Here is a 72089-nt window from a genome sequence, read left to right as displayed (position 1 = left end):
AACATTTGATAATCACCTGCAGGTTTGACCGTGCCACAATCCAGGAACTGTGTATCCAGTTGGAGCCAGACCTGATGTCAGCAATCCCCCAACCCACAGGAATCCCCCCTCAAGTGCAGGTGCAGTCAGTGCTCCATTTCCTTGCAAGTGGGTCTTTTCAAACAACTGTGGCCATGGCATCAGGGATGTCCCAGGGTATGTTTCCAACGTATTGTCGAGAGTGATGTCTGCCCTTCTGAAACACATGCGGAGCTACATCGTTTTCCCTCAGGTGAAGGATTTGCCTACAGTGAAAGGTGATTTCTTTGCCCTGGGACATATCCCCAACATCATAGGTGCCATTGATGGGACCCATGTGGCTTTGGTCCCCCCCGCAGGAGTGAACAGGAGTACAGAAACCTGAAGAGTTATCATTCTATGAATGTACAGATGGTATGTTTGGCAGACCAGTACATCTCCCATGTGAATGCCATGTTCCCTGGCTCAGTGCATGACGCCTACATCCTGCGGAATAGCAGCATCCCTTATGTGATGGGTCACCTCCAGAGGCACCGTGTGTGGCTATTAGGTGAGCACCTGGAAGCAAGACATTGGGAATGGTTGTCTGGGTATATCCCTACAAGTTAGTGTGTGTCTAACAGTTGTCCCTCGCCATTTGCAGGTGACTCTGGTTACCCCAACCTGTCATGGCTACTGACCCCAGTGAGGAATCCCAGGGCAGAGGAACGCTACAATGAGGCCCATGGGCGAACTAGAAGGGTGATCGAGCGGACCTTCGGCCTCCTGAAGGCCACGTTCAGGTGCCTCCACATGACAGGTGGATCCCTATTCTACTCACCAAAGAAGGTGTGCCAGATCATCGTGGCCTGTTGTATGCTTCACAACTTGGCTTTGCGACAACAGGTGCCTTTTCTGCAGGAGGATGGTCCAGATGGCAGTGTTGTGGGAGCTGTGGAGCCTGTGGACAGTGATGAGGATGAAGCAGAGGAAGAAGACATGCAGAACAGGGACTCAGTGATCCAGCAATATTTCCAGTGAAACACAGGTAAGAATACAATCCTGCCTACTACATGCACTTTTACACTACTACCTCTATCCTGTCTGTCGTTTTCACCCAGTGTATGGTCACTGAGTTGTCACTTTCCCTTACGGTTTCACAGATGTGGGTCCCACTGTGTGACATCTGCTTAAATTCCTAATGGACTAGAGCTGTGTGACATAGGTATGTTGACATTACTATTTCAAAAACATTTTGTCACTGTAATTGCAAATACACTATTTCGAAATCACAGACAGACTCCAGATCATTTTGTGCTTTAGGTGTGTTTTATTTAAATGCAAAATATTGGAGGGGGAAGTTAAATGGTGAGGGGTGATGGCGGAGGAGTGTCCATGGCAGAGTCCAGTCTATTAGTCTCACAAGTGCATTGCCCATATGGGCATAGGAAGTGGAGCTGGTGCAGTTTAATTATGGACAAGGTGACAAAGTGGGACAGTAGGATGACAATCAGGGTGGTCTCATTTCTTGGCAGGGGTCTTGGCATCATTCTCTGTCTTGTTCCTGAATCTCAGGGACCGTTTGCGGGGTGGTTCTCTGTCTGCATGGGGTGGGGTGCTGGTGTGGTGGTCTTGTGGCAGGGCGTCCTGTCCACTAGCGCCGGCGGAGGTGGTGGGCAGTTCATCGTCCATGCTAGTGTCAGGGGCCCCTTGTAGTGCCACAGTGTCCCTCCTGGTGTTGAGTACTTCCTTCAGCACCCCTACGATGGTGCCCAGGGTGGAGCTGATGGTTCTGAGTTCCTCCCTGAAGCCCATATACCGTTTCTCCTGCATGCGCTGGATCTCCTGAAACTTGGCCAGTACCGTTGCCATCGTCTCCTGGGAGCCGTGGTATGCTCCCATGAGGGAGGAGAGGGCCTCGTGGAGAGTGGGTTCCCTTGGCCTGTCCACCCCCTGTCGCACGCCAGCCCTCCCAGTTCCACTGTGTTCCTGGGCCTCCGTCCACTGGACCGTGTGCCCACTGCCCACGGGTCCCTGTTGTTGTTGGGGTGGTGGGTTATCCTGGGTTCCCTGTAGTGGTGGACACACAGCTGATTGATGTGTCCTGGGGACAGAGGTATGGGCCTGTTGGGTGGGTGCTGTGCTGGTGTTTCCAGAGGGAGGAAGGTCTGTGGTGGCCTGTGCCTGTGTGAGGGGAACTGACTGTAGAGAGGTCCCCGATGGTCAGGGCTGGTCATCTAGATCCAGTTGGACAGAGCTGCTGTCATCACTGTGGGCCTCTTCTGTGGGTGGAGTGGACATGTCTGGACCCTCCTGTCTGGTGACGTTGGGTAGGGGTCCTGCAGGGGTGGAAAGGCATGATTATTGCATCTGTGTGTGCCATGGTGTGCAATGGGTGGGTCACCCTGTACCCCAGTGCTTGCATTCTTCTGTGGGACCTTCTGTGATAACGGTTTAGGGGGGTGTATGGCTATCTGCAGTGGGCATGCTTTGGTGATGGGTGTCCATGCTTTGGTGTTGCATGCAGGGCTTGGTGTTGGGATGGGTGGTTTGTGATATTGGGACATTTTTGAGGAGTTGGCGTGATGGGGGTGAGGGTGGGGGTATGTGATAGCATGCAGGTAGGGTGGGGGATATAATAGTAAAGCCATTCCTCCACCTACTCCTGCGAGGCCCTCAGGATGCAGAATCGCCAAGACCTGCTCCTCCCATGTTGTTAGTTGTGGGGGAGGAGGTGGTGGTCCGCCGCCAGTCCGCTGAACCTCCAGGTGGTGTCTTGAGACCACGGAACGCACCTTCCCCCGTAGGTCGTTCCACCTTTTCCTGATGTCCTCCCGATTTCTTGGGTGTTGTCCCGCTGCGTTGACCCTGTCCACTATTCTTCGCCATAGCTCCATCTTCCTTGCTATTGAGGTGTGCTGCACCTGTGCTCCGAATAGCTGTGGCTCTACCCGTACAATTTCCTCCACCATGACCCTCAGCTCCTCCTCTGAGAACCTGGGGTGTCTTTGCCGTGCCATGGGGTGGTGTAGGTGATGTGTGGGGTGGAGTGTGTGGTGATAAGTGTGGTGATATGTATTGGTGTGTTGTGTGAGGTGCTTGGAAGTTGTGTGGGTGATGGTGTTATGTGCCTGTGGATGCTGTTGTACTTGCTGGTGGTGTCTCTCTCTGGCCTTCTTTCTGAATTTTTTGTCGTGTGGGTTTGTGGGTGATGTGGGTGTGTGTTTTATATGGTACGGGGTGTGTGGGATTGGTGTGTGTATGTGTCTCAGGTGTGTGTATTTTGAATCGTCCAATGTGGGGATGTTTTGTAGAAGTATGTGTATTTTGAGCACAGAGGTATGTACCGCCAATGGAATACCGCGGTTCAAAGACCACCACGTGGATTCGTGTGTCGTGATAGTGTGGGCGTATTTCTGTTGGCGTGACGGTGGAGGTTTTGTTATCGCCAGTTTATGACTGACCTTTGGTGTGGCAGACTTGTGTGGGTGTCTGAATTTTGGCGGGTTCCGAGATGTGGGTCATAATAGCTGTGGTGGAATTCCGCGGCCGCGGTGTTCTGTTGGCGGTCTTCTGCACGGCGGTAAGCAGCTTTTACCGTCAATGTTGTAATGACCGCCAAAGTGTCTTAAGTCTTTAAAAAGCAAACAAAGGTGGTCATTACAACCCTGGCGGACAGTGTTAAAGCGGCGGTAAAACCGCCAACAGGCCGGCGGTAAAAAAATTGGAATTATGACCGTGGCGGAAACCGCCAACAAAGACAGCCACTTTAACACTCTGACCGCCACGGCGGTACAGACAAACAGTGCAGCGGTCACTGCCAACAGACAGGCGGAGGACAATGTACCGCCCACAGTATCACAACAGGCCAATCCACCACCTTTTCCGGGGCGGATTCACCGCGGATAAAAACACGGCGGAAACAGCCCTTTCAGAGGGAAAACGCTCACCTCTACACACTCCACGAGGAACGAGGGCACCATGGACCCAGAACTCCATATTCTGCCAGCGCTAGTCTTCCTGCTCCTATACAAGGATCATCGACGCCGGCGGCGAAGACCACGGTGAGTACTGCACCTACAACATAGGGGAGGGGGGAGGCAAAAACACAGACACACACACAACCAACATCCCAACCCCCACCCCGACCCTCACCCACTACAACACATACACCAATGCATATCTGTACATTACAGTAACAACCCCCAACCCCCCCGGAAGAATGCAAAGACAAAAGGAAATGAGTTGAACCATTGTAATATATCAAAATACAGTAAGCAAATATATACATATATATATACACATTAAACAAAATATACACCACGATTAGTAGTGCAGGTATTGCACCATTCATTGTCCGTGGACCACTGGGCCCAAAATGCATTTGCAAGGCCCACACAAGAGACCTGATCAAAACGGAGAGAACACTGCAGGGGCATCAGATAGAAATAGAACCGGCACCTCAGGGGGAAGGGAAGGGGGGTCACCTCAGCCGGATGAGTGCACCACGCCAGATCCACGAGGGGGCTCCATGCCCATTGATGTATCCTGGGGAGTGCAAAGCCACAGTCTCCTAAGTCTCTAAAGTGGGTGGGTTGCCCACTGTACCATCCTGGGGAGTGCAAAGGCACAGTATCTCAAGTCTCTAAAGTGGGTGGGTTGCCCACTGTACCATCCTGGGGAGTGCAAAGCCACAGTCTCTCAAGTCTCTGCAGTGGGTAGGTTGCCCACTGTACCATCCTGGGGAGTGCAAAGCCACAGTCTCTCAAGTGGATGCAAGTCTCCACTGGTTCTGGAGGGGGCTTTGTGCCCAGAGTGCTTCATCCTGCCAAGGACAGACGGAGTGGATGCAAGTCTCCACTGGTTCTGGAGGGGGACTGGTGCCCAGATTGCAGCACACACCCCGTGACGGTCCCAGTTGCGTCACTGCCCCTGCCGCAAATGGGATAGCGGTGCATTCCATGGCGGTCTTTGCCCTGTTCAGCGGTCCCTGGCCTGTTCAGCAGTGCTTGCGTTGCCAGTGTCAGACCTGTTCAGCGGTGCATTCCATGGCGGTCTTTGCCCTGTTCAGCGGTCTCTGGCCTGTTCAGCGGTACTTGCGTTGCCAGTGTCAGACCTGTTCAGCGGTGCATTCCATGGCGCTCTTTGCCTTGTTCAGCGGTCCCTGGCCTGTTCAGCGGTGCTTACCAAGGGGGTCCCTCATTGCCCAGCAGGGCTGTGGCTGGCGGTCCTTCATGGGTCAGCTGGGCTGTGGCTTGCGGGGCCCTCCTGGCCAGCAGGGCTGTGGCTGGCGGTGGCCTCCTGGCCAGTGACGATGGGGCTGGCCTCCTGGGCAGTGACTCTGGCGGTGGCCTCCTGCCCAGCGGGGATGGGGCTGGCCTCCTGGGCAGTGACTCTGGCGGTGGCCTCCTGGGCAGCGGGGATGATGGCGGTCTTCTCCGCCGTGCTGCTCCTCCCAGACTTTGGAGATTTCTTCTGCCCCTTCCCCACCTTGGGAGGAATCACAGCTGAGTCGACACTCCCCCCGGGACCCTTGTGAGCGGCTTTGCTGGCTGGAGTCTTCTCCCTCTCCCGCCGGGCACTGTCCAACTTCTGGTGCTTCACAGAGGGGGGACTGGCTGTACTGTGGCTCCGTGCCACAATGGCTGTCCTGGTGGCCGGTGCACTCCACATACCTGTAACAACAGGCACCACTGGCCCCGGAGATCTTTTGGCTGAGGTGCTAGTGCGGGACCTATGAGTTGGACGGGGGGTGGTGGGAAATAGGTTAAGGGGGGCCAGGAAAAGTTTTTGGGAGACACTGGGACGGGTAGATGGAGGGAGTTTGGGAGTGGAGGAAGAGGTGGTGGTTGTAGGAGGTGTCAATTTTGTGGATTTGGGTGTAGGTGCATGTGCTGTAGGCTGTCGTGAGGTGGATGGCTGTTGGGTGGGTGTGTGCCTGCGTTTGTGTATCTTCAGACAGGGCGTCACAGACACACTGGGAAAGGACACAGGGGACATGTAAATGGTAGTGGGGGTGGTGAGTGCACGTGAGCGGGGTGTGGTGGTGGGTGTGCTGGTGCGGGACGTAGTGGCTGTAGTGGTAGTGCATGCAGGTGTGAGTGTAGACGAGACTGGGAGGGAGGAGGGAGACGAGGAGGAGGGGGACACAGTGGAGGCAGTGGATGTTGGTGTGTCTGTATGTGTGTGATGCTTGCGTGAGGGCCTGTGGGATGTGTGGTGCTTATGTTTGCCTGAGCTTCCCTTGTGTGGTGAGGTGTGTGCAGGCTGGTCTGATGGTGTGCTTGGGATAGGCTGGGGTACAGGGGATTGGGTCTGGGTGGAGGAATTTGGAGGGGGGAGGCTAGAGACGGGGACAATGGCTGCCATCAGTGCTGAGGCCAGAGTTTGCAGGGTTCGATGAAGGGCAGCTTGACCAGAATGAATGCCCTCCAGGAATGCATTTGTGTGTTGCAATTCCCTTTCTACACCCTGGTTGGCATTCAAAATGGTAGACTGCCCAACAGTGAGGGACCTGAGGAGGTCAATGGCCTCCTCACTGAGGGCAGTAGAGGTGACAAATGCAGGGGCTGAGGTGCCTGGGGTGAAGGTGATGCCCACCCTCCTGGGTGAGCGGGCACGGGGCGCACGCTGAGGGGCTGCTGGGAGGGCGGTGCTGGTAGAGGGGGTGGCGGCCATACCTGTAGAAGTGGGGGGCACAGATTTTGCCGCCACCACAAGGGAGCTCGCATCGGAGGACGAGTCCGTGTCGCTGGTTGCAGATCCTGTGACCACCGTGGTGCTCCCCTCGCCCTCCGTCCCACTGGTGTATTCTGAGTCCGTGGTGTGGCCCTCCATGGCCATGTGGGATGCAGCTTCCTCATGCTCTGGTGCCACTGTACCTCCGCCTGAAGATGCTGATGCACACAAGAACAGGGAGACCACAAAAAGGGGGGGACGACAGAAGAAAGACAGGTTGAGTGCATGGCTTACCGCTACCATTGGCGGACAATACAGACACAGCAGCCCCCTGCACTACCTCGCGCTGTTGGGCTCTACAGATGCAATTCCTGGGATATGGCCTACATGGCTATGGTCGACATCTGCACACATAGATGACACAGGGGCATGAATACCTGTACTTGGCACTCTACAGAGGTGGGGTGGGGTGCCACACGGCCTACATTACGGAGGGGCCTAGCCTACGGAACTTGACCTGGCCTAGGGAAACCGACAGCCCTCCTCCCCCATCCAGACACCTTCACTGCGCGCAAAGTCCGCTGAATGATGTTGTACTCACCCCCTTGTGTCTGCTGTGATTCCCTCAAGCACCCATCCAACTAAGGGTAGGCCACCGCCAGGATCCGGAACATCAGGGGGGTCATGGTTCGACGGGCACCCCTCCCACATTGGGAGGCCATCCCCAGCTGAGCCTCCGCCGTCTTCTTGCTCTAGCGGCGAATGTCCTCCCATCTTTTTCGGCAGTGGGTGCTCCGTCTGTAGTGGACCCCCAGGTTCCGGACGTCCTTGGCGATGGCACGCCAAATATCCTTCTTCTGGTGGGCGCTGACCTACATGACATGTACAGGGGAAGAAGAAAAGTCATTACCAACTGCACCGTCTAAGTGAGTGGCCCACATCCCTACCATTGCCATGTGGCACATGCATTCACAGTCCTTCATGCACGCAGAACTGTGCCCCCTTCATTCTTACAAACAGCCCTCTCCACACAGGCATAGCCCATACAACGTGCTCCCTGTGTACTTTGAGGTACTGGGTTTTTCAGAACCGGTACTGATCCGGTAACCCAGCGGTGCCAGGGTACACCCAAAGACCTCGGGTACTTTCCTGATTCAGACTACAGAAACTCAGAGTCTTCTAGGTGAAGTCAAAGATCGAATTTATTGGCTGCAACCAAGTAACAAGCGTCCTAGAAGTACAACAGCACGGTTTGTATGTTCTCAGGAGACTGTGTGTCAATGCAAAATCAGGTTTCCTTATATACAGTTTTTTAAGCTTCAGGCAAACATTCTTGACATTTTGGTTGGTCATTCACATGTCTTCACTACAAAGGAAAAAACAGTGACATGATGAAACCTCATATTTCATGTCATCCAACCCATAATAAATTACCCGGCAAGGCCTAGTATTTCACATCAGATAAGTGTGGACCCCCAATAAAAACGGGCACCTCCCCCTCGTAAAGTAAGAAGAAGAAAAGAGCAGGTGCAAGTGTGAGCAAGATTAGGCAGGGTGTGTGAGCGATAATAAGGGTTTTATGGCATGGTGTGCCTTGATGCTATCTGATTCGGCCACTGGGAGAGGGACTGACCAAACAGGTTTGGCCTGAGGCAATGGTTCCAGCTTGCCCAGGTCAGAGAAAAGTCAATCAAGGTGTACGTGTCCTTGGAATCAAATCCGACTGTATTATAAGCCTATGTGAGGGCAACTTCTCAAATGGCTGCCGTGTATAAAATGGGAGCCACGAGTGCAGGATGAAAATGGCGATTTTGAGGTGAAAACGCTGCTGGAATTGAGCGAAAATGCTCATGCTTAGTGTACTAGTCATTATCGGTCTTTTGATACTAAAATCGTACTGCTGTGGCAAAGTAAACTACATGGGTCCAGAATTTTTAGAAACACAACTTACCTGTTGGTTTGGAGGACCGTAGAGTAGCGTGTACTGGGGGTGGACCCCGTCCACGAGCTTCTCCAACTCCTCTGCAGTGAAGGCAGGGGCCCTTTCCCCAGACGCATGAGCCATTGTCTCTTCCAGACCGAGGTCACAGCAGCACTTGCAGTGTAGGTCCTCTCCTGTCGAAGATCAGGTATCGAGTGATTGAACAGATTGAAAATGGCGGTCACGTCCGCGGCTTTCCGTACCATCACCGCCGGCGTACATCGTCATTGGCTCCTGGGACCCATAGGGTCCAATGTTAACCAATGCAGCATTGCGCCACAGACTTCGACCGCCTACCGCGATGGTGTACAACGCCAGCGCAGTTACCTCACATCCCATTGTCCCAGTTTAGAGGTCAGGCAGCCGCCATTTCAGGGGCCCACATGGCCTAATTACCAACTGCATCACACAGACCTAGGCCTTGTCGCACAACACAAATACAGGCCAGATTTTGTGTATGAATGGTATTCTGTGTAGACTGTGGGTACATACCTCTGAGTTGTTTGACTCTGTGGTTGCTGTTGTCATTCCTAGGCACCGTCCGCTGGGACATGTGAGGAGATGGTGGAATCCTCTGGTGTACCGACCACTGGTGAACCTGTCGACAATGGAGGAAAGACATTTGATCATCACCTACAGGTTTGACCGTGCCACAATCCAGGAACTGTGTGCCCACTTGGAGCCTGGCCTGATGTCAGCAATCCGCCATCCCTCAGGAATCCCCCCTCAAGTGCAGGTGCTATCAGTGCTCCATTTCCTTGCAAGTGGGTCATTTCAAACAACAGTGGCCATGGCATCAGGGATGTACCAGCCTATGTTTTCCAACGTGTTGTCCAGAGTGTTGTCTGCCCTGCTGAAACACATGCGGAGCTACATCGTTTTCCCTCAGGTGGAGGATTTGCCTACAGTTAAAGGTGACTTCTATGCCCTTGGACATATCCCCAACATCATAGGTGCCATTGATGTGACCCATGTAGCTCTGGTCCCCCCACACATGAGTGAACAGGTGTACAGGAAACGGAAGAGTTATCATTCAATGAATGTACAGATGGTATGTTTGGCAGACCAGTACATCTCTCAGGTAAATGCTATGTTCCCTGGCTCTGTGCAGGATGCCTACATCCTGCGGAATAGCAGCATCGCTTATGTGATGGGTCAACTACAGAGGCACCGGGTGTGGCTATTAGGGGACTCTGGTTACCCCAACCTGTCATGGCTACTAACCCCAGTGAGGAATCCCAAGACCAGGGCAGAGGAACGCTACAATGAGGCCCATGGGCGGACTAGGAGGGTGATCGAACGGACCTTCGGCCTCCTGAAGGCCAGGTTCAGGTACCTCCATATGATAGGTGGTTCCCTATTCTACTCACCAAAGAAGGTGTGCCAGATCATCGTGGCCTGCTGTATGCTGCACAACATGGCTTTGCGACGTCAGGTGTCTTTTCTGCAGGAGCATGGTCCAGATGACGGTGATGTGGCAGCTGTGGAGCCTGTGGACAGTGATGAGGAGGAAGCAGAGGAAGAAAACATTGACAACAGGGACTCAGTTATCCAGCAATATTTCCAGTGACATACAGGTGAGAACACATTCCTGCCTACTACAAGTACTTTCACACTTCTACCTCTATCCTGTCTGTCGATTTCAACCAGTATATGGTAACTGAGTTGTACATTTCCCTTACGGTTTCACAGGTGTGGTTTCCAACGTGTGTCATCTGCTTAGATTCCTCATGTACTTGAGATGTGTGACATAGGTATGTTGATACGCATTTTGTCACTGTCATTGCTAATACACATTTTCCAAATCACAGACTGACTCCAGATTGTTTTGTGCTTCAAGGGTGTTTATTGAAGTGGTAAATATTGGAGGGGGTTGTAAAATGGTGAGGGGTGATGGTGGAGGAATGTCCATGGCAGAGTCCAGTCTATTAGTCTCACAGGTGCATTGCCCATATGGGCATAGGAAGTGGAGCTGGGGCAGTTCCAATATAGACAGGGTTACAAAGTGGGACAGTGGCTTGACAATCAGGGTGGTCTCATTTCTTGGCGGGGTCTTGGCATTGTGTTCTGTCTTGTTCCTGGATCTCAGGGACCGCTTGCGGGGTGGTTCTCCATCTGCAGGGGGTGGGGTGCTGGTGTTGTGGTCCTGTGGCGGGGCGTCCTGTCCACTAGTGCCGGTGGAGGTGGTGGGCAGTTCATCGTCCATGCTAGTGTCAGGGGCCCCTTGTAGTGCCACAGTGTCCCTCCTGGTGTTGAGTACTTCCTTCAGCACCCCTACGATGGTGCCCAGGGTGGAGCTGATGGTTCTGAGTTCCTCCCTGAAGCCCATATACTGTTCCTCCTGCATGCGCTGGGTCTCCTGAAACTTGGCCAGTACCGTTGCCATCGTCTCCTGGGAGCGGTGGTATGCTCCCATGATGGAGGAGAGGGCCTCGTGGAGAGTGGGTTCCCTTGGCTTGTCCGCCCCCTGTCGCACAGCAGCCCTCCCAGTTCCCCTGTGTTCCTGGGCCTCCGTCCCCTGGACCGTGTGCCCACTACCACTGCCCACAAGTCCCTGTTGTTGTTGGGGTGGTGGGTTATCCTGGGTTCCCTGTAGTGGTGGACACACAGCTGATTGACGTGTCCTGGGGACGGAGGTATGGGCCCGCTGGGTGGGTGCTGTGCTGGTGTTACCAGAGGGTGGAAGGTCTGTGGTGGCCTGTGACTGGGTGTGGGGAACCGACTGTCCCGAGGCCCACGATGGTCTGGGCTGGTCATCTGGATCCAGCTGGACAGAGCTGCTGTCATCACTGTGGGCCTCTTCTGTAGGTGGGGTGGAGATGTCTGGACCCTCCCGTCTGGTGACGTTGGGCGGTGGTCCTGCAGGGGTGTAAAAGCATGATTTTTGCATCTGTGTGTGTCATGGTGTGCAATGGGTGGGTGACCGTGTACCCCAGTGCTAGCATTCCTGTGTGGGGGCTTGTGTGATGATGGTTGTGGGGGGTGTTATGGGTATGTGCAGTGGGCATGCTTTAGTGATGGGTGTACATGCTTAGTTGTGTCATGCAGGGCTTGGTGTTGGGATGGGTGGTTTGTATTATTAGTACAATTGTGAGGAGTTGGAGAGATAGGGGAGGGGGCGATGGTGGGGGTCTGTGATAGCATGCAGGTACGGTGGGGGATATGATAGTTAAGATTTGACTTACCAGAGTCCATTCCTCCACCGACTCCTGCGAGGCCCTCAGGATTCAGAATAGCCAAGACCTGTTTCTCCCATGTTGTTAGTTGTGGGGGAGGAGGTGGGGGTCCGCCACCAGTCCGCTGTACCGCGATGTGGTGTCTTGAGACCACGGAACGTACCTTCCTCCGTAGGTCGTTCCACCTCTTCCTGATGTCGTCCCGATTTCTTGGGTGCTGTCCCACTGCGTTGACCCTGTCGACTATTCTTCGCCATAGCTCCATCTTCCTAGCTATGGAGGTGTGCTGCACCTGTGATCCAAATAGCTGTGGCTCTACCCGGACGATTTCCTCCACCATGACCCTGAGCTCCTCCTCCGAGAACCTGGGGTGTCTTTGCCGTGCCATGGGGTGGTGTAGGTGATGTGTGGGGTGGTGTATGTGGTGATAAGTGTGGTGATATGTAGTGGTGTGTGGTGTTTTGTGCGTGGAAGTAGTGTGGGTGATGGTCTGGTGTGCCCGGGGATGCTTGGTAGTAGTTTGTAGTGTCTCTCTCTGGCCTTCTTTCTGTGTTTTTGTCGTAGGGGTTTGTGGGTGATGTGGGTGTGTGTTTTATATTGTATTGGATGTGTGGGAGTGGTGTGTGTATGTGTCTCAGGTGTGTGTATTTTGAATTGTCCAATGTGGTAGTGTTTTGTAAATGTGAGTGTATTTTGAGCGCGGCGGTGTGTACCGCCAATGGAATACCGCAGTTGAAAGACCGCCGCGTGGATTCGTGGGTCGTGATAGCATGGCCGTATTTCTGTTGGCGTGACGGTGGAGGTTTTGTTTTCACCAGTTTATCACTGACCTTTGGTGTGGCGGACTTGTGTGGGTGTCTGAATTTTATCAGATTTCGAGATGTGGGTCGTAATAGCTGTGGCGGAATTCCGTGGCCGCGGCGGTGTGTTGGCGGACTTCTGCACGGCGGTAAGCGTCTTTTACCGGCAATGTTGTAATGACCCCCAAAGTCTCTTTCAAGCACAAAGTACCTGGTTTGGAGTGGAAAATCTCCACAGAGGGCCGCAGAGTTGGAAATGCATGGAAAAATGGTGTGTGCGTCGGTATCGCCCCTTCACACACGGACTTGCGTCGTTATTTTTCACGCGGGGAGACGTGCGTCATTCTGCGGGAAGAAAAATGGTGTGTGCGTCGGTTTTGCCCCTTCACACACCGACTGGCGTCGTAATTTTTCGATCACGGAAGACGTGCGTCGTTTTCCGGCATGCGCGCCGAATCCTCCTATGGTTTGCGGGATTACCAGATGTCCCAAGGTCTGTGCGTGGATTCCTCGGCTTGTTATCTGGCTGCGCGTCGTTCTGGGAGTCTGTGCGTCGAAGTTCCGGTCGCCCCGTAGGCGTCGCGTCGGCGTGCGGCGATTTTCTCACCGCAGAACAAGCTGTGTGTCAAATTTTTCGCTGCAAGAGGAGTCCAAATGAAAAAGAGAAGTCTGTTTGGTCCTGAGACTTCAGGAAACAGGAGGCAAGCTCTATCCAAGCCCTTGGAGAGCACTTTGGCAACCAGACAAGAGTTCAGCAAGGCAGCAGGCCAACAGCAAGGCAGCAGTCCTTTGTTAGAAAGCAGACAGGTGAGTCCTTTGAGCAGCCAGGCAGTTCTTCTTGGCAGCATGCAGGTTCTGGTTCAGGTTTCTTCACCAGCAAGTGTCTGAGGTGGTAGGGCAGAGGCCCTGTTTTATACCCAAATGTGCATTTGAAGTGGGGGAGACTTCAAAGAGTGGTTTAGAAGTGCACCAGGTCCCCTTTCAGTTCAATCCTGTCTGCCAGGGTCCCAGTAGGGGGTGTAGCAGTCCTTTGTGTCAGAGCAGGCCCTCCACCCTCCCAGCCCAGGAAGACCCATTCAAAATGCAGATGTATGCAAGTGAGGCTGAGTACCCTGTGTTTGGGGTGTGTCTCAGTGAATGCACAAGGAGCTTTCAACTAAACCTAGCGAAAGCGTGGATTTTAAGGCACAGAAAGATTTAAGTGCAGAGAAATGCTCACTTTCTAAAAGTGGCATTTCTAAAATAGTAATATTAAATCCAACTTCACCAGTCAGTAGGATTTTGTATTACCATTCTGGCCATATTAAATATAACCTTCCTACTCCCTTCAGATCAGCAGCTGCCACTTCAACAATGTATGAGGGCAGACCCAATGTTAGCCTATGAAGGGAGCAGGCCTCACAGTAGTGTAAAAACGAATTTAGGAGTTTTACACTACCAGGACAAGTAAACTACACAGGTACATGTCCTGCCTTTTACCCACACAGCACCCTGCTCTAGGGGTTACCTAGGGCACATATTAGAGGTGACTTATGTGTAGAAAAAAGGGGGCTTTAGGCTTGGTAAGTACTTTTAAATGCCAAGTCGAAGTGGCAGTGAAACTGCACACCAGGCCTTGCCCTGGCAGGCCTGGGACAAGGTAAAGGGGCTACTTGAGTGGGTGGCACAACCAGTGCTGCAGGCCCACTAGTAGCATTTAATCTACAGGCCCTAGGCACATACAGTGCACCTTACTAGGGACTTATAAGTATATTAAATAGTCCAATTGGGTATGATCCAAATTTACCATGTTTAAAGGGAGAGAGCATATGCACTTTAGCACTGGTTAGCAGTGGTAAAGTGCGCAGAGTCTAAAAGCCAGCAAAACAGAGTCCAAAAAGTGGAGGGAGGCAGGCAAAAAGTTAGGGGTGACCACCCTAAGGCATGTCAGGTCTAACACTTTCCAGTAAGGGTTTTTGATCAGGGGATAATTTGAAATTGAAAAGGCAGCATGACAATCAGGCGTGAATCCAGAGTGTGTGTCTATCTGATTGTAAGCCAAAAGAGTACCAGATGGTTCAATAACCAAGCTTAATACTCTCATTACTACCCATCCTTTGGTGTTATTTTATGCTGCAGTAGAATGTGTTCTAAATATGTAAACTTATTAGGGGCAGTGCTTGCAGTGTAGTGTGATGTAGCGGGAAGGAGGTAAAAGGGTGTAAGACGTAGGTATGAAAAGTGAGATATAATGGAGCTATTATGGCAGAGACTCATTTATTGGGGGTAAGGCAGCTCAGCTGGACTGGGCTACATTCATGTCTGTGTGTACAGCTGTGTTGGTAGGAACTGAGTCATCGGGTAACACTAAAAGTTTGCAATAGGGTGGCCCCCACAAACTTAGCTCACAAAGAAAGACTAAGGATTTTCACAACAAAGGGAAATATAGGGAATTTGACTGACAGAGGTGAAAAGGGAAATCTATGGTTATAAAGGGACAGACGGTAGATCAACCTATGGTTCGAAGAATACTGAATATAAAAAAATGCAGGTTACTACGGCTCCTGTGCAATCTCAGCTATGTATCACTGGTACGGGGCCAATTGCAAGTCAGTAAGAGCAGTCTATCCATGGGAGTACCCATTCTACCTCTGGGTGGCCCAGAGTAACCACAGCCAGAATAACTGGGTGTGGGAACACAAGGCCCGATTTTACCCAGAGGAAATGCACCTCATAAAAAGAGTGCAGGTCTGCACAAGGTCTGTGGGTACAAGTGCAGGCCGGTCCCAACTAATCCTATGCTACCACACAGGAGAAACAAAGAATATGCCACTTTCTGCATACAGAATGTGTCAGCACCTATTGCCCTACCCATCCCCGCCCCAAAACATGCAACTATAGCCTATTCCCATTTCTCAGCTGCTCGAAGCAGGTGGTAAATGGGTGCCCAAAAATGTCTGTCAGGAAAAGGGGTCCATGTTACAGATGGAATCACTCATGATAGAGGCATTCATGTGTGGGGCACTGGCTTGAAATGTTAAATCTGGCCAGCAGTATCCCAACCGCAAATCTATCTAATTTGTTATCAGGATCTAAGTGTCCACCACTTATAGATGTGCTCTGACTGGTGAATTTCCTAGGGTAATAGTAATAAAAGCGGGAACATCACGAGGGCCTTTCCGTATTCCATAGAAAATATACAGTAGCATGTGGCCAATGTGGCATTCAAAAACTGGTCTGCATTCATGTATGACTCTTGGTCCAGTCATTAATCTCTTATGGTATCTCTTCTGTCTATATTGCGTGTGAATGTGTTATTGAGCTCAGCTTAAGTGAGATAAGAGGCTCGGTCCATGTCGTACTCCTTCATCCTCCTAAAATGCTCTTGACCTTCACATCAGCTCGTTCAGTAACATTAGTGACAAACGTAGTGTTTTAGGGCTAGATTTATTAAGCAATTTTGTATTCGCAAATGGTGCGAATTGCAAAATTCAGCCGTTTGGGAATGCAAAAATGCCTTTCAAGATGTATGAAAGACATGCACTGTGCAATTTTAAGGAATCACAAAAATTGCGATTCCTTAAAATAGCGACCCCATGTAGAAAATCGCAATTCTTTAAATTGGAAATCTCAAATAGGGAATTCCTATTTGTGGTTTCCAAAGCACCTGTATCAAGCATTTCCTATATGCGAATTGGGCATTTAGGAAATGCAATTACCACCAAATCCAATTTGGTGTAAGCATGTGCAATTTTTTTTAATGCTTTCTAAAAATGACATGCAGCACACATAAGCCCCTAGGGCATGTGTGTGCTTGACATGTCTGAAAATATTTTTTTGGGGTGCATCAGAGGGGACCTTAGGCCCCCAGCACCCTGGGGTTTGTATTACCTAATTTGCAAAATTCTAACAGGAATTCGCAAATTGGGAAATGCAAAACCATTTGTACCTATATTCATTATGAAAGATAAGCAATAATAGTCATTGTAGAATGTGTCTATTTAAACAGCCAGTTAAGCTTCATGACAATAACAAGCAGGTATGCGGAAAAAGGATTATTTTAAGATGCCGCCCTATAGGCGCCGAGGTAGAGGTCTTCAAACTGGGGCAGGCTGTGGCCAGCAGGAGTGTCCATTGTGCCCCAAGAGAAGAGTCAAGCATCATGCTTAAAACTGCTCTTTAGTGAAAGAAAACAGAGTGGAAGTGAGCCACTCTGTAGTGGGTCACCCTTGATGTATTTTTCACTCATGACCTGGCTGTAAGTAGGTGTGAAAGTGGTGGTGGCAAAGGTAGAGGGCTCCAAATACCCCTGAAAGTCCCTTCCTGGATTTCCGATAAACCATCACAAAGCAGATGCATTTACACTTTTAGGAAGTTCAGACTGCCACTAGCATGTTGACAATTATATGTGATTGTATTTTTTAAAGAGATAACTGAACACAACGGTGATGTTTTAATTGTGAAGTATTTTCAGAGCTGACAATTTAGTAGAACAATTATGAAAAAATATGTTTATCATTCTGAGCCCCCTCCACACTCCAATGATGTCCAACCACATGGGAGGGGCTGAACATTGAAAAAGAATGTGAAGACCATTGCACTAAGGCAGGGGACTTCAAACTAGGGGGTAGGGCCCCCTAGGGGGGCTTCAAGTGATGGGGGGTGCCAGCCTCTGCCCAAAGGAAGCAGTATATAGATAACAGTACTTTGTTTTAAGCAGAAACATGTTCTTGCATTTTTTAAAGGTAACAGTACTTAACTGCAATGTTTAAATAAGTCTAGACATATTTAAACAATGCCATCTTTATGAAATAATTGTTTAAAATTCTGTAGGGGGGGCAATTATTTTTTCCAAACTGGCAGTATTTAAAAGTTTGAAGACCACTGCACTAAGGTGTGTTGCTAAAATTGTTTTGAGAAAGGAGGCATGCTGTAACTTATTTTAAGATAGATAATAACCATTAGCCTGGCCAGAAAAGTTGAGATAATAAATGTGCAAATTCTATCACAGGACCGGAGGCGAGGATTATGCAAATCTTTCTTCACTCTTTATTCAACAGCAAGTTCAAAGTTAAACAAAAAATGAACAGAAAAACTACAAGTTCCATGAGCCCGCCGCCATGGTAACGAGTATCCAATGAGGTGCCCTCCTTCACGTCAGTATAAATGGCCCGAGACACGTCACACTTCCTCTTTCTTCACTGCTCAGATAAGTGCTTTTTCTGCCTCCGTTGGGAGTTTGTTTTTCCTTGCCTTGGCGCGCTGCCGCTCAATTGTTTTACGGGGCTTTCTGTAGCCGCTTTCTCGCCACGAGCGGTCCGGAACGGACGGGCCGCTCGAGCGCTTAGTTTCCTTTCGGCCCTCGGCGTGTTAATACACGTCGGGGCCACCAGAGGGAGCGCGCGCTGTGTTTCTTCGTACTCGAAGAGCGCGTTTCTTTCAGCGCGTGGCTCGCGCTTCGCGTTTGCTTTTTTGGGGAAACCTGTTGTGTCCAGGGAGTTAGGTTCCTGCCTTTCACCCAGACAAGCAGGGTTCGATTTCCAGGCCTGCCAGATGACACACTCAGTCTCTTAGCAGGCATATCTGCATTAACCACTTTTCTTCCCAGGTTTGAGGGTTTCTCCTCTATTGCATGTTTGCCACCCTGGTGCATTTTTTCATCTTCCCTACCCTGACACCCGTTTGGGTAAGAATTACCCCATTAGGGAAGGCATTATTTTCTTGACTTACTGTCAGTGACAGAGAGGGTAGGGATTTTACCCTATATATTGTATATTTTTTTGTTGGGTGTACACTCTGTCATAGTCCTCATTATGCATTCCTCCCAAGAGAATGAACCTTTTCCCAACATGTCCCCAGGTGAGGGTCCCTCTCACCGTACCCTTCCCCCCGGAGTGGACACTTTGTTTTCCCAGGCTATTTCTCACGCTTTGGCCCCTCTTAGGGATACTGTAGCTAAGCTTACTGAACAGGTGTCCAGAGGTACGGGCATGTTTGGTGTGACGGGAGCAGAGGGTGATTCCTCTACCCTTTCAGCCCCCAGGAAAATGCGCAAGCGCGACGCGGGGCACCTGGGGGATGGGGTATTTTCACCCAATCCCAAGAGTGCGCGCGCGCATAAGCGCGTACCCTCCCGGGAGGACCGTTTGCCCGGAGTACTGGGTGACAAGCTTCACCACCTATGGAACCCTGATCGGGGATCCCCCAAAGGCTTCATGGGAGGTTCAGATGAGGACTCATCATCTCTAGATGACGACTCGGGTCGCCCTTGGCGTCCGGGTGCTACCCTACCAGATCCTTCGGATCACGCCGATTCTGACTCCGATATGTTTGAGCCGGAGGGTATCTACCATCCGCGTTCCTCGGAGTGGCGTCCAGACCACAAGGTGGCTGAATATGTCGCCGGTAAAATTAGGCAACCTCTGGACAAAGAGGTGCGCGCTCGTCTACGGGCGGAGTGCCCACGCCCGTCTTTATCAGATAAGGTCGCTCTCACGCCAGTTATTGACCCAAAAATGTGTACGTTTTTCTCCAAGTACACCAAGGATCCCAAGAAAGGGATTGATCGCTCCTGGAGGGCATGCCAGGATAAACTTCTTGATGTGTAAGGTCCCCTCACACAAATTATTCAATTGGCGGAGCGGGCCAAGCAAGCAAACACTCCCCTTCAGACGGACATCATTGCGGGATGGGCTCAGAGAGCTGTTTGTCTTCTGGGCAACGCGAACTGTGCCATCTCTGCGGAAAGACGCAGATCTTTATTGATCAAAATCGACCCCAAGTTAGGGGAACTGTCTAACTCGGAGGCAGGGGCTGTTGCCCAAGGCAATTTATTTGGCGATCCCTTTGTGAAAGAGTTTGGAAAATTTGTGGCTACGTTTTCAGCTTTGGATAAAGCGCAATCTTCGATTAAGAAGGTTTTCCCCAACAAGGTTTTTGGCGGGGCCGGGCGAGGCAGGGGTCGCTCTTCCGGCCGTCCTTTCCAGCAAGGCCCCAGCTCCTTCCGCAACAACGGTTGGAGGGACGGCAGACAAGGAACCTTCTTCCCCAACAGAGGCAGGGGAAGAGGCAGAGGTTCCAGAAATACACGAGGAGCATATAATGCCCCAGGAGGTCCCTCGGGTGAGGCTTATCCCTTTTTTCCCAACAAATTTTGGCGGGAGATTGAGGTTTTTCAGGGACAATTGGAGGCGCATTACCTCCGACGCATGGGTTCTGCAAACTGTCTCGGGTTTTCAAATAGAATTCTGGGGTACCCCATTTCAGGAGAAACTGCCTCAGCCCATCGCGTTCTCGGCAGACGACTCAGAACTCGTAGATTTAGAGGTTCAGGCCCTTCTTCACAAAGGTGCCATTTCCTTTACTACCCTTCACCCCACAGGCTTCGTAAGCAACATCTTCTTAGTGGACAAGAAGGACAAAGGGTTTCGTCCCGTTATCAATCTTCGTGCTTTCAACGAGTGGGTGGTTTACAGACATTTCAAAATGGAGGGTATTCACTTGCTCCGCGACCTCCTCTTGCAGGAGGACTGGATGGTTCGTCTAGATCTCAAGGACGCGTACCTCACGGTCCCTATTTTTCCACCCCATCGCAGATTCCTGCAATTCTTATGGAACAACCAGGTGTTCGAATTCACCACACTCCCCTTCGGCCTGTCGTCGGCGCCATGGTGCTTCACAAAACTTCTCAAACCAGTAGTGGAAACTCTGAGGTTACAAGGCATTCGCCTCATAATTTATCTGGACGACATCCTTTTGATGGATCAGTCCAGGTCTCGGTTGATGTTCAATCTGAACACAACTATTGCGCTTTTCCAGGACCTTGGTTTTGTGATCAACCAACAGAAGTCGCAACTTACCCCGACTCAATCGTTAGTCTTCCTAGGGTTTCTAGTGGATTCCCGCTCAGCGTCTCTCAGTCTCCCGGCGACAAAGATTTCCAAAATAAAGAAGGAACTGAGAAAGGTCCTGCAACGGGACCAGATCTCTCTACGCCAGTTAGCCAGAGTAGTAGGCCTGCTTTCGTCTTCGATTCAAGCCATTTTTCCGGGTCCCCTACACTACAGAGCCCTGCAACGCTTGAAAGCGTTTCACCTTCGCCGAGGGGTGACGTACTCCGAGTTGATCTCCCTGTCTCAAGAGGCCAGGACGGAGTTGTGCTGGTGGCTGGACCACATGGAGGCATGGAATGGCAAGGCCATCTTTGGGGCGGCCCCGGATCTGGTGATCGAGTCAGATGCCAGTCGTCAGGGATGGGGGGCTCGTTGCGGGGACATCTCGTTGGGGGGACGCTGGACCCCGCAGGAACTAACCATGCATATCAACTGCCTGGAGCCCCTGGCGGGTTCTTTTGCAATCAGGTCCCTCACGAGAAACAAGGTCTCATGCGTAGTTCTACTACGGATGGACAACGTATCGGCAGTGCAATACATAAATCGTTTAGGGGGAACAAGATCAAGAGCCCTAGCGGGGCTAGCGATAGATTTTTGGCATTTTTGCCTTCAACATCAAATCTCAGTCACAGCGGAGTATCTTCCGGGAACCCAGAATGTGTGGGCAGACTGGAATTCTCGCTTTCTCCGGGATCCCAGCGATTGGCGACTACATCGCTCGGTTTTTCAGGCGATCATGGATCATTGGGGTCCCTGTTCAGTGGATCTCTTTGCGTCTCGTTGGAATGCCCAGCTTCCCCTATACTTCAGCTGGCGTCCGGATCCGGGAGCGATGGCAGTAGATGCGTTTCTCCAACATTGGGGCACGCTTCAGGGTTATGCTTTTCCCCCGTTTCTTCTTATCCCGCGGGTTGCTGCTCAAGTTCGCCGCCAAGAGGCGACGGTGATTCTAATAACCCCCTGGTGGAGATCACAGGCATGGTTCCCGACTCTGCTGGAACTCTCGTGCGAGTGTCCTCTTCGCCTCCCGGATTTTCCCTCGATACTCCTGGATCCGTCGGGGTGCTGCCATCCTCTAATCCTTCAAGGTCATCTTCCCCTCATAGCTTGGAAGATTTCCGGCATCATTGGCAAAACAACCGGCTTTCGCAGGAAGCTAATAACTTCATCGCACAGGCCTGGGCCCCTGGTACATGCAAACGATATAGATCAGCATGGAATAGGTGGTCTAGTTGGTGTGTGGGCAAACACTGCGATCCCATGGGGGCCAGCATTGCCGACATCATCAATTTCCTGGCGGAATTAGCTGCATCCGGCTTAGCGTATCGCACCATCAATTCTTTTCGCTCAGCCATCTCGGCGGGCCATCCTCCCCTGAATAATCTCCCGATTGGGGGGCATCCCTGGGTTTGTAAACTTCTTAGGGGTATTAGACTCTCCAGACCTCCACAACCTAGATATTCGGAGCTCTGGGATGTGAACTTGGTTCTTAATCTCTTATCCTCTTGGCGGGACAACCAATATTTGTCAATGAAGGAATTGTCGGCAAAATTAGCCATGCTTCTCTGCCTCATTTCCTGTAAGCGTGTGTCAGATATCAGAGCACTGGATGTTTCCGCTCGAGTCTTTACTCCGGAAGGAGTCACGTTTACTATTGCAAGGAGGACAAAGAATAATACCAGGTCGGTGTCCTATTCCGTTTTTCCTGATTCCCCGAGGCTATGTGTGGTTAGATGTCTCAAAGTCTATGAGGAAGTAACCAGTTCTTGTAGACCCCCAGGTGAGACTCAATTGTTGATTTCTATTAAGAGGCCGTTTAGGGCGGTTTCTTCTCCCTCCATTGCCAGATGGATCCGGTGGATTCTCTCTGAGGCAGGTATAGATATTCGAGTTTTTGGGGCTCATTCTACTCGGGGAGCTATGGCTTCCAAAGCCATACAGGTGGGGGGCAGATTGGAGGACATCATGCATGCTGCTGATTGGTCTTCAGAGTCTACTTTTAAGACGTTTTACTTTAAACCAATTCACGACGCAGCCGCACTGGTGGTAAGTAAGCTTTGAACTTGCATAATCCTCGCCTCCGGTCCTGTGATAGAATACGAAATTTCCTAGCTATCGTGAAGGAAAGTTTCAATTCTATTAAGGACACGGAGGCGAGGATTATCCCACCCACATACATTTCGCGGATATGTTCCCTCCCGATTACGTCTATCTGCGTAGCAAGGTGGTATACTTGCGTTTATGCCTTTGTTTATTGGTTATTCTGCTCATGTTTTAATTTTTCAGGAAAACACTTGATTCAGATATATTTTTCATTTATATGTGTTTTGAGTCCATAACTTTGTTGCCTTTGGTAGGTTTCCTGTGTTCTATCGGACTTGCATCTAATTGCTCCTATTTTTTAGGTTCCGAAACTACGACCAATTGACTCTACCAGGATTCCTTCCGCAGTGAAGTCGAGGAAGTGTGACGTGTCTCGGGCCATTTATACTGACGTGAAGGAGGGCACCTCATTGGATACTCGTTACCATGGCGGCGGGCTCATGGAACTTGTAGTTTTTCTGTTCATTTTTTGTTTAACTTTGAACTTGCTGTTGAATAAAGAGTGAAGAAAGATTTGCATAATCCTCGCCTCCGTGTCCTTAATAGAATTGAAACTTTCCTTCACGATAGCTAGGAAATTTCGTATTCAGATACACAGCAAAATTATTACTTTTCAAGTCTCAAAAGTCCTTAAAGGACGAAGCAGCATTTTGATGGAACAAATTAAACTTCAAACTTGAGTACTTTCAGACCATTGCATAGGAAGGAGGAAAGATGTATGCATCTTCGCGCCACCTCAATAACGTTCAGTTAGCGATCATTATTAATTCGTAAAGAAATTAATGAAAGTAAAATTCTGCAAACGGGTACATTTCTTATCTAACTTGCACAGACACTCTTGTCAATGTAAATCAAACGCTCATAGTTGTGTATTCATGGAAAACACAGCAGCATGGTACACAATGGCAGCCTCAGCCATTCCATTTTGCATAATCAGCATGTTCTGCTTTCAATAAAAAGAATTTACTTTAAGCAATCTTACCTTACATGCTTTCGCCTCGATTTGAAGCTCGGTAGAAGTTTTAGATTCAGGCGGACGGTGCACTACATTTAGTAGGAAACCATGTTAGAGTCTGATTTTTCAGTCCTTGGCAAAATTCAGGCTTTTTTAACAGATGGGAGTGGAATCAAAATACTCTAAAGGGAAATACTACAATTGAAAAAAAATCAAAGGGATCGTTTCTAATTCTATCTTCATACAAAACATTGCTTCACAGTTGGGAATATCAGTGTTTTCTGCATGGACTTCATAGCTTTGCCAGATGATCACATTGCATGCGTTGACAAGAAAACATAAAAGGACATCGCACTACGCTGCGCCGGTTCCATTTTTAAGTCTCGTCTGGAGGCAGCCCACATGCCTTGATGCTTAGCGACGAAGTACTGTTACTTCAAAAAAACTATAAAAAGAGGCTTTTAGCCTGCCCATTACTTACCATGGGTTGGCTTCCTTGTTATTCTCACTTCCTTGCTCCTCATTGGTCAGGTGTACAAGGGCGTCTTCCTGTGTGTGTTTCTGAAGGAATATTGAACATTGTCCAAGTACTGAATACCATGTTTATTGGTGATCTACTAATGCCCGCACTCGCATTAAGGCACTTTTTCTCTATACCCACATCGTTGGTGGCTTCCTGTTGTCGATGCTTCCCCCGTCGTTAGCATGCCCTGCTATTGATTGTTTCCCCCTTGCTTGCATTTCTTAGCCCCTTTGCCCTACGTATTTGGTAACTTGCCTACGCGCCTGTTCTGCTTTTTTCTCCTTCCCCACTGCTTGTGTAAATTGCTGCTTGCCCTGCCTATTCTTATCTATCACATGACAGAATGTTTGTCGCTTTCCTTGTTGTTGTTCCTTGTCTGCCCCCATTGTTGTTGCTTCACCATTCTACCTTTACGCCCTCCACTATCTTCCATCGTTACTTGATAGTTTTTCCTAACCTTTTCCCCATCCTTGCCTGCCCTATCCTTGGACACCCTGATGTTACTTGCCCCTCCCCTTCCAGAAAAAAGTGCTATGACTCAGCCAGCACTAGCCTTGTCATAGCACTTTTTCTCTCACTTTCAGCCATGCTGCACAGCAGCTGCATTATTAAGGAAACATTGGTAAAAATGCCAATTGGTCTCTTACATGAGAGCTACTGGATTTGCCAATGCTTGTTTATTAAGTGTAGGGTTTCAGCAATAGCTGACTTTCTTCGTTTATATCTGTGTGTATGTGTCATAACTTATAATTCCAAAGTCCGCTGGGGTCCCCATGCTCCGCGTAGATCAGGATAGAAGCTACAGGGCAAGAGGAGGTGGTTAAAATGATGGAGGATAGAGACCAGTGAAGAAAGTGCTCAGCCAGGCATTTATATTATGCCATCTCGGCTGTCTGCTTTATCATGGATGGCAGACATCCTTGAAGCCATGAGTCTGGAAACTGTTGAGCCATCCCCAACATAGCAGCTCCATCTCATATGCCTGTCCATAGATTTTGTTTGCAGACTTAGAGACCCCTCTCTTTGCAGGAGAACACCACTTTATTGTTGAAAGATTCTTCAACGGTGTGGCTAGGGGGTTGGAATGGGTGGGTGTATCACTGCATTGAAATGTGGTAGACTAGTCTTACAGGTTTTGGAAAGGTTTTCATAAAGGCCATTCCCTTGGGTAGGCCGGTGAGGATGTGTCACTTTAAAGACATGCCTTTTGATCACTGACTACTGTGTGCTCTACCCTGACTTCCCTCTCACTGTATGTTCCTGTTATGTTTTCATAGGTCTGTAAGGCTTAAGTTCTTTAAGAAGATGACATGGTACGTGCCCACCCCTCTCTTGTTCCTGTGTGGTTTGAATCAGTGTCAACTCTTCACAGAGTTCCATCTCGCACAGTTTTCCGTTTCATCATGATTTATTTTACTCTGAGCTCTGGTCGATGACCACTTGAACTTCCTTTCACCCCCTTGCAGTTCCCTTTATCTTTGGTGCTTCTATAACAATATGTAACTTATTAATAGAAGCTCTGCAGGAGCCTCCTATAGAACCTGCATTCATACATGTTGATATAAATCATGTGAGAAGCTCCCTTTAATCCCAGTACAATCATCTGTTACCAAAGAATCTGCATGGAGCTTTTATTTACCTCCTATGAGTGGCCTGTGCCACTGTAAGTTTTGCAGTAGGCATCTCACAGTTTGTAGCCCCTGTATTATCATGTGTTACTATAAGCTCTGCAGGGAGCCTCACATAGCCCCTGTATGCACGTGTTGATTTGAGCTCTTTTGGAAGCTCCCTCTCATCCCTGCACAAGCACGTTTTTCTACAGTCTTCAAAAAGCTTCCATTCCAACACATGCTTGGATAATGTGTGTCAGTTCCTTTCGCTTTTCACCAGCTGTGTGCTGATAACCTGTGTCTTTGTATGCTCAATGGGAAGCTGCCTCTCATTTCTGTGCAAGCATGTGTCACTACAGGCTCTGCAAAATCCTTCTGTTATTCTAAGACTGTTTTGCAGTGAAGCTTAAAACTCCTTTAGGGACCTCACCTCCGTTTTTGACTGGGTGAACAGGGGGAAACTGTGGCCTAAAATGTTAGATGTGGGTATAGATAAGGCTCTAGTATTTTTTCTGGCCAAGTTTCATTAAGATGTAACTAGCTGCATATTATTTGGGGTCAAGGGTGGTGCACTGATCCCATCAAGATGAAGCAGCTGTGAGGCAGGGGTGTGTGTTGGCACCATTTTTGATTTGTCTAAACATTAATTATTTAGATATCTGGTTAAATGCTGGAGAGGCAGATACACCAAGGGTGGGCACCAGAAGCCCCCCTCTCCTCTCTGCTTTACTCAAATGACTGTGTTTTAATGTCAAGCACAGGCGTAAGTTTGCAAAAAATGTTGAACAAATGTGTTTTATTCATGGATGAGGTGGGCTTAAGGATAAACTCTTCAAAATCACACGTGATGGTTGTGAGGAATACGCGCAATGGCCTGAGACCATATCATGTTTAGGGACAAAAGCTTTCTGAAGCTCTTGCTTGGGTGTACCATTTGATCATAAAAGCAACTTGTTGCACCTAATTAAGGTCAGAAGTTCGTGGTTTGACCAAATTACTGAGACCCTCTTCAGATTTGCCAGGACGTTGGGCTCGAAACCCCTGGACCGCATAATCACCATCTATGATGTGCGCTGTTGCTCCACTGTAACATAAGGGGCTGGAGTTTGGGTTACTGTGACATCTTGAACTTGAAATCTAAAGAAAAGGTGTTTTTGAGAAGGTTTCTGTTTGTACCCATTAGTCTTTCTATCTTTCTTTATCATACGGAATTAGGCCTTTGTCCTCTGGAAGCCTGTGTCAGACTTGCCCTGCTTAAGCTATGGCACTCAGTATGGTCTAAACAAGAAACCCTGCCTAACGAGGAAATAAACAACAACTATCTCTTGATCATGCATTTAGCATCCTATGTCTAAGATATGTAAAGTAGCAATATATTGTGTTAGGGACATCAGATCGACTGGTGCCTGTTGCCAGTTGAAGCCAGTTGAAGCAGGATTTTATCGTCCTATATAAAAAAAATGCAAAAAGGTTTCAGTAAAAGAGAATGAAGAGAGTGGCTGGGTATCTTCCATTATTGACCACAGATTATGTCAAACAATATCTCCTGCTTCCATTTCAACCTCTCCAAAGATTTTATCTGGTGGGGTTCAGGTTAAATATAGCTCAATTTTTAGTTTCGTAAACCTAGTAATGTCTACTCCGACTCTGTCCTTGAATCATGCCCCTGTGGCTCATGCTCAACACAGACTATGTTGCACTTTTTATTCTTCTGTAAATTGTATGACAAACCCAGAAAGACGTTTTTAATACCCCTGGTGAGAACGTTGAACACAAGTAGGTGTAGTTCTGCCCTGCTTTATCTCCAGCTTTTTCAACCCGAACATGTTGTCTGATGACTTATAAATGTATTTTTCCAGCTGTGAGTCTGAGAAGCCTAGTGGGGAAATAGTATACTAATGGACTTTGATACTTTGTTGCTTTTTTATTTGCTTACATTTGTACATAAAAACTCTTATAACACCTCTTGAGCAGATGGAATGGTTTATCTGAAGACTGTGATATATGTGAATCTTCAACATGTATTCGCACATTGTACATTTACACTTTGTAAATCTCAGTATGTTTTTAACCAGCTTATGTTTTTAATATTTTAAATGTTGTTTTTGTCATGTTCTCCTTTATGTTTTTAAATCGAATAAAGATTCTTCCGATCCGATCTAATCTCAGGTGGCAGAAAAGTTGGCACTGGAGGATGAAAAAACATTCAGATATATTTAATTCACAAGAGCAGTTACAAATCAACAACCTTCCTGTATCATGACAACAAATGGCCTGACGTAGAAATTTGTGGTATGGTACAATTCTCTAGCTGCTAGAAACTTGGCTATACTGCCACAACAACAAAACCTGACAGCTAGAATGTGTTGAGCGATAATCCTAACAGTGGTAAATCGATGTTGGATCTACAAGCCCTACCAGAATTTGTGGATTAAGCATCACCATCTGTTTCTAAATCAGCCCCAACATTAGCCTTCCACAGACTAGGAGATCTTTATGATCACCCAGCATATCTATACTTTAGCCTTTAGAATCCCAACATTCTCATCTGTGAAAGGGCAACTATTTCTTCAACTTTGACACCCAAACGTTGAAATCAACTTTCCAATGTCCTGTATCATGAAGCACTGTCAGTAATTCTGATAACTGCAGGTAACGTATTCTCGTTGTTCTCTTATCATGAACCTTCTACACTCACTATTCCACAGGAGCAACACTCCAGCACTGAAAGACAACAAACCTCTAGCAGTACACTTTGAAGGTATTCATTCATACATGCATTCCTCCATGCCTTGTGGTGCTGCCCGTTTTTCAGGGAGGTCCATAACACTCACAATTCTTATTTTGCTGGTCTTCCTTAATGCTGTGCATGGCAAACCTCTCCTCATCACGCCTTCATTGTGTCTCCATGAATTGTGGCTTGTAAGTTCTGAAGCTTCCCTTGCCCCACTTCCCTGTGTCAGTATGATACCATACACTGAATCATAATAATGGTCCTAACCTGAATTACTAGCCAGGAGGCACAAGTGGACCCTATGGAGCAAAGCCTGCCTTCCCCTGCAAAACTGAATTATTAAAAGCAACACATTCATTAAAACATTTGCAAAAAAGTTAGCAAACACATTTTACTCAACTGCGTCAGGGATTGTAGGCACACATCATTAAGCAGTGATGAACCATTACCTGGCACAGCTCATCTATAAACAGTATCATTCAACTAAGTTTCTACTTTCAAAACAGAAATGGTAGTAGAGCGCCGCACAACTTCAATCTTACTCCAGACAGGATGAAGACATAGAATAGACTTGAACTGTGATTTCCTGGTAGTCAGTGTTATGAAGTGAGAATAGGTCATGCTTAGCAAAATAAACAAACAATAAATAAACAAAGTAATAAATAATTGTATTTTTTGTTTGCCTTTCCAGCTATTCCCCTATCGATTTAAGCTGTGATTGCAATGAACTAGATGAGAGCTACATTAGAAATACTGAACTCTCTGCTCTCATACGGACTCTCCCCCTCCCATGCATCGTCTTCTTCCTTTCTCCCACCTGCTCCTGACATTATTCTATTCCACCCTCAGTCTTCGCTTTGTATGCTTCTCATTGTGCCATCCAACCTATATCTTTTTTTCCTCCCTCCTGCTCCCCCCTGTTTCTCCTGTGTGCTCTTTATTCACGCTAAATGTTATGCCTCTCTTTCAGCTCACCCGATCTTTCTTCTCGTTTCCTAGAAATTAAAAGTAGTCTGTATTGAAAACTGCCTTGGATTACAAACTGTCTTTTCTCTTTGTATGCCAAAAGAGGAAAGGGTGGCAAAAGAGTGTTCATGACAGTCCTCATTTTCTTTCTTCCATAGAAACTAAAGAAGGATTAAATTGCCATCCAACCATTATTTGATATATAAAAAATACGGGCTATATCGAAGGCACCGGAGCCTTTATTACAGACCCCCATTCGTTTCTTTATCTGGCTTTATTGTGCTTATGCTGAAACGCCTATTAGCTTTTACAATGCTTGTTTCTATTAGTAGCCAATGTTTTTATGAACAAAAAATAATTCACAATACAAGTTGACCAGTATTGGAAATCCAGAACAAACACAATGTAACAGTGAACGTTTGCAGTATAGAACACAGATAAGTTAAAACTCTTGGATCAATTTAATCTGTGAATGATAGTTTGGTTGAGCTCCAGCATAAATACCAGACTAACGGTGGTATGGGGCAAAAACAGTAAAGTAAAAGGCTAAACAATGCTACAGAGTCTAAATCTAATCAACACCATTTTCGGAAGGAGGAATTTGGGGGGCGCACTCATCTGCACAATATGGTGGACTCTAGTCAGCTAAAGATGGCAGATCTTGAAGAAATGTATGCCTAGACTAAGTAATGGGTGACTTACAGCTACAATTTGAAACTGGAAGTTGCAGTGAAAAAGATCCTTAAGTTCCTCTTGAAGTTGTCAAAAAGGGATTAGTTTTGATAGCTGTTGAAACGGAGTTGCCGATTTTGGTATTGTGTGCTGAGACAGTTTGCTTTCTAAAGATTTCTTGAAGGAGAGGGTTTCCAGGTGGAGTCCCTTTGTAGAGTGTGAGTGCCTCCTGAGAAGAATATTTTAGGAGTCATGCAATTTGCAGTATTTCCATGTAAAGCTTTGTGAACAAGGAAGACCTGCTTCAAAAAGCTCCTGGCCTCGATTGGGAGCTATATAAGAGTGATCAGGAATGGAGTGATGTGGTTGGATCATCTTGCTCCAGACATTAGGTGGTTCCCATAGTTGAGGGGTACTTTTAGTTGTGCCATGTGCATTTTGGCTATACCTGAAAGTAAGGAGTTGCAGTAATTGAGGCTTGCTTGGACCAGGGACTTGATACAGGTTTAAAATCTAGGGACTGGTGCCTCAGAGAAGGAAGATTTGAAGGCGTACCTCTTTTGCAGAATCACTGATGTGGGCAAATAGATTCAGCTTCTTGGCCAGGATAAAGCCTAAGGATTTCAGGCTTTCTCTGAGAGGCTTGCATTTATGTTGATTCCTTCCATACAGCCAAGACCAGTATTGGAGTAGCACTATGAGGGTGAGGAGTAACAATGTTAGACCTGAGAGCCTTAGGGTGGTTATCCCCCCATTTTTTACCTTCCTCCCTCCCATTTTCCTGACCCTTTATTTTCTGGTTTTACGACTCTTAGCACTTTACCACTGCCGATCAGTGCTAAAGTGCATATGCTGTCTCCACTAAAAATGGTAACATTGGCTCCTACCCAATTTGCATATTTAATTTACCTTTAAGTCCATGGTAAAGTGCACTCATGTGCCCAGAGCCTGCAAATTAAATGCTACTAGTGGGCATGCAGCACTGGTTGTGCCACAAACATAAGTGGCCCTTTAACCATGTCACAGGCTGCCATTGCAAGGCCTGTATGTGCAGTTTCACTGCCACTTTGACTTGACATTTAGAATTACTTGCCAAGACTTAAAGTCTCCTTTTTCTACATATATGTCACCCCTGAGGTAGGCCCTAGGTAACCCTTAGAGCAGGGTGCTATGTAGGTAAAAGGCAGGAAACATACTTATGTCTTTTACATGTCCTGGTAGTGAAAAACTCATAAACTTGTTTTCCACTACTGTGGGGCCTGCTCCTTTCATAGACTAGCATTATAATATCCCTCAAATACCTTTAACTGGTAGATTCTGTTCTGGAAGAATTACCCTTTCATATTTAGTATTACCAGAATGGTAATAGAAAGTCCTGCTTACGTTAGATTTAATATTACTATTTGAAAAATGCCACTTAGAAAGTGGGCATTTCTCTGCACTTACTGCCATCTGTGCTTTACAGCCCGTCTTCAATTCACATCTCGTTTGTACATTTTAAAGGCCAGTGGCCTGCCCTCACACATAGGACTGATAACCCCCCACGGGGACCCTATCAGACAAGACTGGTCTGAAAGGGAAATTGTGCACTTCAAAACCACTCTTTGAAGTTTCCCCCACTTTAAAGGTTATAGCGCGCCTGGTCCTTAATAAGTAAACTTACAAGAGGATGCGCATAGGTCGATGAACCTTTTCATTCGCATGGAGTATCCTAGCCAAGGGGTGACCAATGTGTTTTTGTTCCTCACTTAAAGTAAGATGAAAGCATGAAATAGATTTTGTTTTGTTATATTATTGTAAATCCTGTGTTATGCAGCAGATAGTGAACATTTAGCTTTACATACAAAAAGGACAAAACAGAAGATATCCACCATTTTGCTGCATGTCAGCCATCAGCAGACATTCACAAACTTTCAATATCAAAGGAATAAATTCACAGTGGTGGCAGAGCTTTCCTTGCCTCCAAGCACATTTGACTCAATCTCAAGTTTACACGTTCTTTAGAGTTAAATCAAAATTGAAATTATTTGATCTCTATGAATCAAACAATTTGTCTATCCTCTTAAGGGCCTAGATGCTTTGCCTGGTGGTTTTTGGCAGGTACATCTAGTGACTGTTGCAACTATAATGACTGTGGCAAAAAGGCCATCAGCTCAGCAGTTTATAATGGTTGCCAACTAATGGTGCACCAACAGAATTCTAGCTGTTTGCCACCTGTTAATTGAGGCAGAAGAATCACAAAATTTTGATTGAAGGAAAGTACTACTGATTTACAGGGAGGTACCCACCCCACCAAATTCTAAATAATTTCCTCAATCACAAAGATTTGCAGATTAGAAGAATTTGGGCCTGATTCACAAAGGTAAACTTACACCTTTGTGTAAATTTACATGTTTTTTTTTTCTTCACAAAATACATGTCTAATTTTATTATTAGTAATTTCACAACTGTGGAACCTTCAATGTTGGGCAGAAAACTCTGCACAAAAAAGATAGCACAGACCTATCTTTTTAAGTGGGAATTCTCCACCACAATCGCAGGGTCTCCACAGTCATAAAATTACTATTACTAAAACTAAAGTTGAAGTTTGTGAATGAAAAAAAATATATTAAACTTTCACAAAAATGTAAGTTTATCTTCCTCAATCAGGCCCTTGTTTGTCAAGACAGTAGTGCCACGGAACATATTTAGAAATGTAGAAATGTTGAAGAACCAGGACAAAGTAACAACCTTTCCTGAGACATGGCCTCTGCAGCTTCTTGTCAGTGTTGTTTCATGCAACAATGTTTTTGGCAGGACATTCAAAGCTATGGAACAATGAATCAACAGACTTATTCTGACCCACCTGTGTACTCCTTCTGAGCTACAGCTTCCAGGAAGAACATTTTCTATTTCTGGAAGTAGACTTTTTTATCCAGATAACCCAGTAGCATTTACTTGACCTTTATCACATCACTCATAATTTGGCTGCAATTAGTCTAACGCAGCATTTTTAACTTCTGTTGTTGTTTATGAAACTGATTTTTGCTCCAATGTTTGAACTCCACCTCCAGGTTTTCTCATTCTTATGACGCTAAGCCCCAACCCCATACTTCCTGGAATTGGTCTGCTGATCAATGTAGGTTGTTTCCACTCCTGTTCCTGCCACTTCTTCTGGCTGCATCTTCTTCCTGTTTTGCAGCACCCTGCCCACTTCTCCGATGTGCCCCCCCAGGACCTACTTAATAGCAGAGGCTGCGCATCACCATTGAGCAGTTGCCTAGGCTCAGCCCCATCAACCTGGAACTGGTCCACGTACCAGTATAGATTCTCTCCACTCCAGGCTAGCTTCTGCCTGCTCTTCTGCTTGCAACAGGCATCGCCGCTTGTACCCTCACTCTGCTCCTCTGCAGACTCTGCCATTGGGCCATAGTCTTTTGTTTTTGACTCTGTATTTTTCCATCTTTTTGTGTCAAAGTGTTTTTGTCTCTCACTCTTTGTATTCTCTCACTGTTTTGTGCTACAGTCTTTTTGTATTCTTTCATCCATTTTGTGCCATAGCCTCTTTGTATTCTGTTACCTGTATTGTGCCATAGTCTTTTTATACACTCCCACCCTTTTTTTTTACCATAATCTTTTTGAACACTCTCACCCTTTTTGTGCCATAATCTTTTTGTAATCTCTTATTATTTTTATGCTGTTGTCCTCGCTCTTTGCATTCTTTCACACTTCTTATACCATAGCGTTTTTGTCACTCTCTCTCTGTATTATTTCCTTCTTTTGTTCTGCATCTCTTTCTCTCTCATTCTTCTGTTCTTTAGTTCGCCCTTCCGTGCCTTTTCGGTTGACACTTGTGTCTGTGATTACTTTCACCCCATATCCAGGTCTCTGCTGGCTCCCTCAGCCCTGCTCCCTCCACATGTTTTTCCTGCCTCCCACTCTCCGTACCTGCTCTTTCCATTGCTTCTCCTTCCTATCATTTGTCCCTGTGCCAGTGCAGCCCTCCCCACCTCCCTCCGCACTCCTCCCCCCAGGATCTACTTAATAGGGATCAATGGGTCACCAAAGGTGACTTATCTGTGCCTGTCTGCACCTGGACCGCACCCAGTGCTACAAACCCTGGTATGATCTCCCCCTAGGGCTACCCCGTAGCACTCCTCTACTGTCTCTAATCAGACTGCCATACCACCCGCTGCTGCTGCACTGCACCACACACATAGTATGAGCCTTTACCAGCACCCACTGCTAGTTCTCCTGCAGCAGCCGCCCCACACACACACACACACCAATCAAGCACCCACAACACCATTATCCCCCCTAACACAACACAACACCTAACCTGTGCCTCAACATCTACTCGCATGCATGCTACTTAGCACACAATCTCTCAGGAAAAATACAACTGAAATCTGGGAACTACTCGCAAAACAAAGTTGGCCCTCCTCTCCCTCACAAAAACCAGGCTCAACCCTGCATCAGAACCCAACATGGCCAGGGCAGTCCCAATGGGCTACAAGAAAGCACAACATGATTGCCTTCACAAGCCAGGAGTAGGACTCGCCATCATCCACAAGGACACCATCAAATGCTCAACAACACCATCTTCATTGAATATTTGCACTTCAAACTGCAAATAAGTGAAAGATTCACCCTGAAAGGAACCCACACCTGCCAACTCCTGGGATAGCAAGCCAACTTCAGCAGCCTCATCACAGACTTCATCGCCCCCTTCATCATCAACTCCACAGACTTCATAGTACTCAAATTCAAATTCAAATGAATTGTTATGCATAATTAATGCTAATCTTTGCATATAAAAACAGTTATTCCAATTACAAATGACAGTTGTAAATAAACATATAAGGTTTCAAAAAGTGCAATTTCAGTAAGCATTAAAAGTTAATCAAGTGGTAAAATAAGCTTCTGATGCTTTGTGTTTTTGATCCTCTTTTGAAAAGAAAATGATAAAACAGCAATTTAGATGCATTTTGAGGGAATTAATCCAAGCGAAAACTGCCTGTCTGCATAAGGGAATTCCCCTATTGTTAAAGGGCTCTCTTAAAATGACTCTCCTGTCTGTTAAATGCTTGAGACAGATAGACAATAGATGTACCATGTCTTTCACATCTGACCTAAATAAACAGCAGTAGCCTGACACTTCTGATCATAGCCATGGTGAAGTGTGAGACACGGCCTGTAGGAAGTTGGCTCTGTATGTACTATTTCAAAGTAAGAAATATCATGCACAGAGTCCAAGGGTTCCCCTTAGAGGTAAGATAGTGGCAAAAAGAGATAATTCTAATGCTCTATTTTGTGGTAGTGTGGTCAAGCAGTAGGCTTATCAGAGGGTAGTGTTAAGCATTTCTTGTACACACACAGGCAATAAATGGGGAACACACACTCAAAGACAATTCCAGGCCAATAGGTTTTTATATAGAAAAATATATTTTCTTAGTTTATTTTAAGAACCACAGGTTCAAGATTTACAAACAATACTTTAAATGAAAGGTATTTCACTTAGGAACTTTAGGAACTTTGAATTAGTAAAATAGCATATACAGTTTTCACACAAATGGCAATAAGCTATTTTAAAACTGGACACAGTGCAATTTTCAAATGTTCCTGGGGGAGGTAAGTGTTTGTTAGTTTTGCAGGTAAGTAAACGACCTACAGGGTTCAAAGTTGGGTCCAAGGTAGCCCACCGGTGGGGGTTCAGAGCAACCCCAAAGTTACCACACCAGCAGCTCAGGGCCGGTCAGGTGCAGAGGTCAAAGGGGTGCTTAAAACACATAGGCTTCAATGGAGAAGGGGGTGCTGCGGTTCCTGTCTGTCAGCAGGTAAGTACCCTCGTCTTCAGAGGGCAGACAAGGGGGGTTTTGTAGGTCACCAGGGGGGACACAAGTCAGCTCAAAAAGTACACCCTCAGCGGCAAGGGGGCGGCCGGGTGCAGTGTGCAAACAGGCGTCGGGTTTGCAATAGGATTCAATGGGAGACCCAGGGGTCCCTTCAGCGAAGCAGGCAGGCAAAGGGGGGCTCCTCGGGGTAGCCACCACCTGGGCAAGGGAGAGGGCCACCGGGGGTCACTTCTGCACTAGAGGTAGGATCCTTCAGGTCCTGGGGCCTTTGGGTGCAGGGTCTTTACCAGGCGTCGGGTTCTTTGAAGAAGGCAGTCGCGGTCAGGGGGAGCCTCTGGATTCCCTCTGCAGGCATCGCTGTGGGGGCTCAGGGGGGTCAACTCTGGCTACTCACGGGCTCGCAGTCGCCGGGGAGTCCTCCCTGTAGTGTTGTTTCTCCACAAGTCGAGCTGGGGGCGTCGGGTGCAGAGTGCAAAGTCTCACGCTTCCGGCGGGAAACGTGTGTTCTTTAAAAATTGCTTCTTTGTTGCAAAGATGTTTCTTCTTTGAAGCAGAGCCGCTGTCCTCGGGAGTTCTTGGTCCTTTTAGATGCAGGGTAGTCCTCTGAGGCTTCAGAGGTCGCTGGACCCTGTGGAACGCGTCGCTGTTGCAGTTTTTCTTGAAGTGGGGAGACATGCCGGTAGAGCTGGGGCCAAAGCAGTTGGTGTCTCTGTCTTCTCTGCAGGCCTTTCAGGTCAGCAGTCCTTCGTCGTCTTCGGTTGCAGGAATCTATCTTGCTAGGTTCTGGGAGCCCCTAAATACTCAATTTAGGGGTGTGTTTAGGTCTGGGGGTTAGTAGCCAATGGCTACTAGCCCTGAGGGTGGCTACACCCTCTTTGTGCCTCCTCCCTGAGGGGAGGGAGGCACATCCCTAATCCTATTGGGGGAATCCTCCATCTGCAGGATGGAGGATTTCTAAAAGTCAGAGTCACCTCTGCTCAGGACACCTAAGGGGCTGTCCTGACTGGCCAGTGACTCCTCCTGGTTTTTCTCATTATCTCCTCCAGCCTTGCCGCCAAAAGTGGGGCCGTGGCCGGAGGGGGCGGGCAACTCCACTAGCTGGAGTGCCCTGGGGTGCTGTAACGAAGGGGGTGAGCCTTTGAGGCTCACTGCCAGGTGTTACAGTGCCTGCAGGGGGAGGTGAGCAGCACCTCCACCCAGTACAGGTTTTGTTACTAGCCACAGAGTGACAAAGGCACTCTCCCCATGTGGCCAGCAACATGTCTGGTGTGTGGCAGGCTGCTAAAACTAGTCAGTCCACGCTGGAAGTCGGGTATGGTTTCAGGGGGCATCTCTAAGATGCCCTCTGGGGTTTATTTCACAATAAAATGTACACTGGCATCAGTGTGCATTTATTGTGCTGAGAGGTTTGATACCAAACTTCCCAGTTTTCAGTGTAGCCATTATGGTGCTGTGGAGTTCGTGCATGACAGACTCCCAGACCATATACTCTTATGGCTACCCTGCAGTTACAATGTCTAAGGTTTTGCTTAGACACTATAGGGGCATAGTGCTCATGCACTTATGCCCTCACCTATGGTATAGTGCACCCTTAGGGCTGTAAGGCCTGCTAGAGGGGTGACTTATCCATACCTATAGGCAGTGTGAGGTTGGCATGGCACCCTGAGGGGAGTGCCATGTCGACTTAGTCATTTTCTCCCCACCAGCACACACAAGCTGGCAAGCAGTGTGTCTGTGCTGAGTGAGGGGTCTCCAGGGTGGCATAAGACATGCTGCAGCCCTTAGAGACCTTCCCTGGCATCAGGGCCCTTGGTACCTGGGGTACCAGTTACAAGGGACTTACCTGGATGCCAGGGTGTGCCAATTGTGGAAACAAAGGTACAGGTTAGGGAAAGAACACTGGTGCTGGGGCCTGGTTAGCAGGCCTCAGCACACTTTCAAATCATAACTTGGCATCAGCAAAGGCAAAAAGTCAGGGGGTAACCATGCCAAGGAGGCATTTCCTTACACGGCTGGTAAGTGGACACAATAGAATCACATGACTCTGGTCGCTAACACCATCTATACCGAAGGCATTACCATCATATCCTATGCCAAAGAGACCCAATCCATCCTATTTCCAATGGACAGGACCAGCTCCACCAGAACCAAATTCACCAACTGTATGATCAAGATAGTAGAATAGTAGAATGGGTGAGATCTAGCTGCCAGAAACTCAACTCCAATAAGACAGAAGTATAGATCTTCTGAAACCAGAACTCTCCATGAGACTATATCTAGTGTCTGACAGGGGTAGGAGCAAAATCAATACCCACGACCACACCAGAAACCTGGGAATCATCGTGGACAATCAAATCGACATGACAGCACAAGTCAACACAGTGAGTTCCTCCTGCTTCCACATCCTTCACTTGCTATGAAAGATTTTCAAATAGCTGCCACAGAACACCAGACATACCATCACTCAAGCACTCATCACAAGAAGATCAGACTGCGCCAATATACTCTACACTAGGATCTCCAAACAGCTCCTACATAGACTCCAGACTATTCAGAATGCTGCTGCAAGATTCATCCTGAACCTCCAACATAAAACACACATCTCACCAAACCTCTCATGGCTCCAATGGCTCTCCATTTACAAGTGCAACCAATTCAACTCCTCACACACAACATGCAAAGCACTCCACAACATTGGATTAGCATACCTGAACAGTCGATTACACTCTCACCAGCCTGCCAGGCTCCTATGTTCAGTATTACTCTCACCCCCATATTCACAGAAGCAGAACAAAGGTCGCTCATTTTCTTAAAATGCATTCAAAACCTTGAACAACCTCCAACAACACATCAGAGCCTCTGCTTTGGTTATTATGCATTTCACAAGAGGCTGAAGACCTGGCTCTTCACTTGCCTCTGTGTGGCTTCACGCTTACATACCTGTTTAAACTCCTGGATACTCTCACAGGTGATTAGCTAGTTATACAAGTTGACATAACACAACATTTGTATTCTTCATTTCCAAATTATGTTTTGACTAGTTGTTGAATTATACCACATGCATTTTCTAAAAAAAAAGGTCTCAATACTTTAGCAGTGCTACCATGATAAGACAGGGATTCCTCAGAAAAATGAGATTTGCTTTGTGGGTTAGACTTTTTTGGTCTTGTGGGGGCTCAGGCAAAGCTCAAGTCAAGAATATGGCCTTAGTATCCTTCAGTATAACAGTAACATCTCTATAGCATGTCCTCTTTGGGGGATCTGGTTATAAGAGCTTAGTGGATGTTTAAGGCGAATAATAAAATGACTGGATTAATGAAGTCAAAAATGAGTAAATATAATAGGGCATCCAAATACTCAGCCAGTACAGAGAATTAAAACACTTCCGGCATTCTTACAAAATTCTATGTTGGACTTAACTAGTCACAATTAGCTGCCACCTAGTAAATTTCCACTAGTCCTTTCCAATAAGGGTTTTTGATCAGGGGATAATTTGAACTTGAAAAGGCAACATGACAATCAGGCATGAATCCAGTGTGTGTCTATTTGATTGCAAGCCAAAAGAGTACCAGATGGGAGGCGTGGCTTCGGGCGTCAAGATGGCGGCCGCACTTTGAAAGTGCTCTGGACCCCTCCGTCATGCGCCCAAAATAAATGCCGTACGTGGACAGCCCTGGGTGAATTCGATTCCCCCTGTGAGTGCCCCGACGGATGCTGAATAAGATGCGGCATCTGTAGCGGCCGCGGAGTGCCGGTGGACCCATGGGGCGGCCCCGACCACAGCGAACGACATGGCGGCAGGAAGAGGTCTTGCGGTCTGAGAGGCACTCCCCCGCCAGGGACACTGAGAAAAGATCGGTGAGGGGAGCGAGGGGTGGGCGCGGCTTCTCCGCCGGCGCGCCTCAACAGATCGCACCGGGAGAGGACCCAGACCAAGGGAACCCCGGACCGGCTCCCGGGGGGCGGGGCCAGTGTCCAAGGGCCCAGAGGCAGACGGTGGCGTGCTCGCTCTGAGGGCGGCCCGGTCTGCGAGAGACTCTCCGGCCTCCCTAGGGCACGACAAGTGACACCAACAGGCGGCACAAGGAGTGCACCCGGGGTGTCAGCCTGGAAGGGGAGCCCCAGTGCACGCGAGTGGAAGCGACGCCCGAACAGACCCAGCGGGTCACAGGAGAGGGGAGGTGGCAATCGGCCGCCCCCCAGAAACAAGAAATAGCGCAAGGCCCCTGGCAGTTGGGGCGCCCAGGGGGGTGCCACCTTTCTTACCGACTAGAGCCCGACTCGTGGGGCTCCGACTGAAGGGCCCTTGGAGCGGCGGTCTTTCCGCGCTGGGATTGCCCGACAGAAGACGTCTGGGGACCCCCTCTCTTGGACTAGGAAAGAACAAGCACAGCAGAGGTGGGTGAGGACGAGGTGACCCGCCCTGGCACTGCGGGGGGAGCAGAAACATTTGCCTAAAGCCTGTGGGCTAGATTTGTGGATCACTGGCCCAGATCCTTGGATGCACCTGGTCTTGGAGGGGAGGGGTGTGACTGCCCCTGTCGAGTCGGGGGCTCGCCCGAGACAGGCAGGAGTTGATTTCTGGGGCTGAACGTGATACCCGCAGCACGCCCCGATCCTGCCTCAGAGGGGGTGGGGGACCCTGGGGCCTGCCGGTCCTCCCTGGCAGCGGCGGAGCAGTGCGTCTCGCTGCCCTGCTTGTTACCCCCGCTCGGGTGGTCTGAGCAATCGCTCACCTGGCCCAACTGAGCCCTGGAAACCTGTGGAGGAAGAACTTCAGGAGCGGGGCCTCACGGGGTGCCAGGCCGGCGTCGCAGGACCCCTCGCGGAGCCATGGGCAAAGACAGGGCATCAAAACACCCATCAACCTCCCAACAAAAGATTGACCAGTTCACAGCGCCGGCCGCCACACGGAGTGGCGGAGATGCCCCCGTTGGGGATCCGGCCTCACCAGATGGGGTAAACGCCATCCTACAAGTGATTCAGACCTCGCAGTGAGCCGTTGAGACTAAAATTGGTGAGGTCAAGGAAGACATCGGGCTCATTAGACAGGACCTCAGGAACGCCGTGAATCGTATCACCACCGTGGAGGCTCGCGTTTCGCAAACTGAAGACGACCTGGCCGACCTCCGGACCAAAGTAACCCAGCTGCTGACCCGCACTGGAGAACTGCACCGACGAGCCGAGGACGCGGAGAATCGCTCCTGCTGCAACAACCTCCGATACATAGGATTCCCAGAAGGCGCAGAAGATAACAAAGCACTGAGTTCTTGGAACAATGGATCAAAACCTGGATGCCGGAGCACGCACTTTCGCCATGGTTTGCTATTGAGCGGGCCCATAGGGCCCTGGGCCCAACACCTCCTCCTGGAGGCCCCAGAAGACCCATTATTATGCGTTTTTTTAACTTTAAGGACTGGGACAACATCCTGAGAGAGTCTAGACAGGTTACCAACCTCTGCTGGAACAATGACAAGATCTTAGTATTTCCCGACTACACCAGAGAGGTTCAGGCCCAGCGCCGGTCCTTTGAGCAAGTCAAACAGAAACTCCGGGCGATGCAACTCTCATACATGCTCCTCTTTCCAGCACGCCTAAAAGTCATCATGGCCGGCAAAACATTCTTCTTCGACTCGCCGGAAGAGGCATGGGACTGGTTGACGGAGGAAGGGGTTGGGAGTCAGAGGGGCCCACCGGGGACGGGCGCTACTGCCCGGGGGTACTCCGGGCCCCGACTGGCCAACCGTAGAGGTCGCAAGCGCACCAGGTCCAGACTGGGGGAGAAGAAGGGTTCCTGGGGCTTGGCAGGACAGGTCCCTGGAAAGGACACGGGCCCTCGATCGGATGCGAAGGGTGCGGAGACCCCGGGCTCTCGTTCACCGATACAGACATCGGCAGGAGACATTCTGAGCCAATCTCCCATACTTGGATGACCATCGGCGTTTCCTCATGGGGACCTGCTGATGGAACATGGCTCCGCATGGGGCCTCCAGACAATCATTGAACCATACAGGTGGGGGCCGGCCACTGCTCCGCTCTCTGGCCAACAGGCCGCAATAAACTTTCATTGTCCAATGGCCGAATAATCCGTCTGAATGGAGGGGTCCATCACTTCAATGTAGTAACAATCCATCTGGCTGCGTTATCTAGGTTGGGTAGTTGGATGACAAATGCTTCCAGGGTTGAAGTATGGGGAGGGGGAGGTTGGGGGGGGGAGTTAATAAAGAGATTTAGGGTGACTATTTTATTAACTTTCCTTTTACATGTTAATGTTGATGTTATTTTGTTTTCCTTACTATTCTTGGCCTGGGACAACCGAACTTGGACCCCTCAACGGGTCCCCAATTTCCTGATGCGTCGACAGAATGGATAAATGTCCCACACTAACCCAAGTACTGTTGTGGAACGTTAACGGCCTAATGGACAAAATTAAGAGGTCCGCAGTGTTAAACACCCTCCGTAGATGTGCCCCATCAGTGGTCCTACTGCATGAAACACACCTCCTTGGCACCCACTGCCCCATGCTGGTGAGAGGGGGTTACGATAAGGTCTACCACTCAGGCTTTACACGCGGATCAAGGGGGGTGGCCCATCTTCTCCACCGCTCATTGCCCATAGTGGTCACTTCTACGAAATCCGACCCACAAGGGAGATTCGTGGCGGTATCCGGATCACTTCACGGATCTCCTTGTAATTTCATTTGCGCATGTGCCCCCCCAGCTGGTCTTGACAGATTCCTGCGGGAACTCCGCCGGGTTCTGGCAGATCTCCCCCAGGGTGCTACCCTGGTGGGTGGAGATTTTAACTCAGTCATGGACCCCTTATTAGATGTCTCAGGGAAGGTCTCGACTTTCTGAATTGCGAAGGCATCCGCCCTGCGTGATTGGGCAGACAGCCTTAGTATGTGTGATGTATGGAGAACTTGGCACCCAAGAACGAGGCAATACACGCACACGTCGGCGGTCCACCATTCACAAGCTAGAATAGACGTTGTATTTATGCCGGCCCAAGATGTACTTAGCGTCACAGGCTCAGAGATTCTGCCCCGAGGGGTCTCTGACCACTCACCTGTCTGTGTCAGACTGGGAGGGTCGGACCCGACCTGACGCCCAATGTGGCGCCTGAATGCCTGGCACCTACAAGAAGACGAATACACCCAGGAAATCAGAGACCACCTCGCACAATATTATGAGCGCAATTTGGGCTCCGTGCAATCTCCAGGCACGATATGGGCGGCTGGCAAGGCTACCCTTTGGGGATATGACAAACACCTTGTTTGTATACGGGAACGCGCCCGTGATGAACAACTGTCGGCCTTGGAGGACAAGGCACTACGACATGAACGCCAGGGCCCTGGAGTTTTACATGCCTCCGCACTAAGACAACTCACCAATACTAGGGAAGAGCTCAAACATCTAGCACTTGTATCGGCAAAACATATACGGTTGGGGAGATAAGAATGGGAAGCTCCTACACTGGCTGGCCACAAGACCCCTGGCCGACAGGGTCATCCCGGAAATCCTGGATGAGTCAGGGGCACTGGTCAGATCCCTAGACAACATCGCACAGGCATTTGCGGCATATTATGCGCAGTTGTACGCGGAGCGTCCCAGACCCTTGGCAGAGAGAGAGAATCTCCCCTTCTGATCGACGTTGTGCTTCCTCGGATCTCACAAGGGACCAAAGATGTCTTAGACGCAAAGTTAACCCTAGCAGAGATAGCAGAGGCAATAACTAAATTATCTTTGGGCAAGACCCCCGGCCCAGGTGGCTTTCCGTCAGAATTTTACTGCCGGTGTAGTGACATACTAAGCCCCCACCTCCTCAATATGTACGAGGAGGCTGAGAGAGTGGGCCACTTCCCACCTGGGATTGACCAAGCCACTATTGTGGTAATTCCAAAGACTAGGCCTCCATTCTGTAATTGCTCGGCATACCGACCCATTTCCCTTCTTAATACCGAAATCAAATTGCTGGCAATAATACTCGCCAATAGACTGAAGCCTGCTCTCGCTTCGTTAATACACTCTGACCAGTGTGGGTTCATGCCCTCCCGTAGCACGAGACATTGCATTAGGCGATTGCACTCAGCCTTGGCATACCGCGGAATCCTGTCTCGTCACCTCTGGCCCTTCTTCTCCTGGATTTCGAAAAGTATACAGTGGACTGGTCTTACTTGGAACAAGTCCTCAGTCACAACGGGATTGGACCAAAGTTCCAAGGCCTCGTCAAATTACTCGACTCCAACCCGACGGCCTGAATCCAGGTGAACGGGGTGGTCTCCGACTTATTCCCCATTTGTCGCGGTACTCGCCAGGGTTGTCCCCTGTCCCCACTACTCTTTGCCCTGGTGATGGAACCCATGGCGCAGCTGTTACGTGAGGATCCCCTGATGGTGGGCTGGGCATGGCCGGAAAGGCCCTGAAGACATAGTGGCATTATATGCGGACGACGTACTCGTCTACGTCTCAAACCCGGCCACAAGCGGTCCCCGGATCCTAGAACTCCTGGACCTTTTCTCGCAAGTTTCGGGTCTGACCCTGAACCCTAGAAAATCCCTCCTGATCCCCCTACACCCATCTAGAGAGTGCATCGACTGGCAAAGTAATATCCCGATCCGTAGAAATAACTTCAAATATTTAGGCATACACATAGCCTTACTGCCCGAGCAGGCATGGGAACTAAACATCACGCCGCTCACCAAAAAAGTTAGAACTGATCTCCAGAGATGGATGAACCTACCCCTCAACCTGTTGGGAAGAATAGCACTTTACAAGATGATGATACTCCCCAGATTCCTATACCTCCTGCAGAACTTTCCACACCCAATCCCCAGAAAGTGGTTTGTCGATATAGACACAATGGCTCGTCGATTTTTGTGGCACGGCTCCCGACCCAGACTGGCTCTAGCTACTTGCCAAGGGGACACCTATGAAGGAGGGCTAAGCATGTCAAATATATACTTCTACTACCTAGCCACACACCTCATAGTGATCAATGACTGGCTGGGAGGTGGCTGGTCCGACCCTGCCTACAGATGTGAGCTTCAGTCACTCAGTTACTCTGGTGTCTTTGGCGCCTTATACGGGGGACGTGTTCCCCGTGACACCCCCGATGTAACGAAAATAGTACTGCTGGGCTAGCGCGCGGCCGAAAGAGTGACGGGCTGGTGGGGAAGCCTTACCCAACAGACTCCCCTGTGGCAGGGGACCCACCTACGTGAGGTTACAGTGCTAGAGGGATTCAGAAAGTGGGACATTATAGGTATATCTACCCTTGGGGCGTTTAGGGGAATCACACATGAGATCCTTTACGGAGCTCCAGGAATCCTACTCCCTAAATAACAATCAATTCCATAAATACCTACAGCTTAGACACGCACTTTTGGTACATGTTAAACCAGGGGATATTATCCCAGAGCAGAGCCCTATGGAGGCGAGGACCCTGATGGGTGACCTGGGTAGGGGAGGGGTCTCCCAGCTTTACTGTGCTTTACTTGCTAATACTGCCCCCCACTAACGGGTCTTTGACGGAGATGGGAGGAGTGGATAGGCCCTATTGAGGAATCGGACTGGTCAGAGGCATTGATGGCCCCTAGGACCCTAGCTATCTCGTCCCGATTTCGAGTACTCCAGACATTCTTCCTACATACAGCCTACCTCTCGCCTGTGAGGCTCTTCAGGGCGGCCTACGGCACATCTCCGCCTGTCCCCAATGCTCCAGCCCTGACGCTGATTTCATCCACATGGTTTGGAACTGTCCCATCATAGCGACATACTGGAAGAAGATAATGAGACAGATCTCCGGGGTTCTGCAAACGGAGATGGAGGCTGCCCCACTCCCACTCCTCCTAGGGGCTATGGGGGATATCAACTTAGGGAGAGCGGACCGTATCTTTGTGGGAGTGGCGTGCCTAGTGGCAAAGAGAGACATTATGATGGAATGGAAGGCGGGAGTAGCTCCCACACTGTCCAAATGGAGGAAAGGGGTTGATTGGTGTGCAATGTGCGAGAAACCCGTATACGAGGCCAGAGGATGCCCAAACAAGTACAACAAGTTATGGGGGAAGTGGGAGGTCACGTGGGAGGCGGAGACTGCGGCAGAGGGAGACCCGCCTTAGATAAGCTAATGTGGGTGGGGCAATCTCCTGACAGGGACTCCGTCCGACCCCTTTTGCCTCACTTGAAGATAGTCCACAGGTCGGGGCGGAACTACCCTAAATCGACACCACAAGGTACAATGACCCACGCATACTACGTATTCACAAAACTCAAACTTGAAAGAACCAGGCCCTCTGCCATATCTCGGTTGTCCCAATCACCATTATATCTTATGTATTCTTTCATTCTGTACCTTTCACTTGACACTTTTTCACTTATATTGTTTTACTTTACGTGTTATCATTTAGTGTCAAAGAAAGAATTTAACTTACAGTGCCTTTGTCAACTGTACGTCACAATTTCCGTTATTTTGGTTTGGTGTATAGGTATATTTATGTTCAGTGCCTGTTTGAAACCAATAATAAAAACAATCTTTATTAAAAAAAAAAAAGAGTACCAGATGGTTCAATAACCAAGCTTAATACTCACATTCCTACCCATCCTTAAGTGTTATTTTGTGCTGCAGTAGAATTTGTTCTAAATATGTAAACTCATTAGGGGCAGTGCTTGCAGTGTAGTGTGATGTAGTGGGAAAGAGGTAAAAGGGTGTTAGACGTAGGGATGAAAAGTGAGATACAATGGAGCTATTATGGCAGAGAGTCATTAATTGGGGGCAAGGCAGTTCAGCTGGACTGGGCTACATTCATGTCTGTCTGTACAGCTGTGTTGGTAGGAACTCAATCATCTGGTGACACTAAAAGTGTGCAATAGGGTGGACTCCATAAACTTATCTCACCCAGGATTTTCACAACAAAGGGAAATATAGGGAATTTGACTGACAGAGGTGAAAATGACAAACTATGGTTATAACGGGACAGACAGTAGATCAACCTATGGTTCGGAGAATACTGAATATAAAAAAATGCAGGTTACTACAGCTCCTGTGCAATCTCAACTATGTATCACTGGTAAGGGTCCAATTGCAAGTCAGTAAGAGCAGTCTATCCATTGGGGTACCCATTCTGCCGCTGGGTGGCTCAGAGTAACCACAGCCAGAATAACTGGGTGTGGGAACACAAGGCCTGATTTTACCCAGAGGAAATACACCTCATAAAAAGAGTGCAGGTCTGTGGGTGCAAGTGCAGGCCGGTCTTACCTAATCCCATGCTACCACACAGGAGAAACATGGAATATGCCACTTTCTGCATACAGAATGTGTCAGCACCTATTGCCCTACCCATCCCCACCTGAAAACATGCATCTAAAGCCTACTCCCATTTCTTGGCTGCTCAAAGCAGGTGGCAAATGGGAGCCCAAAAAAGTCTGTCAGGAAAAGGTGTCCATATTACAGATGGAATCACTCAAGATAGAGGCATTAATGTGTGGGGTACTAGCTTGAAATGTTAGTTCTGGCCAGCGGTATCCCAACCGCAAATCTATCTAATTTGTTATCAGGCTCTAAGTGTCCACCACTTATAGATGTACTCAGACTGGTGAATTACCTAGGGTACTAGTAATAAAAGCCAGAACATCACGAGGGCCTTGCATATTCCAAAGAAAATATACAGTAGCATGTGGCCAATGTGGCATTCAAAAACTGGTCTGCATCCATGTATGACTCTTGGTCCAGTAATTAATTTCTTATGTTACTTCTTCTGTCTATTTCTCGTGTGAATGTATTATTGTGCTCAGCTTAAGTGAGATAAGAGGCTTGGTCCATGTCGTAAACCTCCATCCTCCTAAAATGCTCTCGACCTTCACATCAGCTCGTTCAGTACCATTAGTGACAAACGCAGTGTTTTAGGGCCAGATTTATTAAGTAATTTTGCATTCGCAAATGGTGTGAATTGCAAAATTCGGCCGTTTGCGAATGCAAAAATGCCTTTCAAGATGTGTGAAAGACATGCACTGTGCAATTTTAAGGAATCGCAAAAATAGCGATTCCTTAAAATAGCGACCCCATGTAGAAAATCGCAAATTGAGATTCTCTAAATTGGAAATCGCAAATAGGGAATTCCTATTTGCGATTTCCAAAGCACATGTATCAAGCATTTCCTAAATACGAATTGGGCATTTAGGAAATGCAGGGCCATATGTACGAACACATTTTCCCATTGACACAGAATGGGTAAAACCCTTTGCTACATCTGGCCCGCAATTACCACCAAATTCAATTTGGTGGTAAGTATGTGGAATTTTTTTTAATGCATTATAAATGCATTTTTAAAAATGACATGCAGCGCACACATGTCCTAGGGCATGTGTGTGCTTCATGTCTGCAAATATTTTTTTTGGGGTGCATCAGAGGGGGCCTTAGGCCTCCAGCACCATGGGATTTGTATTACCTAATTTGCAAATTCCTCACTGGAATTCGCAAATTGGGAACTACAAAACCATTCACAGCTATGGGCCTACAGGCCCATAGGGATGAATGGATACCCATTCGCTAATTGCGATTCGGTAATAGCGATTGCAAATTTTAAGAAATCGCTATTACCGACTCGCAAACTTCATAGATCCCATTTTGCATTTCTTAAAAAGCTATTTCTTAAAATTCGCTATTTAAGAAATGCCAACCGGGAGCTAGATACATCTGGCCCTTAGTGTTAATAGGCATTACATCAAAAATTGATTGGCTAGTGGCATTGAATTACTACAGGCACTCAGGCATATCAATATTAATCAGCCAATCAAAGTGCATCTATATTCATGAAATACAATTGACATGTGTCCATTAAAGCTTGCAATCAAAGGTTCCAGAAAAGGTCTTTGGGATTATTTGACAAAAAGCTGTGTTACAATGAGAAGGAGATCAGACATGACAGTGATAGCGAACTTGTGTAGATAGCGTGGGCTTTCCCACTGTTACCTACCTATTGCTTCTGCTGACACTCATTATGAAAGATAAGCAATAATAGCCATTGTAGAATGTGGTTAAGCTTATTGACAATAACATGCAGGTATGTGGAAAAGGGATTATTTTGAGATGCCACCCTATAGGCTCTGAGGTAGAGGTCTTCAAACTGGGGCAGGCTGTGGCCAGCAGGAGTGTCCATTGTGCCCCAAGATAAGAGTCAAGCATCATGCTTAAAACTGCTCTTTAGTGAAAGATAACAGAGTGGAAGTGAGTCACTCTGTAGTGGGTCGTCACTGATGTATTTTTCACTCATGACCTGGCTGTAAATAGGTGTGAAAGTGGAGGGCTCCAAATACCCATAACTGTCCCTTCCTCGATTTCTGATAAACCATCACATAGCGGATGCATTTACACTTTTAGGAAGTTCAGACTGCCACTTGAATGTTGACAATCATTTGTGATTGCATTTTTTTAAAGAGATAACTGAACACAACGGTGTTGTTTTAATTGTGAAGTATTTTCAGAGCTGACAATTTAGTAGAACAATTATGAAAAAATATGTTTATCATTCTGAGCCCCCTCCACACTCCAATGATTTTCATCCATATGGGAGGGGCTGAGCATTAAAAAAGAATGTGAAGACCATTAGACTAAGGCACGGGACTTCAAACTGGGGGGGGGTAGGCCCCCCTAGGGGGGCTTCAAGTGATGGGAGGTGCCAGCCTCTGGCCAAATGAAGCAGTATACAGAAAACAATGCTTTGTTTTAAGCAGAAACATGTTATTGCATTTTTAAAAAGGCAACTGTACGTAACTGCAATGTTTAAATAAGTCTAGACATACTTAAACATTGACATCTTTATGAAATAATTGTGAAAAATTCTGAGGGTGGGAAATGATTTTTTTCCAACTGGTAGTATTTAGAAGTTTGAAGACCACTGCAATAAGGTGTGTTGCTAAAATTGTTTTGAGAAAGGAGGCATGTTGTAACTTATTTTAAGATAAATTATAACCATTAGCCTGGCCAGAAAAGTTGAGGTAATATATGTGCAAATTCAGATACACAGCAAAATTATTTTCCAAGTCTCAAAAGTCCTTAAGAGACGAAGCAGCATTTTTATGGAACAAATTAAACTTCAAACTTGAGTACTTGCAGTCCATGGCATAGGAAGGAGGAAAGATGTATGCATTTTCGCGCCACCTCAATAACGTTCAGTTAGCGATCATTATTAATTCGTAAGGAAATTAATGAAAGTAAAATTCTGCAAACGGGTACATTTCTTATCTAACTTGCACAGACACTCTTGTCAATGTAAATCAAACCCTCATAGTTTTGTATTCATGGAAAACACAGCAGCATGGTACACAATGGCAGCCTCAGCCATTCCATTTTGCATAATCAGCATGTTCTGCTTTCAAAAAAGGAATTTACTTTAAGCAATCTTACCTCACATGCTTTCGCCTCGATTTGAAGGTCGGTAGAAGTTTTAGATTCAGACGGAGGGAGCAAAGATTCAGGCGGACGGTGCACCACATTTAGTAGGAAACCATGTTAGAGTCTGATTTTTCAGTCCTTGGCAAAATTCAGGCTTTTTTTAACTGACGGGAATGGAATCAAAATACTCTAAAGAGAAATACTACAATTGAAAAAAAAATCAAATGGATCGTTTCTCATTCTGTCTTCATACAAAACATTGCTTCACAGTTGGGAATATGCGTGTTTTCTGCATGGACTTCATAGCTTTGCCAGATGATCACATTGCATGCGTTGACAAGAAAAAACAAAACGGCATCGCACTACGCTGCGCCGGTTCCATTTTTAAGTCTCGTCTGGAGGCAGCCCACATGCCTTGATGCTTGGCGACGATCTACTGTTACTTCAAAAAAACTCTAAAAAGAGGCTTTTAGCCTGCCCATTACTTACCATTCGTTGGCTTCCTTGTTATTCTCACTTCCTTGCTCCTCATTGGTCAGGTGTACAAGGGCGTCTTCCTGTTTGTGTTTCTGAAGGAACATTGAACATTGTCCAAGTACTGAATACTATGTTTATTGGTGTTCTACTACTGCTCGCACTCGCATTAAGGCACTTTTTCTCTATACCCCCATCGTTGGTGGCTTCCTGTTGTCGATGCTTCCCACGTCGTTAGCGTGCCCTGTTATTGATTGTTTCCCCCTTGCTTGCATTTCTTAGCCCCTTTGTGCTATGTAATTGGCAACTTGCCTACATGCCTGTTCTGTTTTTTTTCTGCTTCATCCACTGCTTGTGCAAATTGCTGCCTGCCCCGCCTATTCTTATCTATCACATGACAGAATGTTTGTTGCTTTCCTTGTTGTTGTGCCTTGTCTGCCCCCATTGTTGTTGCTTCACCATTCTACCTTTACGCCCTCTACTATCTTGCATCCTTACTTGATAGTTATTCCTAACCTTTTCCTCATCATTGCCTGTCCTATCCTTGGACACCCTGATGTTACTTGCCCCTCCCCTCTTCCAGAAAAAGTGCTATGACTCAGCCAGCACTAGCCTTGTCATTGCACGTTTTTCTCTCACTTTCAGCCATGCTGCACAGCAGCTGCATTATTAAAGAAACATTGCTAAAAATGCCAATTGATCTCTTACATGACAGCTACTGAATTTTCCAATGCTTGTTTATGAAGTGTAGGCTTTCAGCAATAGCTGACTTTCTTCATTTATATCTGTGTGTATGTGTCATAACTTATAATTCCGAAGCCCGCTGGGGTCCCCATGCTCCGTCTAGATCAGGAAAGAAGCTACAGGACAAGAGGAGGTGGTTAAAACGAGGGAGGGTAAGTGAAGAAAGTGCTCAGCCAGGCATTTATATCATGCCATCTCGGCTGTCTGCTTTATCATGGCTGGCAGACGTCCTTGAAGCCATGAGGCTGGAAACTGTTGAGCCATCCCCAACATGGCAGCTCCATCTCATATGCCTGTCCATAAATTATGCTTGCACACTCAGAGACCCCTCTCTTTGCAGGAGAACACCACTTTATTGTTGAAAGACTCTTCGACGGTGTGGCTAGGGGGTTGGAATGGGTGGGTGCATCACTGCATTGAAATGTGGTAGACTAGTCTTACAGGTATTGGAAAGTTTTTCATACAGCCCATTCACTTGGGTAGGCCGGTGAGGATGTGTCTCTTTAAAGACATGCCTTTTGATCACTGACTACTATGAGCTCTACCCTGACTTCCCTCTCACTGTATGTTCCTGTTATGTTTTCATAGGTCTGTAAGGCTTAAGTTCTTTAAGGAGATGACATGGTAGCTGCCCACCCTTCTCTTGTTCCTGTGTGGTTTGAATCACTGTGAACTCTTCACAGAGTTCCATCTCGCACAGTGTGCCGTTGATTCATGATTTATTTTACACTGAGCTCTGGTCGATGACCACTTGAACTCCCTCTCACCCCCTTGCAGCTCCCTATATATATATATATATATATATATATATATATATATATATATATATGTGTGTGTATATATATATATATATATATAACAATATGTGACTTGTTAATAGAAGCTCTGCAGGAGCCTCCTATAGCACCTCCATTCATACATGTTGATATAAATCATGTGAGAAGCTCGCTTTAATCCCAGTACAATCATCTGTTACCACAGAATCTGCATGGAGCTTTTATTTACCTCCTATGAGTGGCCTGTGCCGCTGTAAGTTTTGCTGCAGGCATCTCACTGTTTGTAGCCCCTGTATTATCATGTGTTATTATAAGCTCTGCAGGGAGCCTCACACAGCCCCTGTATGCACGTGTTGATGTAAGCTCTGTTGGAAGCTCCCTCTCATCCCTGCACAAGCACGTTTTGCTACAGGGTCTTCAAGAAGCTTCCATTCCAACTCATGCTTGGATAATGTGTGTCAGTTCCTTTCGCTTTTCACCAGCTGTGTGTTGAAGACCTGTGTCTGTGTATGCTCTATGGGAAGCTGCCTCCCATTTCTGTGCAATATGTGTCACTACAGGCTCTGCAAGATCCTTCTGTTATTCTAGGACTGTTTTGCAGTGAAGCTTAAAACTCCATTAGGGACCTAAACTCAGTTTTTGACTGGTGAACAGGGGGAAACTCTGGCCTAAAATGTTAGCTGTGGGTATAGAGAAGGCTCTAGTATTTTTTCTGGGCAAGTTTCATGAAGATGTAACTAGCTACATAAGATTTGGGGTCAAGGGAGGTGCACTGATCCCATCAAGATGAAGCGTGCTGTGAGGCAGGGGTGTACGTGTGTGCCATTTTTTATTTGTCTAAACATGAATTCTTCATATAATAGGGTGGGCACCAGAAGATCCTCCTCCCCTCTCTGCTTTACTCAAATGTCTGTGTTGTAATGTCAAGGACAGGAGTAAGTTTTCAAATTTGTTTTGTTCATGGATGAGGTGGGCATAAGGACAAACTCTTCAAAATCACACGTGATGGTTGTGAGGAATACGCGCAGTGGCCTGAGACCATAACATGTTTAGGGACAAAAGCTTGCTGAAGCTCTAGCTTGGCTGTACCATTTGATCATAAAAGCAACTTGTTGCACCTAATTAAGGTCAGAAGTTCGTGGTTTGACCAAATTACTGAGACCCTCTTCAGATTTGCCAGGACGTTGGGCTCAAAACCCCTGGACGGCATAATCACCATCTATGAGGTGCGCTGTTGCTCCACTGTAACATAAGGGGCTGGAGTTTGGGTTACTGTGACATCTTGAACTTGAAATCTAAAGAAAAGGTCTTTCTGAGAAGGCTTCTGTCTGTAACCATTAGTCTTTCTATCTTTTTTTATCATACGGAATTAGCCCTTTGTCCTCTGGAAGCCTGTGTCAGACTTGCCCTGCTTATGCTGTGGCACTCAGCATGGTCTAAACAAGAAACCCTGCCTAACCAGGAAATAAACAACAACTATCTCTTGATCATGCATTTAGCATCCTATGGCTAAGATATGTAAAGTAGTAATATATTGTGTTAGGGACATCAGATCAACTGGTGCCTGTCGCCAGTTGAAGCCAATTGAAGCAGAATTTTATCGTCCTATATAAAAAAATGCAAAAAGGTTTCAGTAAAGGGAATGAAGAAGGTGGCTGGATATCTTCCATTAGTGACCACAGATTATGTCGAACAATATCTCCTGTTCCCATTTCAACCTCTCCAAAGATTTTATCTGGTGGGGTTCAGGTTAAATATAGCTCACTTTTTAGTTTCTTAAACCTAGTAATGTCTACTCCGACTCTGTCCTTGAATCATGCCCCTGTGGCTCATGCCCAACACAGACTATGTTGCACTTTTTATTCTTCTGTAAATTGTATGACAAACCCAGAGAGAAGTTTTTAATACCCCTGGTGAGATTGTTGAACACAAGTAGGTGCAGTTCTGCCCTGCTTTATAACCAGCTTTTTCAACCCAAACATGTCTGTCTGATGACTTATAAATGTATTGCTCCAGCTGTGAGTCCGAGAAGCCTGGTGGGGAAATAGGATAATAATGGACTTTGATAGTTTGTTGCTTTTTTATTTGCTTACGTTTGTACATAAAAACTCTTATAACACCTCTTGAGCAGATGGAACGGTTTATCGGAAGACTGTGATATATGTGAATCTTCAACATGTATTCGCACATTGCACCTTTACATTTTGTAAATCTCAGTATGTTTTTAACCAGCTTATGTTTTTAATATTTTACGTTTTGTTTTTGTCATGTTCTCCTTTGTGGTTTTAAATCGAATCAAGATTCTTCTGATCCGATCTAATCTCAGGTGGCAGAAAAGGTGGCACTGGAGGACGAAAAAACATTCAGATATATTTCATTCACAAGAGCAGTTACAAATCAACAACTTTCCTGTATCATGACAACAAATGGCCTGACGTAGAAATTTGCGGTATGGTACAATTCTCTAACTGCTAGAAACTTGGCTATACTGCCACAACAACAAAACATGACAGCTAGAATGTGTTGCGCGATCATCCTAACAATGGTAAATCGATGTTGGATCTACAAACCCCAACAGACTTTGTAGATTAAGCATCACCATCTGTTTCTAAATCAGCCCCAGCAATAGCCTTCCACAAACTAGGAGATCTTTATGATCACCCTACATATCTATACTTTAGCCTTTAGAATCCCAACATTCTTATCTGTGAAAGGGAAACTATTTCTTCTACTTTGACACCCAAACGTTGAAATCAACTTTCCAATGTCCTGTATCATGAAGCACTGTCAGTAATTCTGATAACTGCAGGTAACATATTCACGTTATTCTCTTATCCTGAATATTCTACACTCACTATTCCACAAAAGCAACACTCCAGCACTGAATGACGACACACCTCTAGCTGTACACTTTAAAGGTATTCATTAATTCATGCATGCATTCCTCCATGCCTTGTGGTGCTGCACATTCTTCAGGGAGCTCCGTGACACTAGTCAACACAAAAAGGTATGGGGTTCACCAATAATGTGGAGCTGTGTTCACGAGAGATTATCCGTGGGCTCCTAGACCTCGCTGGGTGTAAAAAACGCATGGTGTGGGTGCTGTGTAGGTGTGAGTGAGGGAAGGGGGTATTTCCTTTACGGACTAGGTTTCAATAATGACATCCCGTGGGCTACACTCAACAAGTGACCACTCCCTATCCAGCCCCTCCTCCTCCACCTTGACCCTCTCTCTCTCCCCCATGTGTTTTTCCTTGCTTCTTGCCTCTTGTCCTCTACCTTTCTCCAAGCTCTACCTTTCCCTGTTTTCTCCCCACCCCTAATCCTCTGCCCACTGTTTTCTCTCTTTCGTCTTCCCCTGCCTTTGTTCCTGTCTCCACTTCCCCTCCTACCCTTCCCCTTCTACCCTTCTGTCTTTGTCTTTCCCATGTGCACCCCCCCAGTCCCCGTCTCTCTCCCCCTTTTTTCGTGTTATGTTGTTTGTTGTCTTTTGCTTGCGGGCTGTCCGTCTTCCCTTATGTTTTTTTCTGATGTTCTTTCTCTTAATGTTCTTTTTTATTGTGGTTTTTTAATCCTTTTTCTCTCAGCCCTTTGTTTCCTCTCTTCCTTTCTTTCTTTGTGTCATTCTTTGGTTTTCTTTATTTCGTTATTTCTTCTTTCTTTATATTCTATTCAATCTTGCTTCTGTACTCTTTTTTTTCTGTTATTCTTCTTTCCTCCTAAACTCTCTTTCACTTTCTTCCCCACCACTCCGCCCCGCCACCCCCCCCCCCGGACCCCTACACCGGGGCCGTAGAATGGTTCAGACTAATACGCTCCAGCACCCGGCTCCTTTTGACCTACTGGAAACTGGGGACTCGGTTTTCCAGCCTCCCCAGCGCCGGCTCGGCGTCGCGCGCCACGCCTCCTAGCCTTTCGGAGCCTGGGGACCACATTCCCCAGACTCCCCTAGCACTGGTGCGCAGACGCGCAATCCTCGGCAGCCACAGGGACGCTGGAAACACTGTTTCCCAGCGTCCGTGACGCCCAACCGCGTCACTCCATCGGTGCCCTATATACCATACCGGCTACAGCCGGTCCTACTAAGGACACACAGGTGCGCTCTATTATCACATATATCAAGCGGTCCAGCGAGGGGTCGGTCCAGGCGCACAGTGAGTACCTCCTTTGATGTAGTAAGTGCAGGAGCACTTACTCTGCGGCTATTCTTCCTCTCTATTGGACTTCCTCTTTGACCTCCAGCTACACTACAGATAAGACTGTGTGTCTGGTTGTTTGGATCACAGAGAGTGTGTGTGTGGTTTGTAATATTTTGGGCAGTTGGGCTCAACGACTGTGTTGCATTTATTGATTTTTCTACCTATTTACATTTTCTGGCTATTGCTCCTCTGCAAAATGTTTTTTTTGTCAGATATTTTACTAGAGATACTTACCTCAGACCCCAGCTTCCCACAAGGACTGGATCCCACTACCTTCACTATCCTTTAAGCAATAAGGGCACGTATTGTGTCCCCCTGGCTGTGTGTTCTGCATTAACCTCTGCGTAAGGGGCCTCCCCCCCACGGACTGAGAATTTTTTATTTCCTGATATACGCTGTCTATGTCTCAATTTCCCTCCCTCCCCAGAGTGTGACTATTAGGGGACACTCCCCCTCCTGGAATCTGAGGCCAGTAGCCTTAGATATAAGGATAAGGTATCTTTTAATCAGTAGATCTTTGTTTTCACTGCGTGCTCTGCATGACTTTGGCTTGCTGTGGCACCCCTTATTATTGTGTGTTTTGCTGTGTTGTGTTGTTGAGTTAACATCACCCTCGTTTTTCACTCCTTCAGGCCTCCGCGAGGTAGTTCCTTGCTACAGGTAGGCCCACTCAATTGTTATAATTACTTCTCTTCCCCCCCCCCCATATGAGGGGAGGTTCATCTATCTGCACTTTGCATGATGTTAAGGGATCCTAGGCCCTGAACAATGCCCCCAGACCTTCCATTGCTCATAGTAGAGGGCAGAAACATGTCGGCCAATTCTTAGATAGGCGACCCAGTGAGTCCTCATTCTCACCGAGGTGTCCCGCCCTTGTTTTTAATTACACCAGCAGACACCACTATTAAAAGTGTAGATCACACACAGGTAGCTACCTAGGTGTTTTTATATTCCCCTAGTTTAGCTGTATCCTATTATTTCCAGATAAAATATATTTACCCACTCCCTCCCGTTCTTTTAACGTTGAGGTTGAGTCCACCCAGGTGGCACTGTCCTTCCTACCTGGGTGGGGCTAGGTGGTCAAATGATGAAGCATGACACTATATAGTGTGTGAGACCACCTAGTCCGTAAAGGAAATACCCTCTTCCCTCACTCACCCTACACAGCACCCATACTGTGTGTTTCTTACACCCAGCGAGGTCTAGAAGCCCACGGATAATCTCTGGTGAACACAGCTCCACATTATTGGTGAACCCCATACCTTTTTGTGTTGACTAGTTTTATTAAGAGGGAGCTAGTATGGGTTGTTTTGCACCAAATACATGTTTCTTATCTCCCTCAACTCTCCGGTAGTGTGATAATAGCTCTGTAACACTCACAATGCCTATTTTACTGGTCTTCCTTTATGCTGTGCATGGCAAACCTCTCCTCATCACGCCTTCCTTGTGTCTTCATGAATTGTGGCTCTGTAAGTTCTGAAGCTTCCCTTGGCCCACTTCCCTGTGTCAGTATGATATCATACACTGAATCATAATAATGGTCCTAGCCTGAATTACTAGCCAGGAGGCACAAGTGGACCCTATGGAGCAAAGCCTGCCTTCCCCTGCAATACTGAATTATTAAAAGCAACACATTTATTAAACCATTTGCAACAAAGTTAGCAAACAAATTTTTCTCAACTGCATCAGGGATTGTAGGCACACATTATTAAGCAGTGATGAACCATTACCGGGCACAGCTCACCTAAAGACAGTTTCATTCAACTAAGTTTCTACTTTCAAAACAAAAATGGTAGTAGAGCGCCGCACAACTTCAATCTTACTCCAGACAGGATGAAGACATAGATTAGACTTGAACTGTGATTTCCTGGTAGTCAGTGTTATGAAGTGGGAATAGGTCATGCTTAGCAAAATAAACAAACAATAAATAAAGAAATAAATATTTGTATTTTTGTTTGCCTTTCCAGCTATTCCCCTATCGATTTACCACTAAAAGTCCAACATTTTATTCAAGGTTGTCAGTCACATATTTGGCATCCCAGAAGAGTTTGTCGTGCTTTTCCAATTTATATTGGATGTTATAGTGTATCTTTTGGCTCCCAAAGCTGTGACTGTAATAACCTAGATGAGAGCTACATTAGAAATATTGACCTCTCTGCTCACACTAACTCTTCCCCTCCCATGCATGGTCTTCTTCCTTACTCCCACCTGCTCCTGACATTATTCTATCCCACCCTCACTCTTCTCTTTGTATGCTTCTCATTGTGCCAACCCACCTATATCTTCTTTTTTTCCTCCCTCCTGCTCACCCCACCTTCTCATGTGTGCTCTTTGTTCACACTAAATGTTATGCCTCTCTTTCAGCTCACCCCATCTTTCTTCTCGTTTCCTAGAAATTAAAAGTGGTCTGTATAGAAAACTGCCTTGGATTAAAAACTGTCTTTTCTCTTTGTATGTCAAAAGAAGAAAGGGTGGCAAAAGAATGTTCATGGCAGTCCTCCTTTTCTTTCTTCATAGAAACTAAAGAAGGATTAAATTGCCATCCAACCATTATTTGATACATAAACAAATACAGGGGTATATCAAAGGCACCAAAACCTTTATTACAGACCGCCATTTGTTTATTTATCTGGCTTTATTGTGCTTATGCTGAAATGCCTATTAGCTTTTACAATGCTTGTTTCTATTAGAAGCCAAGGTTTTTATGAACAAAAAATAATTCACAATACAAGTGATCAGTATTCGAAATCCAGAACAAACACAATGTAACAGTGAACGTTTGCAGTAAAGAACACAGAGAAGTTAAAACATTTGGTTCAATTTAATCCGTGAATGATAGTTTTGGTCGAGCTCCAGCATAAATAAAAGACTATAGGTGGTTTGGGGCAAAAAAAGTAAAGTAAAAGACTAAACACTGCTACAGAGTCAAAATCTAATCAACACCATTTTCGGAAGGAAGAATTTGGGGGACACAGTCATCTGCAAAATATGATGGAATATAGTCACCTAAAGATGGCAGATCTTCAAGACATGTATGCCTAGACTAAGTAATGGGTGACCTACAGTTACAATTTGAAACTGGAAGTTCCTCTTGAAATTGTCAAAAAGGGATCAGTTTTGATAGCTGTTGAAATGGAGTTGCCGATTTTGGCATTGTGTGCTGAGACAGTTTGCTTCCTAAAGATTTCTTGAAGGAGAGAGTTTCCAGGGGGAGACACTTTGGAGAGTGTGAGTGCCTCCTGAGAAGAATATTTTATGAGTCATGTAATTTGCAGTATTTCTATGTAAAGCTTTGTGAACAAGGAAGACCCCCTTCAATAAGCTCCTGGCCTCGATTGGGAGCCATTTAAGAGTGATCAGGAATGGAGTGATGTGGTTGGATCATCTTGCTCCTGACACTAGGAGGTTCCCATAGTTGAGGGCTACTTTTAGTTCCGCCATGTGTATTTTGGCTATACCTGGAAGTAAGGAGTTGCAGTAATTGAGGCTTGCTTGGACCAGAGAATGGATACAGGTTTAAAATCTAGGGATTGGTGCCTCAGAGAAGTTAGATTTGAAGGCGTACCTCTTTTGCAGAACCACTAATGTGGGCAAAATGATTCAGCTTCTTGGCCAGGATAAAGCCTAAGGACTTCAGGTTTTCTCTGAGAGGCTTGGATTTATGTTGATTCATTCCAGACAATACCTGCATTAGAGTAGCACTATGAGGGTGAGGAGTAATAATGTTAGACCTGAGAGCTTAGGGTGGTTATCCCCCAACGTTTTACCTGCCTCCCTCCCATTTTCCTGACCCTGTATTTTCTGGTTTTACGACTCTTAGCACTTTACCACTGCTGATCATTGCTAAAGTGCATATGGTCTCTCCCCTAAAAATTGTAACATTGGCTCCTACCCAATTTGCATATTTAATTTACCTTTAAGTCCATGGTAAAGTGCACTCATTTGCCCAGGGCCTGCTCATTAAATGCTGCTAGTGGGCCTGCAGCATTGATGGTGCCACCAATATAGGTAGCCCTTTAACCATGTCCCAGGCCACTATTGCAAGGCCTGTGTGTGCAGTTTCACTGCCACTTTGACTTGACATTTAGAATTACTTGCTAAGACTTAAAGTCCCCTTTTTCTACATATATGTCACCCCTGATGTAGGCCCTAGGTAACCCTTAGGGCAGGGTGCTATGTAGGTAAAAGGCAGGAAACATATTTATGTGTTTTACATGTCCTGGTAGTGAAAAACTAATTAATTTGTTTTCCACTACTGTGGGGCCTGCTCCTCTCATAGACCAGCATTAGAATAGCCCTCATATACCTTTAACTTGTAGATTCTGTTCTGGAAGGAGTACCCTATCATATTTAGAATTACCAGAATGGTAATAGAAATTCCTGCTTACTGCTGAAGTGAGATTTAAAATTACTATTTGAAAAATGCCACTTTTAGAAAGTGGGCATTTCTCTGCACGTACTGCCATCTGTGCTTTAAAGCCTGTCTCCAATTCACATCTGGTCTGTGCTGTTTGACAGCTCCCCTTGTGCATTCCACAAAGACAAACACAGGGCACTCAGTGACATTTGCATTTATCTGCATAATGAGTGGGTCTTCCTGGACAGGAAGGGTGGAGGGGCTCACACTTACATTTTAAAGGCCAGTGGCCTGCCCTCACACAAAGGACTGATAACAACCCACGGGGACCCTGTCAGACAAGACTGGTCTGAAAGGGAAATTGTACAATTCAAAACCACTCTTTGGAGTTTCCCCCAATTTAAAGGTGTTAGCGCGCCTGGTCCTTAATAAGTAAACTTACAAGGGGACGCGCATAGGCCAATAAACCTTTTGATTCACATGGAGTATCCTAGCTACGGTGTGACCAATGTTTCTAAATAATCAATACACAAAAATCAATAACAATTAGGCTAGTCATTAATCAGCAGTTAATAACATCACACAATGACCTTTCAGTCATGAATAACCACAACTCAGTAATACGTTTTAGCAATTTTATTTCCCTGTTAGTTACAAATACTAAGAATTAGTTCAAACTTATTTGAGTCAAGAATTCCGTATTAATTCATCATGAGGCGCTAAAAACATAACTTAATCAAACTTGCATCAGAATACATTCTAAAACATTAGCATAAGTCAACAAATGCATCAAAAGTGAATTAGTCAACATAAGTAGCAGAGTTCAGCAAGTCAGTCCATCAATAACTTGTCTCTGTGGTTGTCAGTGTCTTAGAGTAGGAGTCTCATCTCACCCAGATTAGCATTAGCGTGTGAGACTTCATGCGATAACAGTTTAGAACATGAATTTGGAAAAACATCTAGCTAACAGAAAACTATTAGACAGTGCAGTTGATACCTAGAAAGGAAAGGCACATAAAGGTAGTTTGGCCATATTATCATAGCTACCTATCCTCGTTATGGATCAGCAACAAAGTCAGTCTTCGTCTTTAGGTCATCAATGAATCAGCATCGCATCAGGCTCTCAAGAACATAAGCCCAATGACAGAATCTCGAATCTTTTTGATCTTGTAGTCTCTCCCCTGACATCTGCACATAACATCTGAACTCTATCCGTCTGTCACGTTGTTATATCAAAGTCACCCCGACTATCCCCCAATTCCTGATTGGTCAATTAATCACACGCTTTTACTTTATCCAATAAACTTAATAATTCAAATCTCTGAATTCTAGTATTACATAGTTCTCAGGTTGTTGATTGGCTCACTGTACAATGTTCTCATCATCCAGCTTGTCAGGTATCGAAAATGTTGCATCTTCTTCTCTAGTCAGTGTCATCATTGTTCATGTCCTGGTAAAGTACACTCAGAGTGCTTTACACACTTTTTGCTACATTTTGTTCCATCATCTCTTGTCCGTTGGTTCATGCAAAGGTTTCAGCTAAGCAAATTTTATTAAACAATGAGCAGGTCATGGTTAGTTCAAATCATCAGCGTCTTTACATTGAATGTTAATATTCACCTTCTGCACGAGGCCTGTCAGAACTAGGTTATGACTTTGGCTATGTTAAGCTCTACAATATAATGCAAAACATAAGTTATGTCTCTCAATATGACATTCTACTACATTATTTTAATAAATTTTCAATATTTCACATATGTTAGTTGTTTTTTAAAATATTATTCGTGAATCTTGGTGGACACTCCCCGAGGTAGCAATTTCAAACGTGCACATTCATTTTCTACTTTAATCATTTTCTACATTTTTCATTATTCAAAATACATAAACATTCATTAATAATTTCTTAGTCAAGACATTTGCATTAACAAAGGCATTTTTGGGTATACTGGGTCTCTGAACCTACCGAATCAGACACTTCTGGACCGACACCTGCAATCTGTCAGAAGAACTGCCTGTCTGGCCAAAGAACTCGTCTGGAGTGCTTTGCTGAGAAAGACTGCTTTCCTGCTTGTTGCCCTGCTGGCCTTTGACTCTGCTGGAAGTACTCTGCCTTCCTCCTGAAGTACTCTCCAAGGGCTTGGATTGAGTTTACCTACTGTTTCTGAAGTCTCAGGACCAACAAAGACTTCACCTCTTCAAGAAAATCCTCATGGGTCAAAAATCGACACAGCGACTGCAAAAATTGCTGTAAAGCCTGCATCACACCTCGGAAATTGCCGCACTGCTGACTGGAATAACGCAGCACAAACTTTTTGATGGAAATTTCAATGCAGCTCCTGCCTTGCAATGGAAAACGTCACGCATCGCCTACCGGATCGATGCAGCTCCTTCTACCAGCACGTCAAGGATTTTCAACATATTGGCTTCCCAATGGAAAATTTGGCGCAGCACCTGCCTTGCTTTGCAAAATATCCGCGCATCACAGTGAGGAACCAGGACTGCGCTCCTAAAAAACAATGCGTCGTCTGTGCCTTATTTTTCCATGCATCTCCTCCTCTGAGGTACCCGTGCATCGTTATTTTTGATGCATCCCAGGTACTGTGTGTTACCAAGAAACAACTATTGATTTCTAAGGATTGAGAATCTTTTAAACCTTTTAAAAGTGAAATTTCAACTTGTGCTTATTGGATTTTTGTCGTTTTTACCTTATATTATTCAGATAAATACTATTTTTCTAAACCTGTGTGGTGTATTTTTGTGGTGTTTTTACTGTGTTACTGTATGAGTAAGTGCACAAATACTTTACATATTGCCTTCTAAATTAAGCCTGACTGCTCAGTGCCAAGCTACTAGAAGGTGGGCACAGGATAATTTGGATTGTTTTGTGACGTACGCTGACTAGGACTGTGGTCCCCACTTGGACAAGGGTTTATACCTCTGCCAACTAGAGACCAAATTTATAACAAACAGGAATTCTGGGTTCTTTTTGGAGATGAATTTTAGGTAGATTCCTATCATCCAGCCTTTTTCTTCTTCTTATGGGACATGTAGTCTAGTGTCAGAGCTGCTTATTTTGGAAGCTCAAAAAATATCAATGCCAGATTTTGTGAAACACCAAATCTCTTTTGCAAGCAAATTGTTTTTTCACTAAATGCGTCAAATTATAAATATGTGTAACTATGTAAGGTAAAATCATATACACAGAGAGGGATATTGCTAACGTCAATCAAATGTACAGTTTACTGAACCATTACAAGTTTTCATCACTTTCTTAAATCACATTCTGGATTAAAATACATACAAAACACTGCCTTTCAATGTTAGGAAATCACAAATGTTTCCAAGACAATGCTGCAAATTTTGCAGCAGTTTTTGTCCTTCTGGAAAGCCTTTGTAAATTCGTAACTGTGCTCATGAAGGGGGTTTTCTGCATGCACATTCATAGTAGGAAATAAATGAGTATATCAACCAATCTCTACATTTATGTAATTCCATTTTTTTTCTTTTTTCATGGTCACTGTAGTAAATGGATATTTTTTGTGTGGTGTCTGCCAAACATTTGCCCTGTTGGTTTTGATAACTTTAGAACTAAGCTAACTCCACCCCTACTGTTCCTGTGCACCCCCTTTAAACATGTTGAGATTTGCTTTAGCCTGTCTAACACTATTAACTTTCCCATAGCACCTAAGTATAAGGTGCAGAAATACGCCTTTGGCAAGGAAATATGAATGTCACATATGAGTGCAGCATCTATTGTGCCATCTGGTACAGTGGCAGTGAAAATATGTCTTCAGGCCTAAGCTGTGTAGTCTTACAGTAGGAGCGTTAACCCAGCTGCAGAGAACTGTCCAATTCAACCTTTTACAAGTAGGAAGACCCGGTTTGAATCAACAAAAAAGTCACCCTAAGATCATCGCACATCTTGCTGCCCATATGGCATGGTAAATAATATTTAGGAGCAGAACATGTGTAGCAATAGAAATAGCATGTTCCCCATTGAATAGGCCCAAACGGGCTTTGTCAATAGTCAGGCTGTGACTGGCACATTTGAAGGTCAAGGTATACATTACACGCTTTAATTAAACACTTAAAATCCATACCAGCTACAGACTCCATTCAAAGACTAATCTAATGGAGAAGCTGTATTTGTATTAAAAATATTGGAATGTAACTTTTAGAAAGTTACCTTCACCCTGCCTGAGGCTGCTGGAACTAATTTGCATTAGCTCTCTGTTAACGTGTCTGACCTTAATAAGTAAACTTACAAGAGGACGCGAATAGGTCGATGAACCTTTTGACTACGCTTAAGATGTTCCCACCATACGAACTCCGTACCAATACCAACCAATAACAAATAATCAATCATTAGCATTAATAATCAATACGAGTCAGTAAATGTCACACCCCATGACCTTGCAGTTATGAATAACCTCTATGTAAAAGTTAGAATTGTATTTCCCTATATTAACAATGCTAAGGTCATGTAGGTTAATCTCAAAATCAATTGGTAAACATACAGAAACAACACTAGCTGACCAAAATGATGAACGAATCGTTATCTAATCAAAGTTTGAGCTACTACACATTCTAAAGTTACAATGCAAATTAATAACACAAATAACTGCTCAACGTAATAACATACATTTAGATTCAGCAAAGAAAAGACATCAAATGGTATTCCCTAAATGGGACTTCATTAGTGAGGACCCTAACTAACACCAAATCAGGAAAGTATGTTTGGGCTTCATGCAAAACAATTAAGTCAACAAAAATTTGGAAAACAATAGAGGTTGGTACCTAGAAACAAAAACAAATAAACATAGCAAACAACATCATAGTCAATATATCTATCCTCAGTTTGGATCAACAAGCTGTGACAGTCTTCGTCCTCAGGACATCAATTCAGTCAACTAGGCACCAGCATTTAGCATCAAAGTTTATAAAAGGCAAAGTCTCTTTAAGAAATAAAGTTAAGCACGTCTCTTCTCAAGATGGAAACTGGGCAATGCGTTCCCCCAGTGCAGTCCCGCTAAGTTAGATTTCCTCAAACTACTTCCCAAGTCCCTATTGGTCAAGGGATCGCATGTTCACAATTTGTCCAATAAAACTAAAACTTCAAATCTACATTTCCACTAGTACATGGTTCACATGCTGATGATTGGCTCCTTTCGTACTGTTCTCATCATCTGGCTTGTCAGATATCAATAATGTTGCAGCTTATACTCCAGTCAGTATGGTCATTGTTCTCTCCTGAGAAAGTCAGTCTTACACACATTACAATAACAATGTTGCATTAGCAAGTGCATCATTTCCTAGCAAGCAGATCTCATGAGAAAGACTTTCAGCTACGAGCATTTGGTCAGCACAGTGGAAAATCACAATTTTATTTTTCTAAACAGGCTTTTTATTAACAAAATACAGGAAAAAAACAAGCAGGACCAAGGCACTCCAGAGTCAATAATAAGTCAATGTAGGTAGAGTTGCTGGAGATATTTTATTCCTTTGGAGACAGAAAAATGTTCAGTAAGTATAAACATCCATAAATGACACAACAGAAAACAGCCAACACGTGTTTCGTCCCAACGGACTTTTTCAAGGCTCAGAAACTATGGTATGGACAAATGATGCCCGAAAAATGCTTCTGTTGAATTTCAAACCATGTCGTCCTACATCCAAAACAGAAACCCGCAGAAAAAAGTTACAATGCATTAAAAGATTCCTGAGATTGAAAAGTGGAACACCAAAAAAGCAACCAAGACTGAGAACAAGACAAAACAATAGGCAAATGTAGACCTACCAAACAAGGAGAATATTTCAATGCGGACGTTAATGATGTCGAAAGAGTGATGAGTTTTCCAAATTGAAGAAAAATAATGTTCAGTGTATCCGGAGCGGGAAGTCCTAGGGTCCTAGGGTCCTAGGGTCCTAGCTTCCCGCTCCGGATTTTGGACGGGTCAACTTACAGACTTTTGTCCAGTAGTAAGCCTACAGTTTATTTCCCTCTCAATATTGAGGATACACTGAACATTATTTTTCTTCAATTTGGAAAACTCATCACTCTTTCGACATCATTAACGTCCGCATTGAAATATTCTCCTTGTTTGGTAGGTCTACATTTGCCTATTGTTTTGTCTTGTTCTCGGTCTTGGTTGCTTTTTTGGTGTTCCACTTTTCAATCTCAGGAATCTTTTAATGCATTGTAACTTTTTTCTGCGGGTTTCTGTCTTGGATGTAGGACGACATGGTTTGAAATTCAACAGAAGCATTTTTCGGGCATCATTTGTCCATACCATAGTTTCTGAGTCTTGAAAAAGTCCGTTGGGACGAAACACGTGTTGGCTGTTTTCTGTTGTGTCATTTATGGATGTTTATACTTACTGAACATTTTTCTGTCTCCAAAGGAATAAAATATCTCCAGCAACTCTACCTACATTGACTTATTATTGACTCTGGAGTGCCTTGGTCCTGCTTGTTTTTTTCCTGCATTTTGTTTATACAGCACTTAACATAGGTGGGCTTCTTCTGGTTCCACTTGTGTTCTTGTGTACCTCTAAAACCCGTGGTGGTTGGGTTTTTGGACCAGGATGGCACCATTTACACTAATTGACTGATGATATAGGACTTCCTGGGTATTCTCAGATGTCCAACGAGTAGGGTCAACCACCATTCTTCTTTTAAGAGACTTTTTATTAAACGCCTGAGAAATGCAGCTTGGCATGAGGCCGTGCAATTAGGCCCAAACCTCCGCTATGTTAAGGCCTACAATTAATAAAGCTAATACATAATGCATAACCCTTAATATGACATATTACTATATTAATCAAACATAAGTTCATCATTTCATATTAGAAAGCCATTAATAATTGTACTTCGTGATTATTGACGGCCACTCAGGTGGGCACACCTTCAAATGCGTGCTTTATTTTTCGCTACGTTATTACATTTTCTACGCAAATTCAACACTCAGAATACATGAATAATCATTAATCATTTTATTAATAACTCAGCGTTAACATCTCCACCCCCTGGCCAGCCTGTTCTTGGTCTGAATGAGATGTGAAAAGGTGTGAAAATGGCTCACAGAGTGAAGGGAATGGCCTGAGAATGGGAAGGTGTTTTACTTGCCCTGCAGGATGACCAGATGGGCCCAGGAACTTAATTAGCTTCAAAGGGGCCTGTCTTCTCACAAGTAAATGTGAGGTGGCACCTTGAAAAGACACAGCCTTTGTCCACAGAGTCAGGCCTGCACCAAAGCCAGTGGCAGGAGGCTAGCCCCGAAAATGGTTTTGAGTGAACACAAAGATGGGAATGCTATTTACCCTGGACACACTACTGGATTGACACACAGGCTCTGCACAAGAGAAGAAGGGTTCAACCATTTTGGATTTTGGGAATAAAGACATTGTGGGACTGTTTACAGTAGGGCATACAAGAACGGCTGCAAAAATGTGTAGGCTTCACCCAGGAACTTTTATCACACTGTTTAGGGCATGCCCATAAGTTAACCCCAACCACTATCCAGTGCCAGGCATTAATGTGGCACCCCAAGGCACCATGTCCAGAACACGTTATGGACATGTGAAAGATCAGAATGGGACCTGACCTGATGTCTGTGACCTGAAAGGAACACTGAACAACCTCTCTCCTTATACCCAAAATAAAGAAATGATCTCCAATGGGCAGTTGGTTGACCTCCTGTGTGGCTGTGAGGCCTTTTCCTGATGTGCCCAGCTGACCAGTGGACCTAGACTGGAGTTTGCTGTTGCCCTCTGCCTGACACCTGAAAGCCTCTAACTTCCTTTGCCTGAGGTCCTCAAGGGGTGTTCATGGAGTTGTTCAGGCACCAGAAGGAAGTTTGGAAACATGTGAAAACATTTCCTCCAGAGCACTAGAGCCTCAGTAGGACCCACCAAAGTATCCAACTGGATGTCACAAAGCATCCAATTGGATTTCAGATTCATCCTGCTCCAACGTCCTTGTACCTCTGAAAAAATGACTAAACCGTATTTGGCATTAGGACTTGCAAGATTTTCAGCAACAAAATCTCCACAGCTGCAGAGCTCCAGTGGGAGCAACCTGTCTCAGTGGCTGGCACTAAAGAGGTGGTGTTGAGGTTGTAACTAAGTACAGGTAACACAGTTTCAATAAGGATACACTATCCAGCATGTGTGTGCGTGTGCATTTATGAGTGTGAGTATGGGTTTCATTATAGAGACAGTTCTCAAAATACTCTGCAGAGCATCGCCACTGTTAGAGCTACTAGAATTATGCACCATCGTTATGTAAATTATGTCAGAAAGAAGGGCAAATTATATGGCACATTCTCTGGCAGAATTATTTTTATCCAATTGAGCTAGAAACCATTGGCATAACGAAACTTGAGGGGCCTCCCCTGTAAAATACCAGGACGGCGGCCCTTCCCCCTGGACTCCATCACAGGCCTGCCATCCCTGCAGAGTGTAGTGTGCTAAAGGGGGCCCTAGATCTCGGGGAGGCCCCCGTACCTCGGGGGCTGCCGGGCCTTTTTACTCCACTGCTAGAAACATTTACTTGTGAACTCAGCAAAGTAAGCAAATTATTGGACATGGCAAATTATAAATGCAGTGCCTCTAGAAATGTATGGTTATGCAGCAAATTCTGCAGCCACATGAATCCCCAATACCCCAAGCCTTCATCATTGTTCGTTATTTTATAAGCAATTTATTCATGAAAAGTAAATAAATCTTAATAATTATAATCTCAAGCCGTGCCATATGTAAGCTGCACTGTGAAGGAACTAGTTTTCGCAACCTAGCTCCACCTAAAGAGCCAGAAAGGCGCAGATCTCCAAGTGTGGCAGGCCACCGTCTACCAGAAGAATGGAAGCCAGGGCCTCTGCTGATCAAGCCCTCACGCGTTCACCAAAATCTAAATTACCCCATCATTCTCCTTTGTTTGTATTCACTTCGGGAACTAAGACCTAAATATTTAATAAGCAAATATTTACAAATAGGAAGGAAAACGTATTAATCTGCAGTGATATTAAAAGATTTCTCACTATTTATATTGTGTTTAAGGCAGGCTGATTCCCCACAAAAATCGAAGCCCTTGATTTCATTACTAAATGTCCTGGGTTCCCTTTTATAAAGCTAAGTGGATTCGAAAACATTGTATTTGAGGCTTGTCGTAAGTTATTAGCAAATTCAGGAATGTATCATAGTTTATTTACCATCCAGCAAGCAGCCTCTAGAGTGCATTTTGCTGAAGGCTCTGATAAATATTGCATTTGCTAGCAGGCCAGCAGCTATCCCCCAGACGTGCGCTGTGAGGAAAGTCACAGGATGCACTGTTGTCTGTCAGAGTATCCCGGATATTATGATGAGATAGAGACAGCCACACTAAGGTGATGCGACGCCACTTTTTAAGGTGCATGCGGCCTGTCAGCAAGCGGCGACGAAAGAGGTTTGCCAAAAATGAACTGAACGGACTACCGCGTGTAGGAAAAACAGTTTCTGAAGGGAACATATCCAGCTTCATATTGGCCCACCTTAATTATTTGCTGTGCAGATGACAAACAAATTACACGATTTGTCAACAATTCCTTTATAATTTATCACCAGGCGATTGTTTTTGCAAAGCTAAAAAAAAACATAAGATCAGAACAAAAGCACATAGCCAGTGTGGCAGCTTAATAGGGAAAGAGTATGTGCTCAGAACAGCAGTGAAGCGAGATGTGGGTTTAAAGCAGTAAAGGCTTTGCTTGACTATGGAGAAGGCTGCCTCGTGCTCGACGGTAAAGAGGCGTGCAGCTTGCCCATCGGATAAGCGCACGGCAATATTTGTAAAATCATACCCAGACTACCGAAAGGTGCTGCGATGCCATACTCGTGGGCAGTGTGTGCGCTATACAAATTCTAATTAGTAGTAACAAACAACTATAACACTACTGAACATGAACGCCTACCATATATTATTAAGCTTGGCACTGTCAGGATGTCTAAAAGGAAGGCACCTGGGTCAATTTCCTTGCACCTCTCTAGTTAACCATTCCATGGGTTTGTTATGGGAGGAGATGTGGCCTAAGGGCAGAGATTCCGACTTTGAAGAGAGGCTCGAGTCCCGGCGTCATAGCAACATCCTTTGATTGTGGAAAAAAACGTAACCTCCGTGTGCCCTCAAAAATTCTGACCTTATTTAAAGTAATCTGGTGCTCGAAAAAAAACCTCCAATCCCCGTGGTCCGAGTTCACTCTATATAAAACAATGCAAAAAGCTTGCCTTCAAATTGTATGAGACTTCTACTGGGTACAGGGGAACTACCGGTACGGTCGAGATACATTCATACTCCGTTTTTCTCGAAATTAGTGAAGTTAAATATTTTCACCTTATTCTCAAGGAGCAAAGAACTATCAGCCTTCCACAGCTACTGGAACACTTGGAATCAATCAGCCTGAAATATAAAACACATTGTGGAGATCAATAACCTATAAGGGTCAAGCGAAACCTATAGTTTTAAGATATTCCTGGGTTGACATCTTGTTGCCAATTAAATGTGGAATCAATTTTTAGAATCAGAAACCACAAAGCCCATCATCACACTTCCACTTATGACCACACACTAACAACTTCTGCCACTGCAATGCTACCTCTCACTGTCATGCTCTCAACCAACACCACAGTACCACATAACACAACTGAGCTACTACCCACAAAATCACAATACCAACCATCACACTGCAACTTACTGCACTACCACATTACTAACCCGCACCTGCATTCTACTGCCGTCATCCCACATCACCCATCAACTACTTCACATTCCAACAACCTCCACATGTCCACCTGACAAGGAAACACTGCTGATTACCACCCCACTATCATCCAAACACTCACCACTATTACATTAGCACCCAGACTCACCACACTGTGAGACTACAGTATCAGCACACCATCCCCATACCACCACACTATCACTTCTATCACTGTACTAGCATCACAACACTATCACTGTGTATCACTGCCTTTAGCACATGAGACTTCATGATAACCTGCAACAATGCACTGCCACTCCCTTGCAATGCAGTTGTATGACAGAACCACGTATTCTGGAATAACACATGCTTTAACCCTCCCTGTTGCGGGTCAATACCAGTGGCAGCTGCAACGGAGGGGTTTTCAAAATTCTCCAGTGCAATGCACAAGAGGATTTTTTTTTTTTTTTTTTTTTACCCAGGGAGATGTGGAAGAACATCCGTGTCTCCCCGTAAATC

Source organism: Pleurodeles waltl, chromosome 10, assembly GCF_031143425.1.
Source record: "Pleurodeles waltl isolate 20211129_DDA chromosome 10, aPleWal1.hap1.20221129, whole genome shotgun sequence".
Lineage (NCBI taxonomy): Eukaryota > Metazoa > Chordata > Amphibia > Caudata > Salamandridae > Pleurodeles > Pleurodeles waltl.
This window is presented reverse-complemented; position numbering follows the sequence as displayed.